Source organism: Nothoprocta perdicaria, unplaced genomic scaffold, assembly GCF_003342845.1.
Source record: "Nothoprocta perdicaria isolate Ctin4 unplaced genomic scaffold, notPer1 scaffold_9, whole genome shotgun sequence".
NCBI lineage: Eukaryota > Metazoa > Chordata > Aves > Tinamiformes > Tinamidae > Nothoprocta > Nothoprocta perdicaria.
Window position 1 is genome coordinate 8024267 of NW_020456198.1, and position 54261 is coordinate 8078527.

A 54261-nucleotide genomic window follows, 5' to 3' on the forward strand; every position below is an offset into this window, starting at 1 on the left:
AATAATGTACCCAGTGTTATCACACTGCTCCGCAACAACAGAGAGAGAATAAATGTGCTGAACAGCTGATGTTTACAGAAAAGTAGCTGTTTTTACAGATGCAGCTTTAATAAAGTAACATAAAGGAAACTCATTACCAGCAATTTGGCTAGGATCACAGGGAAAAGGAGTAGTTCAAATAATGTTTCTTAAGGTCCTGTTACGTTCATAGGGCCTGATGCCAGTGAGCTGAGAGAAACTTAAAGTGTTTCTAGTACCCGTTATCCTATTTGAATTACTCATAAATATTGATCATCTTTCTGATACCAACCTTATAATATTTCTGTGTTTCACTGCCTGGGCACTGCAAATGAGAGCTGGAAATCTCAGCTGTGTTCTTGAGTTAAAATTGCAAATCACAGTATGCTGCAACAGACAGAGAATGAAAGTCTGAAGCAAATGCTAAAGCAGTATATTTTGTGCTACAATACAGCATGAGAATGATCCGTAATTCATTCTTAGCAAGAAGTTACTTTTTATGGTTACAAAACAGCAGCAATAATGGAAGGAAATAATTTATAAAGCAGAAACTGTCAAGTAGTTCATGCATAGTCACTGGCGGCATTTGTACTTCAGAGCATCTCTGTCTTTAAATCATGTATTTGGCTGCAAAAATACCAGCTTCTTTCCTTTTATTTATTTATTTATTTATTTATTTATTTATTTATTTATTTATTTATTTATTTATTGTCTGTGATGCTTATGACTGAGAGAGATGGAGAGGATGACCCAAAAGCCCTTTCCCATCTCTGACTCCTTTGATTCATGAATTAGTCTCCACAATATCCACTGGGAATATTTAACTGTCTTATGAAAACAATTAGCAGGAAGGTCACTAACGTTTGCCTGATAACTATAGTACCACCCTGAGGATTGCTCAGGCAATAGGGGCTTGTGGGGGGAACTAAGCAAAACACGCAGAAAAGAAATAGGTTTGTGAACCTTGTAACTAATCTTGTTTCCCTTTATGTTCCAAAGGCAGAATGAGCACCAGTCTATGCAGGTATTGCTGTGGTTTTGCCATTTTTTGTATTATCCTGTCTTTGTTTTTCTTTATTGATACGTAAGATGTCAAGTATTTAGGTAAGAATTGTGATGAGCATGAACTTCAGCAGTACTAACCAGCAACCCATTCTTAAAATCTTAATCACTGTGGTCGGTAAAGATTGTTTTAGGTATGAGATCAAGAAGGCAAAAAAACTCCACCTTAATAAGCCTTTTTAAAAAAAAGAAATCAGTAGAGTTCTTCCAATCATGCAAAACTGGAAACTCTTTTGTCAGTTAGCTGCTACTGAAAAGTAAAGGTAACTTTGCTGTAATTTCTCTGCAAAGCTCTCAAGTCAGCAGGACATAACATTGTTCAGTGGCTGCTCTTAGCCAAACAACTAAGGGTTTTGTTGTGATTGCTCTAAACTCTACAACAGTAGCTAGTGATTCTGTTTCTTTCACATTTTCTGTTTTAAGGAAGAACTTTTAGTCCCATTTAGTTCATCGTTGGCCCTTGACCCATGGGCCCATAATTTTTAAACTACTTCATGGAAATGAACACTTGCCTAGGGAGCGAGGAAGGAAGGAGACAGGAGAAAATATGTTTATTGAGAAACATGGATCTGAGCCAAAATCATTCCTAGCAAATGTCAATTTTGCATATCCAGCAATACATTCATGGATAATCTCATATTGCTGGGAAAGTCCTTATGAGTCTTCATTTTTTTGGTATTACAAATCCTGATGAAACAAAACAGAACAAAAACCTACAGAATATGAATTCTGCAAGCACATGACCTTGAATGAAATAATAGTTTGCTCTGAGGAATAGCTGCTTAGCTTTTAATCAAAGCTGCGCTGACATCATCCATAATACTAAACTGCATACAAGGCAGCACTGGCAAGCTATAGAAATATTTAAATGAATGGGAGGATTCTGAAGCAAAAGCATTTGTTCCAGTTTCACTAGAAATACCGAAGTGCATTACTAGTTGCCAAATATAAAGAAAAATGTTGGACAGGTACCTGGTGATGCTGCTCAAGAAAATAACAAGAAAAATGAAATGCTGCAGATGGCTAATGGAGATTCTCCACTTTTATCCTCAGCTAATGTTTTATCTGGAACTGTACATGCATAACTCATTTCATGAGGATTCCCTTGGGATTCTTGAGCTGCAATCTCAGGTTTGGTACATGTGATCACAGCACCTGCCCACGTGTGGAATCCATCAGGCATCTGACTAACCTGCTAACACACTCTAGATGTATAAATATAGTATGTATAGAGCATACTATACAATTAATAGCATACTGCCCACACCAAGCCAACACACACACACATTTTGACATGGGCAATATTGAGTTTATGAAAGCACCGTCTTGCGGCTGCCCTGGCCATTCCGGGAGCCTTGACTTGCCAGCAAAGAATGGCCTTGGTGCTTGTGAAGCTGTGCAGGGCAGCCCGTGCACCAACACTCCCAAACACACCTCATGCAAGAGGCAAAGGGAGCAGCAAAACGGCAACACCTGCAAAGCAAATGTGAACGCGCCGACATGCAGAGGAGCCAAGGTGGGAGGCAAGGATCTTCCCCTCCTCTTCCCAGGGAGAGCTGAGATGGAAAAGGGCCCTAGATCTTTCCTTTGTATCTTTCCACTCTACTTGAAATGTCTAGTGAGAATCTCAAACACCTGAAGAACACTGCAAAGAAATGCTAGCAAAAATATATGTATTTTAAGTGTTAAAGAAATTCATTAAGATTTATGTTTTATTGCCATTCTGCTGATCTAGAAGACAGTAACATTTTTTTAGTAGGCTGTTTACCCCATGATTGCTTTCTTAGCTATAGCAATGGTTTCTTTGACAGGCTGTTCTCCTAATGGAGTATTGCTGCTACTCTGAAAATCTGTTTCAAAATTCACAGTGCTTTGAATTACCAGGTCAGAATTTCAGCTACTCTTTCGCACATTTCTGTTTCTCCCTATAGCTTTTCAAGTGGACTTTAGCTCTAGCTTCAAAGAAAAGCTATTTCACCCCCAGTTGTGCACAGCTGGATCTACTACATTTGCAATTTGCTATCATTTGACAGGTTGAGGTTGAAAGCAAAGGATGTACTGGAAAATGGCTGAATAATGTAACCAGAAGTGTACTTCCCTTGGCAAATGTCTCCTCTGTATGCTTACTACCCTGCCTGGGTGTCTGATGAAATGATTTAATAATAACCCATGATTTCAGCCACAGCGAAGGTTGCACTGGGGCAATATGTGTTTATGCTGCCAGGGCACAGGGAGTCAGCACATTTACAGCGCTGGGGCTCTGTAAAGACTGGCCTGTCTTGAAGAAATTACCTTCAAACTAAAATGCATACAAGTTTTCTACAATGTATATTCACATGTTTTATACACATATGTATAGAGTTAGTTTTAGAAGTTTCATTTTACTGACAGTAGTAGGATCCTTTCTTAACATATACCTAGAAAGTCTGCCTTCTGCAGAGCTCATCAGAGCACTTTTGCAAAAGTGGCAGCTTTTAAACAGATGGACCCATTCCAGGCTTCAATTCAAACAGAAGCTTAAATTCTTTGCTGGACTAAGCAACAAATGGGGAACACCTTCAGTCCTTTCCTATATCTCTTTACTTCTCCAAATCTTAATGCTTCAGAGCTTTGTACAAGTCTGCCCTGTGTCTCTTTCCCCGGCCTTCTCCTGTCCCAGCCTATTTGTGTCCCTGACTCTTTACCTCCTTGTTCTTCTCCAGAAACGGGGACAGATGCTTGGGTGCTCGGCGGACTTCAGACTTTGCAGGAGCCCCCCTAACCCAGGAAGAAGCTGCCTCTGACAGACACGAGGCTGTCCAGACCAGCTCCTGGGATTTGAGAACACTCACCTGTGGGCAGGGTCAGGCCCCAGACTAAACGTTGTGGTTCAGTTCCACAGCAAATAATGCCTGCTTACTTTGTAATGTCACTGGGCTTTCGACTACAACCCAGGTTTGAAGCCAGGTGGCCTGTGTCCTACTCAGTTTTGCCGTTCTCCCTCTGCATGATGCCGCGAGGTTCGACATGGAGCGCCCTGCATACTGTTCATGCCACAGCTGTAATGACTGCAAATGCAAACCATGGTCATTAGCCCTGATTCCTGAATACTGATCGTTGCACAGACAGTCTAAAGCACAGAGGGAGGCATCTCCATTTTTGCAGTATAGATCAGGTCTTTAAGACAGATACTCTCCTGTGGTTTCGGTCAGGGCAGGTTTCACTAAAGAATCTGGTCTTTTAATTTATCGGGTTTCAATACCACTATTTTTTTCTGGACTTTGTCCTTTCCCTATCATTCTTTGTAAGAATACAGTGACTTTGCCAGCTTTTTTATGAAATGCATTATCCAAACTGGCCTCCTGAGGCTGCTGGCTTTTCATTATTAGGGTCGAAGTACAGCCACTAAAATGACAGACAGCTGCACTACTTTATCTTCTGATTCAGCAACTTCACAGAAGGGGAAATGCATTTCATCCATACCTAGAGTAATGTGAGAGGAAACCACTTCCTACATACACAGATTCCTGACTCATTCCTTTCAAATGTGGCTGAAACAACCACAGAATTCTAACAGAAAACACTACATCCCCCTTAAAATTAGACTCTTGGGCCTTCCCCTGTTTCGGCAGCAGAGTCGCAGGGAGGTTTGATGTTGTAGCCAGAGCTCAGATTGGAAATCTGAACCTCTGGGTCTTGTTTCCTGTTTAATCACTGCTTTTAATCTTGGCAAACTCCTCTCAGTACTTAGGTTTATTCATGAGTAAAACAGGTTTAACAATATAAGTCTACCTTATTTGGGGTCTGTCTTACTATATTTCTAGATGAGATGGCTCCTTGATGTATGTCACGATGCAGAGTTCATATAACATTACTCAATGTCAGCACACTAACATCATTGCACAACTGCCATCTGCTTTTGGGGAAACTGGGTGTCCAGGGCATTTGGACACTTAGCCTTCCTGGAAAAGGAGAGACTTGATATTTGCAGCCATGATGTTTTTGCTACTTGATCACAGGCAAACAACAAAGATGTCAATTCAGGCAATATGTTAAGCAGAAGAAATCTAAGGCTTGCTGCCTGTGTTCACAGCTAGTCACACTGGCACAGAGGCAGAACTAATCTCAGCAAATTGAGAGGTCACTTACTAAGGCCAGATTTGGGCAGTAGTAATTATAAGAATGGCTGAACTGTATGTTTCTCGAAGCAGTTTTGATTTAGAAAATTATGCCGCTTAGACAAGCACAATTGCTAACAGGCAGAAAGAGAAGGTGGTTTATAGAAGTGTAACCGATTTACTGGCTAATGAGACCCAAGCTGAATATAGACGAGCTACCACACAGCTTTGATTAGGAAAGCAGCCATTGCAAATCTCCCAGGATTTCCAGAGTCTGGATCCGCAATAACTGGCCACTTGAAGGCACTGTTACACCCCAGAAATCACCTCCAGAATGCTCCTGAAAGGGCGTCAGGGCTTTGCTAACGTGCAAACATTGGGGGATCTACTTGCTCAGTTACTGAATTTATACCAAAGATCATGTGGCCCTCCCCATCTGGCTGCATGTGTGACCAGTCACAGTTGAACTGGGTGCTAATTTGCAATACACAAGTCCTGAGACTCCAAAAATCTTTCAGGTTGAGCCAAGTTTTGTGGATTCTACATTATGAGACTCCTTGACTGGAGGTAGATTTTCAAACAGATCTTCGGACTGAGTCTCTTCTCACTTACATTTATGTCACAGCATTGATTTAAATCAATTTAAATATATTTATACTTGATTTACAGCACTGTTATGGCTGGCAGCCCTGCTAGGGCCCAGAAAAATGACGTCAGAGCCTCAATAACCTCCCAGATTCACCTTAATAACCTGCCAGATTCACCTTCCAGTCTCCAGATGATTCCTGTTAGCAGGAAGAGGTTTCCATTATTTTTGTCTATACCCATAACTGGAAGAAGAAAGGCTGAATGTCTTCCAAGAGTGTTTAACTATCACAAAGATTTACAGATAGATGTTTAGTTGTAGTAGTCAAGAGAAGCAGAGCTCCCAAAACTGTCTTTAAAATCATTTCAGATGTCTATTCCAGGTACAGTTATTCTGTGGCTACTCTCTAATTAATTTACTCAGAAAACCACTTTAAAACAAGGGTGCAGTTCTTTATCTAAGGTCAGTTCATGTCCTGTAAGGAAAAAGGCCGTATTTAATCCAGGTCTCAAATGTAATACTGGATAGTCCAGTGTCTGGTTTGTTATGTATATTTCTAAATTCTTCCAGAATCACAGGTGAGATAACATGTTTGAATCCGATTCTTGTTTGCAATGACTGTCATCACCCACAATATGACAGCTTCTATCTCCCTAAAAACACAGCTAACCTTTGCTTTTCTCAGAAAGCAAAGCAGCGGAAGGACTGATCTTGCTACATATTATATTCAGAGTTGGCTATTACTATTCCCATACATACAAAATAATGACATACTTAAATTCATTGTCTTGGCACACAGATAAGATTAAAAAATCTATGGCACACTTGTACTTAAGTGTATGTTGCTAATGAAGCTATAGCTATATGGCGATTGTAGATGTTATTTTAAATTGAACAGATGCACCAAGCCAGGGCTAATGATCAGCAATGAGGATCCAGTAGCCTAAGTGCCAGCTGTCCTGGCAGCTCTGTGTGATCTCTAGCTGGCTCCAACAGGCCACCCTGAAGCCCAGGCTGCTGAGTATTCACTGCTTGCATTACTCACCAGCCTCCACTAAGGCTAACTCGGGTACTAAGGCTGCAGTCAGAAATCCTAAATGAGTGTAAAAGAGGCTAAATAGGTAGTTCAGCTTGCAGAATGTTAAAAAGGTCTTTTTCAGCCAGATCATTTTGCAGTTCACGTTGTCACAAAGCTACAGAATTGCCTATGCTGGCATGGCACAAAGAGAGGCAGAGGGACAGGAAGAAGCAGCTGCTGGTGGCTGTGTGGCCCTGCAGCCGCTTCTGGCAGCTCCACCGCTTGGGGAGCCCGGCAAACCGTGCCCGAACGCACGAGCGTTCAGCCCAGCGCTGAAGCTGGCCCACTGTAAACACTGTTTGCTGCAGGGTTTTCAGGGGACAAAAGGCAGACACTGTACAAACAATGGCAATTGCTGCAGTCTTGGCATGACTCATGCCACCGCTTGATACCTTCTCATGTTCTTACACAAAGATGCCAAACAGCACACACAGAAAATCATGGAATAGGAAGTTTACTGTTTCCCGTATTTGTAGCTGACAAAATGCTCCTAAGGTTTTAGTTACAAGACTTTTCAAAATGGATTACAAATCCACCTCTGCTCTGTATTGCTGCACAGAGCAGTCACCTGATGTACCAAATAACCCTTACCTTGCTAGGAAATTTGCCATTTTCCCAAGCAGCTTAATCTTTAATCTATTTGTTCCCTATTTCAGAGAAGCCACTGTAACGAAAACATTTGGTATAAACCACTAAGCTGTTTCACGTGTCTGTAAAGCTCAGGTGTGTTGATTACTCCATCAGCCTTTTCAGTTTGCCAAGGTCTCTGCTCCCTTGTAATTAAGAAGGACTTTAATATACTTCACCTGCTGGGATGAGTGGGACCTGGACGTCATGGTGGACAACAAGTTGACCACGAGGCAGCATGGCCCTTGGAGCCAAGGCCAATGGGATCCTGGGGTGCATTAAGAAGAGCAGGATTTAAATAACAGCAGTTTTTTGAGACATATTTGTTTAAAAATAAAATAACAAATTTGATGTCAGCAAAACAGCCAGGACAAAACTGAAGTCAAGGAACAGGGGAAATGCAGCTCCCTGGAGACTGCCCACAGGCAGCACACAGAAGTGCTGGTCACTGTGCTAATGACACCATGAATCCCTTTTGTAGCAAGGGCAAAGGAAATCCATTAGAAAAACCTTGAGAGACATGTAGCTCTATTACCTAACATTTCCAGTTGCCTACCATGCAGTGGTACATTATGGAGATAAGCAACTATGATAAAAGTGTATATAATAAGCTTTAAAAATGGAAGACTGGAAATTCAATGCTGTTTTACTTACAAAACTTTTCTCATGCAAGTGTCCCTAGGAGCTGTTTTATAGTAAAGTTTCAATGAAATACAATAAAAAATCAAATCAAATCAAAGCTCATTCATTGTGTAACAAACTAAACTGCTCAGGTTTCAGTTTGTGTTTTAAAGCCAGGAAGGGAATTTACTTGCTCAATTTTTGCTACTGCTCACAGTTCCACCCCTAAGAAAGAGATAATAGTTATAATAGTAATTTCCAAATAGGTTGGACTTAAAAGCTTATGTGGTCATGAAATCAGAAGTGAAAGATTCAAAGAACTATACAGCAAGCTCCAAAGGGCCATAAACTAAAGCGTTAAGTTATGCTGCAGGTTAAAAAATATAATTTTGTATGTATGGGACTTGCTTTTCAAGAATATGATAATAAGTTAATGCAAAAATCTTCATGTATCACACGTGTGATTTTCATGGAAAAGTCATGAAATTACAAGCAAACCTCAGTCACCATCTGCGTGCCCCACAACAGGACAGATTCATGTACAAATTAACAGTGTAACTGTGTGCCATTGTATGCATGAGGTCAAACTCAGTATCCAAATAGTGACTTGAAAAACAACCGATTATATGGATACCGAAGTCCAGTGTCCATATTATTACTAACTTTTGAATACCACCAAAACATACCAGTTAGACAGTAATCAGGTATCATTTAAGGCTTGATAACATGAAAACCAGCTAGCTGCTTCTTATTAGCACTTTTTCACTCTCAAATACACAGAAATATTTTTGTAGGGAAAATTAATGCCTTGTGCCAAGAGCTAGCTCTACAGAAGTATAAAGGCTCTCTCAAAAGGCTAGTAGTTCTAATCCTAGACAACTTCAGCTTGGCCAGCGTCACAATTGAGTCATGTTTTAGGTAAACGGGGTGATTAGCAGAACTGCACATATCTGGTTACTAGACTGAAAGCACTTAGGGCAGATTGGCATCAATATTTCCAAGACAAGCATTTTTTCGTTTAGTGTTCCAAATATTGATTTTTTTTTTTCTGAACAATGGTTTTAGGTCAACAACTTGAAGATTAAAAAAAAGCATATAAGAGAAAGACAATTCTTAATGTCTAGAAATATGAACGTGTTCACATTAGTTAGCTCTATTATTTTTTTACAAAATCCAGTGTCAGAGAAGACAGAGTAAAACAAGGAAGCATACAAAAAAAAAGCTTCTCTGTGATAAAGTTTTATGCTTTTTACACAAAAAGAGTTTGTTGGTGACCTCCAAAGTCTTTAAAAAGTCAGAAAAATAACATGCAGTTATTAATAAGAGACTTCAGCTTTGAATTATCTATTTCATTAAAATAATCTCTGCATTTGTTTGTACTGCACTATGGGCTTCATGGTCTTGCTAAAATATTCACCTGTTGGTTTACAATAAACTGATAAAATTTATAGGCTGTCAACTAAGAACCAGCCATTATCAATGAAGCCTGGAATCCTGCTGCCAGCAATGATCAATACCACATCCCTCAGAGAAAGATGTAAAACCTCTTTGTTCTTCTTTCATAAGTCTCTATTGCCCATTTCACCTGCTGATTGTTGCAAATATCTATTTTACTTTGTTTGCTAATCTGCATAACTTCATATTTTATTATAACATGACGCCTTGGTGGTATGTTTTACCAAATAAAAGGTTTATAACAGAGCCTTTCCTTAAGTAAAAGCACTGGTATCATTGCAAAACTATATGTTTTGCTTTGTGTCTACATGAAATGTTGAGGTTTCACTTGAAGATAAGGGATAAAACGCTCGTCCCATTTAAGTTTTGCTATTGTTCTTTGACAAGATCAGGGTTTAGCCATTGGATCTCTGTTACACAAAGTGCACATTATAGACCAGGTCTGACTTATCAAAGACAGAAAACGGGACTGCAGTTATTGAAAAAAACAATACTGTAATACTGCCAGCTAAGAGCACAGCTGATTAAAGTTACAGAAGTATTAGAGATACCTTATAAGTATTGCCATAAATGCACGGAATAGAGTGATGTTCCAGGAGCGCCTGGATGAACAAATTGGAGAAGGAGGGTTGTGAGTCATAGCAGGAGTTCAGGATTCAAAACATTTCATGCAAAGTCGTACAAAGACGTGCAGTTAACCTCTCACGTCCCGGTAATAATGTTGGAAATCCTTGTGTGTGTTACAGTATTAGACTTGTGCCTGACAGGGAAGCTAGACTTGGTTCTTTTGATATATTTAGGGTCACTCTATTTAAATAGTGGCTTAGGTATCTCATGTTAGACAGCTAAATTGAACCTTTTTTGTAAATACTACAGTTCTGAAACACTCTTATGATCCTAGGACAGGATTAAATTTTGCATTCCTTACCCATCTCCACTTAGGAGAGAAGATGGATTTTATCGCCTGAAACATGCAGGTTTGGTCTTTTGGAATGGGTATCTTGAACTGAAAATCAGAAGGGCTAGAAGGCATCTGCATTTTTAAATGTTCCTTTTACTTAAGGAACCAGAGGGGCTGTTTGGCTAGAAAAAGAATAATTCATTTTTCTGTTTCAATTAAAAAACCTATCAGCTGCTTCATGCAGCATCTCTCATCACCATCTAATACTCCATAAAATAAAGCACAAGTACAAATTTATGTAAGAAAACATAATTGATTCTTCAACTAGAAATGTGGCTCTCAACATCTGCTCACCAGAGAGGATTCCTGTCTGCCTTTTGGCACATTGCTTCAGGTTTCACAAACAAGAGAAACTTGCTTGTGGAGAGAAACTCCAGAATAAGGACTCCAAGGGAAATTCTAGTTCTCTTGAAATCAGTGCAATTTGACCATTGGCCTTATAGGAGCTGAGAATTCACCTTTTTTTTTTTTTTTTTTTTTTTTTAGGACAGTCCCTGTTTTAGATATGGTGTTTGGTTAGGGGTGCCAGGAGGTCGCTCTTAAGTTCACTCACCTGCTGTGCAGACTATGAGCCTTGCACTTGTGACCTAAACTGCTTTATACAGCCTGCAGCTTCCAGAACCTGTAAGAGAACACGCAGCCCATGCACAGATGAACTGCAACAACACCTGACAAGCAACTGTCACGCAGGCGGAGAGACAGCCCCGGGGGTGGCAAGGAAAGGGAAGATAATGCATGTCAAGCTTGTGGTTACTCCTGGGAACGCTTTGTCAGAGCATTTTAGGTATAGCTGCTGTAGCTAAGCCAGATACATTGATCTTTTTGGAGAAATTTACTGAAGTTAAGGGATCTCTTAGGGTATACCTGTACTACACAAAGATATTTGCAGTTATTTCCTAAGGTACTGCAGACCTGAGCACTGTGTGTCATTGGGATCTGCCTGCAATAAGGTCCTTGCAGGACTGCAGATTGTACCTATACTAACCTTAGCGTGAGGAGGCCAATCCCCAATGGGATCCTTCAGCACTGGGGCAATATAGCTAGCAAATAATGACAATCATTTAACTTGTCTAGAGTGTGTGCATATTTCATTCATGTTGTGGCATCGTAAGTGAAGCTGTTCTTCCACCTTGTGGTTAAATAAACTACTGCTTGTCGAGTTCGTGCACTAAAAATCAAACCCTGCATACAAATACTGCTACTAACAACACATTGCACAGAGCACTGTTACTGTCACAGAATCCCGCTTCAGACCAGTGCTACAAATGTCACCTAGCTGCACTTGTATGGTGAACACTCTCGCGCACACGTGTGTGGGTGTGTGTACAAATGAATAGAGTCACGTTGCCCTCTAGTGGCACAGAACTTTGGGGACCTGCTTTAACAATGACTAAAGTCTCCTTTAGCTTCAAGCATTCAGCGAAACACGAGAGCTCAGTCACATTGGGACAAAAATGTGGAAATGGAATGTGAGCATGTCACAGCACAGCAAAAACTGACCTCTTCAAAGAGCCACTGTGGCCCATTTCTGTGAGCAATGCCATTAACTGAACAGAAAGAGCAAAAATTAATTTATGCTTTATTCCCCTCTCTCCCCCCATTTCCACTCTCCCCCTCTATTTTCCACTTCTGGCTACTAAAGCAATCACATAGCCTTTGTCATTTCCATCACAGTACTATGCAGCACAACTGGGTTCAGCACCCACAGTCAGTCACCCCACAGTGAAGCCCCGCTTCAAAATCAGAAATGTCAATTCTGTGCTAATGCAATAGAGGTAACTGACATACATAATTTTGTAGTGAATGCAGAAGATCTGCACTGTGTGAAACAGTGGAACATGCTGGCTAACGTACTTCAGAGCCAGTAAGTGAATATTAATGTTTTTAATGGTCCTAAATTACACAACATTTCCAAAGCAGGACTAGCTTGGTTATATAAGAGGGACTGATTTGGTTCAAGGGAGAATAGAGCGGCAGGAAAAGAACAGGCTGTTTAAAATCTATGTCTGCTTCTCCAATGTGGCTGTCCTCTAAAAAGTCATTTATTAATTATGTGCCATCCTCCTCCTCGTTATCATTCCAGTTCCAGCAGCTGGCACCATGCTAAACTAAGTCTCCTTGCAGTAATAGGTGCTCCCCAAACAGTGCAAGGCCAGCCCTCATTCAAAAAAAGACCACATTCTTTTTTTGCCATTTGTTTTGTAATTATGATCAGCAGCCAAAACGTTCCCAGGATAAACTGTCAAAGTCACTAAGGAACATGAGGCAGAAATTTGACCTAGAGGGTCCCATTGCAATCACTCCCCAAGAACTTCATCAACCATTTCTTTTGTTCTTCTCTTCAGCAGCAAGACAGATGATTATAAAAAGGCACTGACCCCGACCCCTCTGTCCATATCTTTTTTTCACTTCAGATGACAAAAAGGGAGATTTTCACTTTTTGATGCCAAGAAAACAAGTTTGGACCAGTATTTTTGATACTCAGAACTGAACTTCAATTGCAAATTTCAGCTGTATGACTGTACTGTTATTTCCCCTAAATGGGATGTTTTCCAGACCCAAAATGTACAACATGCAGAGGTAAGCAGAAATACTGAGTTCAGTTATAAAGATAAATGCAGACTTGTGTTGAGTTCTGGGAACGAGTTAGTAGATGTAAAGCCAGTGATTCAGCTCCCATGTCTAATTAGATGGATTCCACATCTAATTATAAGGTTCATTTTCTTACAATAGCAAACCAAAGTACCTTATTGTCTGCAATTATTCTGAAAACCAACAAGAACCCAAGAAATCTGGCAGAGGGCCCATACAAAGATTAAGAGTCTATTTTTTTCACCAAATCTTGTATCACAGATAAGGGCTACCAGCATGAACAACAGGTGAGGCTTTTACCCAATGAAGCCAATTTTTCAGAGGAGGTACCACTGTGAAGGAGAAATGACTGAGACCCAGAACACTGAGACTATTCCTTCTTCAAAAGAGCAATTACAGCAGAGGCACTAGATGGAGAAGTTTTTCCTCAGGATCTCTCAGAAAAACCCACAGCTTGATTCAAAGGAAACATCTTTGAGAATAGGCTAGACTTAGTCTTTTCTAGCTTCAGCTGTCTTAAAATAAAAGTCAGTATCGAATACAAAGTGGTCACCTTAGTTTCCTCTCTAGTCAACAGAGATAGGTATCTCTGGAGGATGAGTCATCCAGTCCTAAAGCAGATGGGTAGGATGGATGGAGTGAATCCTTCTCCAGAGATGCCCATCTCTATACACACACCGTCCACAGAGAGTCTAGAAAACTACCTAGACACTTCACTTCTGGTTAGCTAGAAGCAGATGAGATGAATCCTTTCTAACATCATGTTGATCTGGCATAATGATGTTACTAGCAAGTCTCACAACAGTTTGATTTATTTTAATAAATGCATCAAATTTTTGGCACTTTTTTTACATACTGCTACCAACAATCTCCTTGATCTCTGCAGCTGCTTCCTAGCGTAGCCTTCCTCTAAACCACTACTAATTCTTCCTGCTCTACCAGCAGAAGGTTATTAAATCAAATCCACTCTGCACAGCATCTAAAATTATGAAATGTCAGTTATAAATCTGTCCTCTTCTCACTAATTGGAAACTGATGGGTTAAAACCAAATTATCTAACTTGCACATTTCTAAATAAGCTGCCATGGATGAGAACCAACTAAAGTAACTTCAGAGTCATTAGCAGATGTCTTCAATAACTCTGGAGGAGAAGCATGGTTTCAGAAATCTAGAGAAGGGCAAATACAATGTTTGCAAATTAAAAGAAAGGGAAAAAAAAAAGGATAGAATCGGAGGAAAGGAAATAATGATTTGGGCTAGTCATTTTAAATTTCATCTCAGAGAAGAGGGCAATAAATAATCAAACAAAGCATATGTAAATACTTAGATGATGGCAAGGAGATCTGTGTAAGCCACTGTGGATTTTGTGGGTTCATGTGAACACAATCAAAGTTCTTTGCTGATAGTATCACAAGTTGGGTGAGTACGTATGAAATTATAGCTATCATTTATCTAATATATAAAAAGCTTTTAATACTATCTCATGACATAAGTACAGAAACCTGGCTTTTATTAAGTGATTGTAAAAGAAATACAAAGATAATAGGAAACTGGACTTACAGAGTGATGATTTGTGATCCATAGCCAATCTGGAAGGAATATTGAGGTGCCATCTGAATCACTTCTGGATCAAGCACTATTTTGTATTTTTACTAAGAATTTGGGTAATGGAAGAGCAATAGTGCTTATTCACTTTTTAAATGACAAGATGCTAGAAGGACCTGCAAATATCAAAGAAAAAAAAAAAAACTTATCAGAAAAGTCTTAAAAAATATGATTAATTTTGAAAAAAAAAAAAAATTTTTCTGAACACATTTTAAGCTATTTTTATCTTCTAGAAGGTTTTCCTGACACCTGGTTAGACTACTCTGTCCTATTTTGAACACCACACTGCAAGAAAGATCCAAACCAAATGAAATCAGTTGAGAGTGAATAAAACTTTGAGTTTGGAAAAAGAAAAGAAAAAAAAACCATGAAATTAGTTATACAGAAGAAAATGAAGGAAACATGAAGTTACAGTTTCATGCATGTAACTGAAAGCAAAGAAAAAGAGACTAAATTACTCTCTGCATAGACTACGGCTAGGACAGAAAGTAATCTAAGTGAAAAAGAAAGAAGAAGAAAAAAGAAGAAAAAAAGGATTAGATTAGAAATGAGGAATTATATTCTAATGAAAAGTGGAGAAGATGTAGAATAGGTGGCTACAAGTAATTGTTAACTCCATCACTGAAAGCTTTTCTAAGTCAGTTAGACAAACATCTGCTGGAGTCAGCTAAGCGAGGGAAGGACTGAATGGTGTCCAGCAGTACCCGAGAGCCCTGGTTTTCTAAGACTCCACTGTAAGATGACAGTTTTACACCAAAATGCCGTCATGCTGTCTCTTGTTGGCACAACCATGTTTACAGAAATGGATGATTTTTAAGAGATAATGGTATTGTTAACAAGTCACAGAAGAAAACCTCTTACGCACTTCCACACCTTTCTACATGCTGGCATCTGAGCTGTATTAACACCTCTATCTGTTTTTCTTAGTTCTTTATCTTAGTTTTCAGAGCAGTGGTAAGAGCCTCTATAAACACCAGGAAAGGCACACATATTACTACCAGAAAGGGACACCTTGAGTGACGACGATGCTGGGCCACATACCTCTTCATCTTGTTGGGTAATATGGTGATATGTTGACCTACCAAGACTGGACATATAGCCCAACGTTTCATATTTCCATCATTGCTTCATATTTTAGTAGAAGCCCAACCGGATTTGGTGTGTTAGGACTCTGCACCAGGCACGAGGCCTCGAGCTTTAACCGCACGAGCGAACCGGCAGTCATTTTGGGTATGCGTGCATGCTACACCTCCATAGGGAGCCTCTCATTGCTGAGAAAGAACTAAAAATGATACTGTAAAGCGACAGAAAACATAAAATAAAGGATAAGCGTGTTTATCTGTCGTATCGTGCTAGCCCTACGTTATGACCCTCCCTTCAGAGCCCGCGCGCCTCACAGGGGCGCCGCCTCCGCGCGGACAGCCCTGCCCAACGCCCGCCCCACGCCCCTCTGAGATGGCGGCCAGGGAAGCGCAGACTACAACCCCCAGCAGGCTCCGCGCGCGCCACCGCCTGCAGGCGCTTCATTGGCTGCATCGCCTCTCGGGGAGCCAATAAGAGTAAGGAGCCCTCCGCGCGCCGCGGTGCTCTTTGGGGAATGTAGTCCAACCGGGCGGCAGCGCAGGGCACGACGGGAGTCGTAGGCGCCTCCGTGGCCGTTGCCGGGGGGAGGGTGGCTGCGCATGCGCGGTGGCGGCGGCGGCGCAGACGGCGCGTGGCAGGAAGCGGAAGCGGAAGGGGGCCGGCCGGGCTCAATCCCTGACGTGTCTCTCGGAGGCCGCCGCCGCCTCTCGCTCTTTGCACCCGCCGGGCGGCCGCCATGGGGAGTGAGTATCGGGACGGGACGGGACGGGACGGGACGGGGGCCCCGCTCACCCCGCCCGCCGGCACGGGCGCTCCCCGCGGGGGCTGCTGCCCTCGGGGGTGAAAGGCCCTTCCTGCGGCCGGGACGAGCCCGCGGTGTCCGCCGAGCGGCCGCGCACGGAGCAGCGCCGTTAGCGGGCGAGCTGCCCCAGCACGAGTGCCCAGAGCCCGCGCGAAACGCGTCTTAAAATCCATATGTGTTAGAGAGGCGTAGGGGAGACGCGCGACTTCGTGCGACTTAGCAGCTTGCTAATAGTTCGGAATTAACTGAGCGGTTTTGGTGACGCTGTTTCAAAGTGCAGCTGAGTTTATCGCCTAACCCAAAGAAGGTGAAAGCAACCACTGCTTTTGGTTCTCTCGCGCTGCTTTAGGCTTTTTCATTCAAATCAGTCTAAAACACGTGTCCGCAGCGCGAGGTTTGTTGTGAGAGGTTTGGCATTGAGCTTGCTGCAAATCAGGCCGTCCTGTGCCTGTTCACAGGAGAGCATGTTGCTCTGTGAAATGAACCTCCTTCTTTGCTTGATTTTTCCAAGTTTGGGACAACGTTGATACTTCTAGTATAAGAGTAGATCCTTTTCACTCGGAGGTTGTTGTATGAGAAGTTCTATAAGGTAACTTGAATTACTGCTCATGACCTGTACGTGGGGGTTCCCCAGCTGTGCAGCCCTAATGTAAGCTCAGAATTAAATATCAGCAGTCTTGGGAATTGTATTTCTCAAAGTTCAGACTACAGAAGAAACTACTATGAAATAGAGGGCAGGGCTGTTGATAAACTTCTGCAAATCAGTGGCAGAATTTTTTGTGCTGTTAATTGAATTGGAGAAAGTAGAAAGGTATTATCCGCATCCCATCTATATTGCACCTAGTAAGGGTGTGATACAGATTTATAAAATGTGCTTTGCTGCTAATGGAGACTTTTAGTGCTTAAAGTGTCCAAATCCTGTTTTCTTCGACTTTTTCATATGTACTTTGTATATTCACTGTGTCTTTTAACTTATTTTCTTACAGTTAAATTCCTTGAAGTAATCAAGCCCTTCTGTGTTATCTTGCCCGAAATCCAAAAGCCGGAACGGAAGGTAAATTAATGAAATTTTCTTCATAGATCTGAAGTTATGCAATATAAGGTGTTTAAGGCTTAGCTTGCCTTTTTGGGGGTAGCAGGAGGAGGATACTTGTCAGTATTGTCAGCATAGATACGCTTTTTAAGGAGTGCCTGTCTAGTATGACTAGTAGTTTGAATGTGTTTGTAAAAGGGTATCTTTGCTGATAAAGATGCTCTTCTGTGGATACAATTATGCCTGAGCATATGTTGTAGTTATGTATGTAGTGTGAAAGGCATGAAAAGTTATTTTCATTATGTGTTATACTTTGTCCTTTCAGAAAAGAAATAAATGACCTCAAACTACTGTGAAAGTTAACCAGCTATTTGACTAGTTTTTATCTTAACAGTTTCATTCACTTCTGTTTTTTTTCCCCTTAGATTCAGTTTAAAGAAAAAGTATTATGGACAGCTATCACACTTTTCATCTTTTTAGTATGCTGCCAGGTATGTTACTTTCTCTTGTTCTTAAGCTAAAATGTTGAAAGGATGTTACAAAGTCTGTGCTTCAATTGAATCCTACTTCTCTGTTTGAAAATTCAGATCCCCTTGTTTGGCATAATGTCATCAGACTCGGCAGATCCTTTCTACTGGATGAGAGTGATTCTGGCTTCAAATAGAGGTAGGGTCAATGTTAAATATTTTGGTCCTGCTTTCACACTGCATTCTATTTTAAAGAATGTAAAATGGAGAGCGAAGAGAAAAAGTAATTTTATGCATTACATAATTATTTAAAGTGTGCATTGAAAATAACATGACTACATGAACAAAATGAGTTTGTATGTAGATATGTATATATAAGTTTGGAGGGCAAGCAAAGGACAATTCCTTAATACCTGTATAGCTGTTGTCATTGTCATGTGTGTATACATACATACATATATATATATTTAACCTTTCTGTTTTATACACTCTGTTATTTTCTTTCACTGTGCTTGCTGTATCTGACAGGTACGTTGATGGAATTGGGTATTTCACCTATTGTCACTTCTGGGCTCATCATGCAGCTCCTGGCAGGCGCCAAGATAATAGAAGTTGGTGACACCCCGAAGGACAGAGCTCTGTTTAATGGAGCACAGAAATGTAAGTAACAGCTGATGTTGGCGACTGAGATGATATTTTAGAGTATCTAACCCTAGCCACAGCAATCATAACTTAACATACAGTAAGTCTTGAATTTGGATGTATAAGTTTCTGTCTTGCTACTGTCGCATATTCATGTTGTGATAAACTTCTGTATTTAAGCAGTTTTTTATTGACTGCTTCTTGCCCATTACCTGTTAAGTCTTAGATTGGTTTGTAATGGAAATACCTGTGCAATTGATATTGCTATTATAATCTCATCAGATAAGCCAAGTAATATAGAGACATTGGAGACTCAACCTTTAAACTGTATTGGTCAGTCTTAACCTAAAAAGGTTAATCTTTAAGTTTGTTGTAGTTCTTGCTTTGTGGTTAGCTAAAAGGATTCCTTTTTAATAGTAAGAGATGTGTGTGCTCACTTGATAAATAGCTTTTAGATAAACTTGAGTCTTCTCCAGCTATTTTTTGCTGCACTGCAACACTTATTGGTTTGCTTACTGAGGGGGGAAAAAAGCCAAAGCACATGCTTCTGAGTCTGTTTTTTTTTTTCTATTGAATTTATTTCTATATTGAAATATTTGTGTTATTTCCAGTGCCAGATTTTTAGAAAATGAATTTAAGTTTGCTCTTGAATTTAAATGTCCTGTGACTTATGTTTATAGGAAGTTGGGAAGAAATACATACCTGCTTATATATTTCTTGATTTGCCCACTGGCATATAAATCTGCAGAAGAAATGCCTACTTTTTTTTTTTTTTTTTCCTCTACAGTGTTTGGAATGATCATCACCATTGGTCAGTCGATCGTCTATGTAATGACTGGAATGTATGGAGACCCGTCTGAGATGGGTGCTGGTATCTGCTTACTTATCACAATTCAGGTAATTTCTAGTCCCAGGTTCTTAGCCTTGCTCTGAAGGGGTCAAAAAAGCAGCATCTGGACTCCTTCCTGCCTCACATGTGAAGAAGTCAGTGTGTCTGTTTCCTCATTTGTAGTCTTTCTTGTCTTCTATTAGAAGCTTTGTAACAAATCAAAAAGGGATGTGAGTAATGCTTTGTTCCTCTTCTGTAGCTTTTTGTTGCTGGATTGATAGTCCTGCTCTTGGATGAGCTCCTGCAGAAAGGATATGGACTTGGTTCTGGCATCTCTCTCTTTATTGCCACCAATATTTGTGAGACTATTGTGTGGAAGGCCTTCAGCCCCACCACTGTGAACACAGGACGAGGTAATGTGGTGCCTTCTGTTCCTTTTATTTGCATTAGGATATAATAATGCCTAACACTTGATTAACCAAGTAGTTGCATATTCTTTTAAGAAAAAAAAAACACTTAGCATATTTATTTAAACTTTACTGACATCTTAAGTATATAGTTGCCATGCAGTGAGACTCTGAATTCAGCAGTATGCCTGTAAGGAGACAAAGCCCTGAAGCTCAGAGACATCTTCACACATCTGACCTAGTTTTCTTTTCCATTCCAAGGCATGGAATTTGAGGGAGCCATCATTGCTCTGTTCCACCTTCTGGCTACTCGTACGGATAAAGTCAGAGCTCTTCGCGAGGCCTTTTATCGTCAGAACCTGCCCAACCTCATGAACTTGATTGCTACCATCTTTGTCTTTGCTATCGTCATTTATTTCCAGGTCAGTTGGAGTCAACAGAGCTGTAAAATTGTTTGTGGTAGAAATAAATCCATATTGTTTAACTCTACAGGAAATTACGTTTTTATCTTTTAGTGCCTTCAGAAGACTCAGTTTGGGATGTACAATATCTAGATGTTTATTTAAAATCAACTTCTCCTAAGCAGTTGCAACACTCAACTGTAACCACTCAAAACTGAGATCTCATTTGCTCTATGAAAGAAGAGATGAATGTGTGTATAGATAGTAGCACCTTGCCCAAAGTGCTGTTGCTTTTGCTGGATGAGATTTTAATTTTTGTAAGCCTGACTGTCTTGGTGTTTGCTTCAGAAAATTACTGAAAAATATCAAGTCAGTTTTGGTTAGCTTTAATGGTTTTTTTTGTTTGTTTGTTTTTCTGGACTCTGTTCTAAATCATCTTGTATTTTTTGGATTTCTTCTAATGGTTAGATCTTTCATACCCGTTAAATGTGTGAATTTAGACAATCCTGTAGGTTTCCAGGGCCTTGACAAAAATGTTCACACGGATGGTTCCCCTAGATAGCGTTTAGGGTACTTGCTGGCCATCATTGCAGATTTTTTACTGTTGTTAAGGCTTTGCACTTGCAGTTGACCCTTGGTATGTGTTCGACTCATGAAGATACAATGATTATTTTCTTCGTTTTTTTTTCAGGGCTTCAGAGTGGATCTTCCAATCAAATCTGCTCGCTACCGTGGCCAGTACAACACCTACCCTATCAAGCTGTTCTACACTTCCAACATTCCCATTATTCTTCAGTCTGCCCTTGTGTCCAATTTGTATGTCATCTCCCAGATGCTTTCTGCTCGCTTCAGTGGCAACCTGCTGGTTAGCCTGCTGGGCACTTGGTCTGTGAGTATTCCCACGTCTTGCACACAGCTTTGTAATAGTCGCATTAAAATGCTTAATTGAAGATTGTTTCTGTAAACATTAAAATGTGTTTCTACAGGTGGTCTTGTACATTAAAACTCCTAGATTAGTAGCTCGTTTAAATTGATAATTGAGAGACTTGTGAAGAGTTTAAGTTCTCTGTCTCCATTTTTTTTTCTTGGGCTCTTCTTCCTTGTTGATGTGGATATTTTTGCTTTTCTATGCTGTATTTCATCTCCACGTTGGAAGTTGCTGGAGTTTGAATATGTGCGCTGCTGTAGCGATATATGTAGTATATACAGGGGATGCATAAACCCAAGCTTAGCTTAATGACTAAGCAGTAGTGAGAAAATTGGTGACCACTTGCTTCCTTCTACTAGGACATATCATCCGGAGGCCCAGCTCGTGCTTATCCAGTTGGTGGACTTTGTTATTATCTGTCACCTCCAGAGTCCTTTTCTTCAGTGTTAGAAGACCCTGTCCATGCAGTTGTTTATATTGTATTTATGTTGGGATCCTGTGCTTTCTTCTCCAAGACATGGATTGAAGTCTCTGGCTCCTCTGCCAAAGATGTAAGTTTAAAATTAATAAATAAATAGGAGGAGGTGGGAGGGAAATGCATAAGAAACAATGTTGTAAAAGAAATACAGGCTTTCTTCTGAAATGCAAACTCTACTGGTAATATTGTTGGTTGTATTTATCAATTTATCATCTGTATAAACAGAGACTTATCTCTTTCTGATCTAGAGCCATTTAAAAATGACTCTCTTTTGACAAGGGGAGTGATGGAAGAGTAGAATGAGGACTTTCTTGTCCCCCTCTTCCTGACTCTCTCTTTCATAAGCAACAAGAACCAAACTGCCCAAAACATAATTACTTTTCACTGGCATGAGGAAGCTTCTTACATTACGGCATGAAATCTGATCGGTGTGAGAGAAGACAAGATACCAAGAAAGGTGGAAATGTTTTTAGTGCCAGGTGACGGTTGCGTTGTGTGAAAAGCAGGTACCATGTGAAAACTAGTCAATAGTGAATCCGTATATCTGGCATGAGGAGATGTTCATTTTTGGAGGGGAAGTTAACTAGATGCTCTTTCTTAAGAGAGCAGACCATTAGTGTACGTGTGCTCAGCCACTCAGTAGCTGTCATTGTGCGTGTGTGTGTATGTGTTTTTGTTGTTTCTTTTTGTTTTTGTACAATTTCAACAATCCAGTTCTTAGAAAATACTATTGGAACATTATTTTAAGGTGCATTGTTTTCATGGCTTGATTTATACAGTCCCACCAATACTTGTTAGCTCACCTGAATAGTCTTGCTGACAGGTACTGAACTCTATCCAGTGGAGAGTAGGCATCAATCAGGAATTTACTTTATGTGTATGAGTCTACCAGTTTCCATTTTTTTATAGTAGGGCAAAAATTTTCCAAAAGCTTTGCGCAATTGATAGTGTGGAAAAGTGTCTATGACTGCAGTCCATGCAACTGTAAACTTTCGGATGAAACAAAAATTATTAGTATATAAAAAACTTGTTTTTCACTGAAGTCTCTTCTCTTTCACATACCACTTGGTTTTATGGCAAATGAACTAAACTTGTTCCATTTCTTCATTCGACACAGGTTGCCAAACAGCTGAAAGAACAGCAAATGGTAATGAGAGGCCACAGAGAAACCTCCATGGTCCATGAACTGAACAGGTGAGCCCTCGTTTCCCCGGCTGTGCTAAGGGAGGCCTGAATCCTCCTAACCACTGCAAATGTACTGATGTTAGTGACACGCTTCTAATATCCTGAGCAAGGTCTAAAGGTGCCTTTTTTATCCTTATTATGCGTTTTACAGGTATATCCCTACAGCTGCTGCATTTGGTGGTCTCTGCATCGGTGCCCTCTCCGTCTTGGCAGACTTCCTCGGGGCCATTGGGTCTGGAACTGGAATCTTGCTTGCCGTCACTATCATTTATCAGTACTTTGAAATTTTTGTAAAGGAACAGAGTGAAGTTGGAAGTATGGGAGCCCTTCTTTTCTAAATGTAGCTTCTCATGGACCCAGGAAGAGGGGAAGAACATTCTTGAAATAAGTCAGGTGAAAAGAAGTAAACTTGAGTATGTCATTCTATAGGAACATGTATTTTAATAATGTTTTCAAAGCGCATTCCCTTATGTTCAAACTTTTGTAGCATACTCTTCGCATTTTATAAATTGCTGGGGAAAAATGTGCAAAAAATTTTTTAAGAAAATTGTTTTTTAATTATGTGTTGGGAAAATCAGCTTTCTGAATTGAATTTAGTTCAGTCGCTCTTCAATTTTTGTTTCATCCCCTTTCAAAACAGGTATACCTGAAGCCTTCACAGGTTTTAACAAACAGTTATGGGGGGACAGTATGTTTGGAAGGGATTCTTTGCATTTAACTTGTGTTTGCAACTCCTTTGCAGTAGTGGTGAGAGAACCTCTCCCTCTAGTGCTTGTGTTCCGTAGTTATGGTTGTAAGCACAATGTTTAATACATTTGGTTTTGCTCTGTTCCAGTATGGCAGATTTGGGAGGCGATTGTTTCTTTTTACTAAATTATATCTCTAATTCCAAATATCTTGTCCTTTACTAAGCTAGGTCTTGTTAGATGTTGAATATTGGCTTGAGACTGTTGTCAATTCTCTTTAAAAGTCAGAATATGTTCTTGCCCACCACCTCTCCTCCAGAAGCAGAAAACTCAGGTCAATCAGAGTCTGTGCCTAGGAGTTGCAGCTCTGAATCCTGGTAATGCAGGCAGCTTTTTTCATTGCCATTAGCCATAGCACTTCTAGCTCACAGGAATGGATGTTACAGCTGTTTAGATGCAAATCTTGTGCCATTTGCTAAAGTTAAGTTTCTCTCAACAGTACTAAATTCTGGATATTATCTGACAGTCATATCTAGTGCATTTGGAGACGGTTACTATAGAGGAGTGTGCTTTGTCTGTTTTTACCCCTAATTCTGGATATGAGACCCTTTTCAGGTAGTTCCTGTTACTGCTCATGTTAGATGGCTTTACTGTCCAGTAGTCTCATTGACTTGAGCAGTGGGTAGAAAAATACCAAAAGTCAATGGGGCTTCTTTTTTTCAGGGTCATGCCATCAAATTGGAGAAGTTGAAGTAAAAGGCTTTAATGGACCAGAAAAATCCTTAATTTTCCATTTAAATTTAGATTGTCGATATTAATCAGGTGCCTAGGACCAAATGCAAATATTTGTGTGTGAGTTTTGTAAATACACTTTTCCTCAATCAGTATTGGACAACGTGGAAACCTGAATGAGAAGTGATAACAGTGGAATGTTTCTCTACACTGCATCTACATGACTTCCTGAGCATTTTTGCATGTTGTGCTGACTGTATTATAAATTATTATTTCTGCTTGGAGTGATGGGACTTTCTGGTACGTTCCCCAAGAAGCACAGATGACATCCAGAAGACCCTGTTAATGCACTGAGCTCAAATACCAAATGCATGAAAATTTAGCAAAGCCTATATAACAGACACCTATGAAAAATTATGATTTCTCATAATTTTGATTATCGGGATTGGGACAGGAGCACAAGTGCCAGGAGAAAGGCTCCATGAAATGCTCGCCGAAACGTGGCCACTATTATTTCACACTACTTTCTGTAATTTTCCTTTTCTCTTTTGTAAAGTAGCATGTCACAGCACAATTTTTGATGTGAAATTGGAGCAGTTCAAAAGAGACTTTAAAGGGAGGAGGAAGGAGCTTAGTCTGGTTTGGTTGGTTGATTGGGTTGTTTTTAGGGGGGAGGGAGTTTTTTGGGTTGTTTTTTTTCCTTTTTTTTTTTCAGGAAGACCAATATAAATCTCTTCAAAATGAAGAGGACTTCACTTCTGGGCATGCAGTTCTGGCAGGGCTGGAACTGTTCTTGTGTTTTTGGTCATATCATCAGTTTGAACGAGTTGCAGTTTAGACGGTGGCTTCTTCAGTGTCTGAGCAGCACTTGTGTGTTTGCATCTGTATTTTTGCTGTCTAGTGCTGGAATCTTTGTCTATTCTCGAGCAGCTACGTCCTCAAAGCAGGACCTGCTGATCAGCAGGGATGTTCACAGTGGATGTTCACAAAAAGAAATAATGCCTAAACAATCTGCTTTATAATGAAATAAAGTACATATTTGGAGCTAACACCTGCCTTGCAATTCTTTGAGTATTTTTACTCTTCTAGCAGCTGTAGAGCATGGTTACCTGGCTAAAGGACAGTAAGGTTGATCTCTCTTGAAACAGCTGTTTTGAGAGTAATGAACTTCATCCGAAGTCTTCTCTCAACTATAGGTTGACCTTAAACACTACTTTGCACAAATACACTACTTTGCATTGGTAATCCAGGAGAGCTGCCCTTCAAAAGGTACTGAAGATGCACAAATAAATACTGGGAGAGTAAGGTATTGACATGGCAGTTTGACAAAAACTTTGTCTTTTTTTTTGACATTACTATCAAGGTATTAAATATAACAGTGTAGCTTGGCTTCTGATATCCCAAACTCTAATGCCTTCTAAATTTAAAGCTAAGGTGGACCAAGGAAAATACCTAGTTCTTAAAGTAGATGTTTTTTAAAAAAATCTGCTGTTGCTTGTAAGAAATAGGGACTATAGGGCCTAGACCTCTCCCTGTGCAAGAGCAGTGGTTGCTGCTCTGGGGCTATTCCCTACTCGCACACTCAGCAGTTCTCCACACCACAGCTAGTTCACATAGCAGCAGTGAGGCCACGGCTGAGGTCCTCTTGCTGCGAGCACTCTTTTAAGTGAAATTCACCACAGTGCCAGATTTCTTTTTCTCCTGCACTCTCCCTGTCACTAGTCTGCATGGCACTGCTTCCATGGAACACCTGGGAGCAGGTTAAGAGCTTTATATTCCCGGAATGCCTGGAAAGGGAGTGTCTGGCCTGTGGTGATGTTGATGGCCGCCCAGTGTGCGGCAAGGCCGGCCATGGCGGGGCCCTGCCGGCCTGTGCGGGCCCCGGCATCCCGCAGCCCCCGGCGGCCGGAGCAGCCGCCCGCGGGGTGGCGGTGTGAGCCCGCCTCGCTCCCGACACGTCCTCAACCGGCCTGGGAGGACGTTGGAGCCTGCACCATTGGAGGCTGCAGAGGCCTGGGGACGCGGGGCTGCCAGGGCTCCGAGGAGGCCACGCTTGAGGCCGCACTGCCATGTGGTTGTAGTCTGGGTTGATACAGCCTATGGGACTGTGATAAAAGCAAGAAAAGGGGCATTTAGAAACAAAAATCAACATCCTAAGCTAGGGGCCTAGGCGGGCAGCAAGGCTTTAAGCTGCTCTTTTGTAACGTGAGACTGGATGGAGCTGCTGAAATAGAAGCCCGTTTGCGGGCCAGGTCCTCGCCATCCTCTGGCTGTTGCTAATACGGGCGGCACTTGGCAGAAAGGCAACGTCCTGGTGCCCAGCACCTCCCGTGGCAGCGGCACACGAGGGCTGAGCCCCGACGTGAGGCCCTTGCTCACCACAAAGCGGCCGCCGCCTCAGGCGAGGGGTGTCCGATCCCTGATGCTTCCTGCTGAGGACGGAGACAGCGACTCTTCCAGCAGCACCGCTTCCCAACAGCTAGAAACAGAAGACAGGAGTAAAACAGGAGGGATAGGATTGGAATACGTTTTTTCAGTTGTTCTGGGCATTTTTGTGTTGCCTTGGGTGAATCCATGGCAGATGTATTACCCCAGGTTCCCCATCTTACAGGATGTGCATGAAAAAGGTTGGAGTGCTGCTGGGGGAGTGCGGGCTCTGCAATACAAGATGGGCATGACCCCCCTTAATCCCCAGCCCTCCTTGGGGTGTTCTTACAGCTCTTGTGTCTTCTACATACCAGGAAACTTCACAGGACAAAAAGGCAACTCCAGGTATTCAGCAGCAGGAAGACAACTGAGCAGAGCATTTGGTGTGATTGAAAGCACCATGTTGGCTGGAACTTTGTTTTCACTTACACAGCTTTATTTCTGACAAAAAGAGAACAGGAATTGTTGCTGAATTGCAGCAGGCTGCAGAGCTCTGTCTAATAAGCCTAGAGCAAAGCTCACCCTGGCCTCACCTGCAGCCATTTAGACCATGATTTGGGATATTGAGCTCAGCTGTGGGCAGTGAGCTGAGGGATCAGGTTGGAAGCAGCAGTTCTAAGCAGCGATTGTGGAAAGAAGGGAGAGAAGATCTGGGGTAGGAAGGAGGTGTGTCCTGGTGTGATGTGTCTGTGCTTAAATCAGGGCACATCCAAGTGCTGAGCACCAGGAGTTTGCTGACTATGGACAACAAGTCACCTTGTGCAAGCCCAAGGTGAGTTTTGATTAAGGTGCTGGGGGGACAGCTGTGCTCCAGGCCAAGGACTCCTCTGTGCTGCGGGAGCTGCTATCCCAGGTTGGCCTTGGGCTCCTTTCCCCTGTACAAAGTTCCCTTCATTTTCTGCAGATGAGATGTTGTCTGTTAAAGATGCTCAGGAAAGGAGGTTATTTCTTTGGGAGTTTTGAGGGTGGTGCTTGAGCTGATGATCTTTGATTAAGAGGAGCATTCTTCACTTTGCCCTCTTGCTGTGTGTAACACTTCATGGAGGAGATTTAGAGGGGATTATGGTGTACTAGAGGCCAAGTACCCAAGGAAGGGTGTCCCTTTCTGCCTACCAATGCTCACCCGTGAGGCCAGTGTGTTCCCATGTACGTGAGGCCTCCAAAACGGTGTCCCCCCAAAACTGCTTCCAAAAACTGTGCCACTGTGATCCAGAAAAACGCTGCACCGCCGCATTTCCCAGGGGAGCTGTTATGGTGGCAATGAAACACGGGGCCGACGGGGCAGCTTCCTCTTGCCCTTGTAAATCCTCTAGCAGGCGGCTCCTGTGAATCCTGCCGAATGTCTCCTTGAGTGGGAGGAAGACCTGGGGCGTCCAGGAGCAGGATGGGCGCCCAGAGAGGTGGGCAGTGGAGGTTGGAGATGGCCCGTCCTCATGAATGGGAACTTTGTGCTCGTGTAGGCATCTGCTGAAGCAACAGGACCTGGTCCCCATGGCAGGGAGCAGGAGCTTTGCAAGCCCATCGAGATGACCCTCTGAAGCTGGGTGCAGAGCTTTGTGCAGCTCCTCTTCATGACCCCATGTGAAACTGTTTCCCTCTGTTTCTGTCATGCGTGGCTCTGAAACACGCTTGGAGCCTCCTGGGTGCACATTTCTTCTTTTGCCTCTCTTGCATGGAGAAAAACGTTCAGCTCCTGTTTGTTTTTAGCCCGTGTGGGATGTTCTGCTCTGATTCTGGGTGCAGAAGGGTGGCTGGTGTTTCTGGAGGGTGATGGTAACGTCTCTGAATACTCGTGGCAAGATCCTGCCTTCTGGATTGAACAAAGTAAATTCATCCTCTGAAAAATCTATCCGGAAGGACAGGACCCTTTAGGAAAATATAGTTATCAGTCCCTCTAATCTTAGGTGCCTATCACCTGTATTCAGGTTAGTGCGATACAGATGTCCAGGCGGGCCGGAGTCATTCAATAAAGCTGCTGCTATAGTTCTTTACATTAATACTGAGCTTGGGCACATCACTCCTGTGCTCTGGAAAACTGCACGTGGCTCTGGGTCTAGGAGAGCTTTGGAGACGGGAAGAGAAGGGACCGGCGGAGGCGCTGGGTCCCGATGGTGCTGGCACCCGTGAGGCGCCGGGGACGCAGAGGGGCCTTTGCTCTGGTGTGGGGGGATCCCTGATGGCCTCCGTGGTCTTGGTGGGTCCCGCTGCTACCTGCAGGTACGTGGGTGGCTGTTGTGCCTTGTTACTGGCACCAAACTCCCTGGGCCGAGCTTAGCTCGGGAAGCCTGTTGCACCCTCTCGGTGGGTGATGTTCTCTGTGCCGTTCCCCGCTCTGCTCTCCCACACAACGCGCTCCTGTCTCATACAACACATCCCCTTCCACATGCTCCAGCCTCCCCGCGCTTCCCCAGAGTGCGTCCAGGATACCAGGAGCTGTTCCCCTTCCCGGCTGTGCTCCCTATTGCCTCTCCCCACTTCCCCCTTGTCTCCCCCATTCTCTCCTTCCACACGATTTTGCTTTTCGGGCTCTCCATCCGCTCCCTCCCGGCCTCTCTGCAGCTCTCTGGGCTCCCTCGGCTTCTCCGTCCTGCGCAGCCTGACCGCTGCCCGGGGACAAGTGACGCCGGGACGGCTGCGCGGAGCGGGGACACCAACTTACGGCGTTGTGCAGCCGGTGATCCCTGCTCCTGCTGGGCCGTGGGCCAAGCAGGGAGCGCGAGTGCCTGTTATTGCTCGGCAAGGGAAGTCTGCACGTGCTGGACCGAGTTAAGGAGAGTTTCCCTTCTGCTCAGCCGTGGAAAATGGTCCCGTGGAGCAGCAAGGGCTCCGCTGCTGAGGACACCACGGATGGGCTGGGATCTGAGCTGCCCTTTTCTGGAGCTCTGCAAAACCCTGGATGTGACCCTGCGCTCTGGGTGTCCCTGCTGGAGCAGGGGCTTGGACGGGATCATCTCTAGGGGTCCCTTCCCACCTCAACCATTCTGGGATTCAAGGCTTTATTTGCATATCACCCTGAGAGGGAACCTGATGAACCCCCTTCCTGATCACGCTATTCGAGCCCAGCCTCGGCGGTCCAGGAAGATTCTCTGCTTTTCCTTCCTCTCTGCGGTGCCGCGAGGCTCCGCTCCGCTCCGCTCGCCGGCGGCAGCTCGGTGACGAGGAAGAGGAGCAGGTGAAGCTCTGCTGGGCTGGACACCGTAAAACATTCTTTCTCAAATATAAGTCTGCAAGGAGATCTGTAACTCTTTTGACCCTCCATTCTTCCCCCCACCTCTTTATTTTTTCTGCAGCAATATTTCCACTATTTAATTGATTTTTATTTTTATTTTTTTCTTTTTAATCTCTCTCTCTTTCCAGGCTTCTCGGCGCGGCCGTGGGGTGAGGGGAGAGGCTGAGTGACAGGCTAATAACCCGCTCCGCCGGCGCTCCGAGCCCAGTGGCAGGTGTCCCAGCGCCCCTATTGAGCGCCACCAGCCAAAAACAGAGGGAGAAGAAAAAGAGGAGAAAATTTATCAACCATCTCCCTTCAACAGTGATTTATTATTGCCATAACTCGCCTTGGTACAATGAGGCGCCGAGCGTGTTTCTGCGCCCGCCTGACAGCACCGTGATGGCTCCAGGTTCCTGTTTTATTTAGTTGGAGGCCGCGATGCTCCGGCCGCCCCGGCGCCTCCCTCCCTCGCTCGCTCGCGCGCCGCTGGGTTTTGTTTGCGGTGGGCGCGCGGCGCCCGCAACCCCGGGCCGGCTGACAGCGCTTGTAAAAACCGCGAGTCCATCTCGCCGTGGCTTTTCACCATTAATCAAGCTGCCTGGAATTGGAAAGTAGCCCTGACAGGCTTTTATCTTGGCCGGGAGGAGGCTGGCAGATGTATTTTATGGTGGATGAGGCTTCTCGGCGGCGGGGGCTCGGCCGCGAAGGTGGCGCCGGGGGGAGGCGAAGCCGGCAGCGGCCTCCAGATAAATAGATCCGTCCGTCAGGCGCCGCGGAGGTCTCCCGGCGGCCAGCCGCCCGAGGTGACAGAGAAGGCAATCAAAGACAAAACAAATCAAAAGGTACATCTTATCAGCAGCAGGCCAGCTGGACGCGCGCGGCGCGCGGGGGCCCCGCCGAGGGCAGCAGAAATTAATCGTGCTGTCGAGGCCGGAGGAATCGCAGCCGCGCGGGGTCCGAGGCGAGCGGCGGTGGCCGGCGCGGAGCCGCGCGCGGCGGCCCCCGCTCCGCCCTGACAAGCGCATTCATCGCGCCGTGATAGCTCGGCACCTATGATTGGTACCTTTAATAATAGAGCCCTCGCTCAGCTGTCACGCTGAGGGAACAATTTTTCCTGCGGCTCGCGGCGATGCGAAGATACATGCGTAATGAGGAGGGTGACGGCGAGTGGGCGCGCGGGGAGCCGGGCGAAGTTAGCGAGAACATTAATCAAAAAGTGAAGCGGGAGGTGACGGCGGCGGCTGGCCCCCCGCACTCCTCGGGCCGGCGGAGGCCGCTCCGGCCTCCTGGAGGCTGCCTCGGCAGCGGCCCCGGCACAGGGGGGTCTCCCCTCGGCTCTGCTGCGTGCGGCGCCTTTGCACCGGGGCAAGTGCAGAGGAAGGGACCTCGTCTTGCCTCCAAAAACGAGACCTTGTTTCAGTGCTCGGGGTGAACTGTGAGTTGCTGTGAGGTCTCTGGGTTTCCTCACTTATATCCTGCTTGGGCTGACTAAGTTGCCACCTTCAGATCCACCCAGACAGGTCTCTTTCCCTCTCCCTCTGTGCTGGGCAGGATCTTCCTTCCTTCCCAAGGAAGGAGCTGTGCTTCCCGGTGCTGGATCTCTGGTGTCGGCAGCTGGGAGCTGTTCGTGCGTTAGCCCGAACGCCTCCGTGCCCCTCGGAGCCGCCGTGCGGTCCCACGGCCCCGGGCTGGCGGGTCGGGCGGCCCCGGTGCAGGTCGCTGCACACACAGCACCAGGTGACCCCCACAGCCCCGCGCCGGGGCCGGCAGCCCCGCGGGGCTCCTCTTTATGGTGTTTAAGGAACACATCTCCTTTAATTGGAGGGATAAGCAGCAAGGTCCTCGAGCGCAGGTCTCTGCTGTGGTTCTCGGCGGGTTCCCAGCTCAGCCAGAGCCCTCGGGCTCAAATTCTTCGGCATTAGTGTTGGCAGCCCGCTCTCTTGTTCTGCGGATTCCTTCTCTAGTACCGACAACTGTTCTGCTAATGTGCATCTGTTTTTATTTTTATCCTAATAAAAAGGAGGATCACGAGTAGATGTGGATCAGGCAGGCTTGCCTGGGGAGGCCGGGGCGCCGCGCTCTGCCGCTCAGCGTCCGAGGCCGGCGGCTCACCAGAAAGCCGGGAGGGTCGGCGCTGTCTCTGTGAGAAGTATTTTGTTCTCTTTGCTTCCCCAGACTTGCATGGCGATCACTTCACGCCTCCCTCGTGACAGCGGGTATCGTTTGCAGGCAGTGTTTGCTGGGTGTGCGTGAACCACGTGGCTGGGGTGGATATTGGTAACAACTTTTCCCAGAGAAGGTGAACCCTGAGCTGTAAAACCCCAAGAGCCCCCAAGCCTGGACCCATGGGAACAAACACCCGGGCTGGTTTTGAAAATGAAACAACCAGTGCCTGAAGTCCACTGGGATTTTGGCTCCTTCAAGACACTTAGTTGCTCAAGAAGATGTTAACCTAACATAAACGTTCCTCATTTCCCTCTAACCTTATGCAATTCAGTGCAGGAGAAGCGATCTTCATGCACCCCAGGCTTGTCCTGTTTGTTTCGTGGAGGCCAGGAGTGGTTCTAACTCTAAAGTGCCTGTGATCATAAGGGCCTAACGTAATGGGTGTTGGAAAGTTGTCGCCTAAGAGAACAGCCTGATTTTGCCACCCGGACTTGCAGGGATGAACTCGTATGTGTGTGCAGGGGCAAGGCCGGCCCTGAGAGCTCTGCTTAGCCTGTGACCGCAGCTTTTGATCCGCAGCCTTGGTGGAAACATCCATCCTTCGGGGCTGAAAGAGCAGGGCTCTTAGGGGGTCCCAGGGCAGATGCAGGAACCTCTGCACGTGGATGGGGAGCAGAGTCCTGGCTTTGGTGGGTAGGGAACAACGCGGGGCAGCCCAACAGCTTCGGTCGGAAATGGGCAAAATCCCCTTGTGCAAAGTCCATCCTTGCTTCTGTCCAGCAACCTCCTTGCAGTCAGGGCAGGTTTTGTAACAGCGTGGCTGAACCGAGGCTCGGGGCACACCGTAAATCTCTGGAGTCGTAAAACAAACCGGGTTTCAAAGCGCTTGCTTGCGCTGTGGTTAATCTCCTGCACGCTTAAAGTATTGCCCGAGCTGCTCGAAGCCCAGGCAGGGAGGTGAGGAGAGGCTGTCACCTTGGGCAGGACGTATCTAAACATGAGATGAGGTCATGTTTACATCATGTTTATGGCTATGGCGAAGCACAGATATGTTGCAGTGTTGTGATTGCTTTTGTAGATGGGTTCAAATTGTCTCTTAATCACATTAAAGAAATCAGATTATGAGCTCGCTGCCGTAGCACCATTCTGCTAAGATGATTATGAACAATTCGGTCCTGTCTACAAACATCTTAATGAAATGGGGAAACTACTCAACACAGCTCAATTTGCACTGTAGAAACGACTCAGTCTGTCGCCTCCTGCTCCAGTCACTGGGCAACATTAGCCCCGTGGCTCTAGTGACGTCTCAAAGCATCAAAGACCACCCCATAGTGACCCGATGAGCACAGTGCTCATCCTCCCTGCTCCCAAGCAACAGGCAGAGCCTTGAGCCCTTTCCTGTCTCTGGGATGCGGATGGGGCTGGGGGCTCCAAAGCCGACTAGATCCAATGCACCTCTTCCTTCTTCCCTGGATCTTGGGGTGGCCGGAGCTGAAGGGCACACGCATTGTTTGCAGGCTCATCCCTGGGTCCCCTGCTCCCCTCTGTGGCTCTGTCCCTACCGGAGCTGGGCAATGAGACAGGGCTCCCATAGAGCCCGAGCACCTTCTAGACCCTTCTAACTGGGCAAAGGCACCGCAGCTTTGGACTTTAATAGGTATTAAGGAGGAGAAGGCAACTTTTGGACTGCTCTCCAGGCGCGAGCGTGCCGTGCCATTTGCATAGGACGCACGTCCGCGGGATTTATGTGCGTCCCTCTCCAGAGCGGGATCCGAGCACGGCGCTGCTCGCTCCCTGCACGGGAAGCGCCGCTTATCCCGCTTATAATATTCAACTGATTCCTATAACCCCCACCCACCCCAGGATTAATATGAGAACTATTTTTCACATTGAAACCGAAATAGTACAAAATATGGGCTTGCTGTAATTGTTGTTAGATTATGTGTCACCCTGATAAGATGTAACAAATATTTTCCTACACAGCTGGGCCCGTTTGCCTGGGTGTAATGGATGGAGAAACTTCTCATAGTGTGCAGGCAATCGCTCGTAAAAACTTCGCTTAGAAGATTAATGCAATAAGTGCAACCTTTGGGGGAAATAGGAAGAAAAGAATTAAAATAATGGCTTGTTTTTCCACATTTAATATTAATACCCGACCTCCTTTGGTGGGACTGCACTTTGCAGCACCTGCCTTCCCACCTCCAAGAGCAGTTTTGTGTCATTTAAGTCTTCCTATTTTTTAAAGATCCTTCCTCAATACCCCTGTGCATGGTGCAGTTATTCTTCCAGGAGAACTATTTCTATCAGTAATATGAAAGACTATTTTCATGGGCAAAGCTTTGACACCAATAAGTCTGTTGGGTGTCACTTAATAGGCCAGATAAACATTGGCTCGCCACTTAGCGCAGAAGGATTCTCCTTTTATATCACAGCTTTATGTCTTTCGTGGACACTTTATGGCTCTCGGAGGGATTCCACCCTTGGGAGAGGCTCTGGCGTGCGGTCACGGAGGTGCCAGCGTCTCCTCGGTGCTGCCCCAACCCAGTTAAATCCTCTCACGTGCTCACCCCTTGCTCCTAGGAGCTGATTGGCACCAAGTCCTTGAGTAGCAGAACGGAGGGTTAATTAGGAGCCCGTCAAAGGGTGTTAACAACCCCGCATGAGTGTTTTGTAGACCCAAGTCTGCCCATTGAAAGGATTGTTGCCCCTTTCAGGGGGTGGTTTGGTACCAGCTGCTGCCCTGCTGTGGGGCTGCAGACCATAGGCACCCTCTTTGAATATTTTTCCCAACGTTGGGAAAAATAAGTAAGGTAATAAGAAGTATATTATTTTATATTTTTCCCAACGTTGGGAAAAATACCAAACCAGCCTCATTTCTGCTTTTCTTTTCTTTTCTTTTCTTTTCTTTTCTTTTCTTTTCTTTTCTTTTCTTTTCTTTTCTTTTCTTTTCTTTTCTTTTCTTTTCTTTTCTTTTNCTTTTCTTTTCTTTTCTTTTCTTTTCTTTTCTTTTCTTTTCTTTTCTTTTCTTTTCTTTTCTTTTCTTTTCTTTTCTTTTCTTTTCTTTTCTTTTCTGTCTCTTTCCCTTTCTCTCTCCCTCCACGTGTATTTTAAGGTCTTGTTTCGTTGCAGAAGGACACTCGGGTACCTGGAGTGGCTCTCCGGTGACAGGCACCATCAGCCAGGCGAGGCAGCCGCGAAGCCGGGTCAGACCCGAACTGCCGGTTTCCTCCCGAGGTCTCTCGCTGCTGCCTGGGGTCTGGCAGGCTGCACAGGTTGAGTTTTACAGAGCAGCCGGTGCTCTTAGTGCTCATAGGAAATAATTCTTCCCAATTTTACAGCTTGATTTTCTTCTTTTGTTTGCACAGAGCGTTTTGCAAGGAAATAGTTGTTTTGCCAGAAGAGAAGCCGGGTTTGTGCGGGCTCCTGCCTTGGGTGGGCAGCAGGAACTGGGGCTGCGGGGCGCGGGAGGCAGCAGCTCCGGCTGCATCTCACCGCTCTCCTGCTGCTGCCGGAGCAGAAAGCAGATTTATCAGCAAGGGGCCGGTGCTGTCAAACCAGTGGCACCTGGACTAGCTCCGACATGCAGAATTATTCAGGGCTTATTCAAACCGCTTTCTAAATTCATCAGCTGGATGTTTCAGAAAACTGAAGGAAAAATGGTTCCTATATTCTGAAATAGCTACATTCATCACTGCCAAAAAGGACTTCCGAGCTGCAACAAGAAAGAAATAAAGTTAACTTTTGACCATGCAGCAGCCTGTTCAGCGAGGCACTTTCCATCGTGTCACAGCACTGGAACAGAACGTGCCAAACCCTGCAGAAGTTAGAATATACTTTAGAAATGCTCTGGAAATTGCTGTGATGATGTAAATATAATCTCTAAATATTTCAGGCTGCAGGAGAACTCTGCTTAGGTTTGAAAGCAGGATTGGCTCCTTGGCCAGAAATATTGAAAGATAACTCCCCAAATCATTTATTAATTACCTCTGCTGCTACTGTTTGGTTGCAGATGTAGGGAAAGGTTTGTTTGAAGGACAGAAGCTGATGAGAGGTGCATGACAGGCACTGAAATCTACTTTGAAGAAGGGGACAGGTTTTTTACATGACTGAAATGTGCCCAGTGATGAGAACAACCCTCCGAATCACCCGCGTTCCCTCCAGCTCTGCCCTTTCCCTGGCAGCCTCTGCTGGCCAGGCTGCGTCTTTTGGAAATGAAAAATCATTAATAGTTCTTACAACAACCCAAGGAAACGATCCCAGACCGCACCAGGGCAAGGACACCGGCTCTTAGCAGCTGGAGTGTTTTCCCAAGGAGCTGATGACTGAGCTTGGGTGCCTCAGTGTTTGCAGCTCAGAGTTAAGACCTAACAAGGAGGTTCTGTTACATTCGCTGCAGTGCAAGTCACATAAATGAAATATATATAAACACGCACGTCAGGATGCCGCTTGTTTTAGTGCTTCTCGCTACCGGCAACTCCTGAATGAAAAACTGTTAGGAAAGCGTGAGGAAAAACAAAGGAGTTTCTGTCCTCAAAGAAGGGGCTGGGGGAACTGCTGGTGTCTGGTTAAGAGCAGCGCTGCTCAGCTGCTGCCAGTGTGAGCACTATGACTGCTGCAGCAAAGGAGTGGGAGAGGCAGAGTAGCCGTGTGTGACAGGTGTTAAAAAGCTCCTTTATGAATGTGGATTTGTTTTTAAAGGGCTGAAAATACGGTTCTTTTTTTTTTTTTTTTTTTTTTTAGTTGCTGTGAAGGTGGAAACAACCGGGATCCTCAGGTAATTTTTTCCTTGCCTTCCTACCCTGCCTTTTGTATTAGGCTCATTTAAACAAGTGTATGAAGGTGGCCTATATCACTAAAAGTGCCAATACAGAATGGAGGCTTGGTCCTTATTAAATTTGTTTTATTGTACTTTATCCACTTATGTGGTTACATAAATTTGTATTTCAATGTTACAAGGATTTTACTCCTTAAACCTTCCACCTTTCCCACTGCTGAGGCAATCAACGTGTCAGTAACTGCACTTTACAAAAGGAAGATTGCTGGACAAGAGTGTGAGACAAAGTTAATACAGAGCAGGATTTCCACCTTTAATTCTTAAGGTTTTTTTTCCCCATTTTCCTTCTGTTAAGTTTTATTTTTCTCTATGAATATTCATTTGTTTTTATTTTGTAAACTTTTTGACCTAGGTGATTAAGAAAGTCAGGCCAGAGCAGAGTAGTGAAAAAATGCTGTGTGCTAAAGCAATTTGTATTTTGTCTGCTTTATGACGAATCCAAGAAAGGGAAATGTTACTAAGGAAGAAAGATTTTAAAATAGGCTTCACAATTACTATTACCTGTCTCTGTATTCTCCAGGGATGTCTACAGGAGGAAAAAAACACAAGCTACAAAAAAGTAAGCACTTACAGGACCTTTCCTTGCCATTTCTTCCTTTAGTTGTAGATCCATTTTTGTACTGCAGATCCACTTTATTCATACTTACTGCATGATTTCCAACTTACTTTGATGGTTTCTTCAGGCATCCAGGAAAAAACATGTACAAGCTTTAGGTATTCTTGAAATATTTTATTATAAAGTACTTCAGACAAACTTTTATTCAAAAAAAATCTCAACTATATAGGGAAACTATTTCAAAACAAAATTCATAAAGAAAATAAACTGTTCTTAAGCATCAACTTCAGTGAGAGCACTTTTGTAACAAAACCTAGAGGCAAACAGAACTGGTGGGTCCAGAGCTATCCATTTCATACATACTGATTAAAGGAGAGCAAGGTGTTACAGCCATCACGGAGCATCTTATTGTACACAAAAAATATAGGAACACCTGACAGCTAACTCTGTTCTCGCAAGCAGTCCAACAGTTAAATATTTTCGGTCCCCAAAGAGACAAACCATTAACAATTCTCACTGAGCTAATTAGCCTGCCTTGGGGTTCAAGCCCCTTCAAAGCATCTAACTTACGAAATGCTTTTCATTTCATGTACTTCTCCTGTTGATCAGCCAAGATTTTTGCTGAGGATTTGGCGTCATAGAAAAGTTCATTTATTTCTTCAATGTGCTCCTTCTCGATGCTGTCCTTCCCGTTGATCTTGGCAAGCAGGTTGGCTGGGGTCAGCAGCTGCACAGCGTACCTGGAAGGAAGGGGGACAATTCAGCGCGTTCCACTGATCGACTGCATGGATGGTTAGGAAATCTCCTAGGACATATATGGGTCTTTATCAGCAGCACAAGCATCAAGATCCTCAACCATGTACCCTTCTTAAATGAGGAAATGAGAGGATTATCTTTATTTTTTCATGACAACACTGTTCTAACAGATCACACTTCCAGGCAGGAATTACCCTACTGTGCCTCTAGACCCAGTCAGACTCAACATACAACGGAAAAAATCCTAACGGACTCAACCTACCTCAAGGTTGTTTTTGTACCAATTTCTCCCAGGTGGTTTAGAGCTTCTTCGCTAATATTAATTCCTTCTGTCTGAGCACGAAGTTTAATGATCTGTTGGGATAAATGAATAAAGGAACATGCAAAAATCAGGTAACAGTCCAAATAATGAGGGTACTATACTAAGTTTATTGTTTGGAAATTCCATCAGCTTAGAGATGAGATAAGGGAAGAGACAGAGCTACCTTCCTGTTGTTTACCACCAAACTAAAGTAGATTTATAGAATGTTAAGTCTTTGAATAGATAATATGTAACATTGACAAACTGATCATTATACGAAGTGGTTGAAATAGCACGACTGGATTCCTGTCCCCTCAAGACACTCCTGCTAAGTGCAGCTACTAATGCGAAGCAGAGTGTGGAAGCTTGAAGAAGGAAAAGCAGGAAGCGGTGGCCCTGCACGCCGAGCTGCTCCAGCTTCCCGATCGTGTTGTGCAGAGCAGCCCTCAGCAAGCCCTGCAAAAGGCTCTTTCCTCTGCAGCTCCCAACATGCTTTTTATTCAGCTGACAAACAAGACGGTAAAATAAATCAAAAAGTTACTTTCTAAGATTCACCTACCCCGGCAAGAAGAAAAAAATCACTTGGAGGAATCTAATCTTTCAAGAACAGTCTCAGCCTTGTACCGGTTTGAAGATCTTTTACAAAGTTGGAGAGCAAGATATCACCAATAAGCTGGAGCATATAAAGCTATAACAGAAGTGGCACAAGTCTCTCGGTAGGCCGTATTACCAGCTGAGTGATAAGGGGCAGACTGGATAATGATGTTGTGTTGTAGTGCTGAGATAACTCTGCAACTGCAAGCCTCATATAATACAGGTATTTTTCACTTTGGCAGCTTTGTAAACAAGATATCAAGAAGCACTCGTTTAAATTAAACCCATAAAAATGCGCTAACATAGGCAGGGTAGGGAGCGGAGTAAAAGCGAGAGCTATGAAATGGCAGAAAGTTGGGCTAAGATATTAATACCGAATATGGTAAAAGCTATTTCAAATTGTAATTTAAAACTGAAGATCTTTTCCCATCTTCTGTATCAACCAAACATCGCTTCCCCTTCATTTAGATGCTGTTACTTTGCGCTTGCTTCCTGCTATAAATAAGGCACCTTGAACACCCCTTATTTGAAGAGCTTTAGATAATATTTTTTATCTAGTAACTTCATAGAACCTTGCAGAAGGACCAGAGCCCAAGACATGAACTCAGCAGACAGACAGACAAACCAGCTACTGTGGAAAGCAGCCTTTACCAGGTGAACACACTGGTAACAAAAGCTCCAGTTACAACCTCTACTATTTAACAGCAGGCACATATGCAAAGAAGTTTAACAATATCTGATTAGAATTTCATGTAAAAATGATTTTTCTCCCCATTCTGGTGCACTAAGCCAACTGTAGGTCCTGCACTCTCCAGCCAGTGCTATGCAATGTAATTCCTACATTATTAGTACAGAGAGAAGTGTTTTGAGCAAGTTATCAACAGTCTTTGAGCAGGTACACGGGCAGTTCCTGTGCTAAAAATCAAACTACCTGTGGCATCCAGGGCTAAGAGTCTCACTTATACAGAAACATTCCTGCTAGAAGTGAAAACTTCTAGCATGAAAAGGAAATCTGTGCAAAAATATAAGAACATCTATAAATTTATTTTTCTTCCTTTCTCCCCATGGCTGTATTTAGCTACAATTCAAGTGCAACAGCTCTCCTCCACTCTGCAGGGAAAAGTCATTTGAAAGCCTTAATTTAAGGGTAGACTATGGGAACATGATTTATGGGACAAAATGTCTGGAGTATTTTAGCTTTAAAAAAAGGCTATTGCAAACAAATGCTTCCCTCACTGGTGAAGAACGGTGGAAATCGCAACATTTACCCAACAACATCTATGTTCAGAAATGAGCTCTTTAACAAGCTATTATCTGGCATGATAACACAGCACACGAGCTAAGTATTATATATATAATATATATGTGTGTGTGTGTGTGTGTATAATATATATATGAAAGCTTAACAAAGTAAATCAGAGTACATATTCCTACTATTCTAACTACTCAAAATCAAAACACATTTTGGGGATATCTGGACAACAATCTTTAAAATCTCTGGGCTTTCAGTGAAAGTTACCCTTTAAAACTGGCTTTGTACACAGACAAAACATCACCTTATTACTAAATCCCTTGGCTCCTTCCACTGCAATCTCTACTATAGTAGTTTTAAAGTGTCCTTTAGGTACAGAAAATCTTCCTGAGCCTGGCTGGCGAGAGCAGGGCGTGCAAAGCTCCTGGAGCCACGAGAAATGAAGCCTTGCCACTCCGCGGGTACTCGATAAACCATGGCTTCACCTTGGCACTTATCCAGCAGCAGGAGACTATTATCTTGTGACAAGGCTCTCCTCCATTGACACTATCTCTTAAATAATACAAAGAATTGACATGATAAACCGTGATGGCTCCTGCATTGTGTCACTTCCCAGCATTGAGACGCTAATGAGGGGGATCTTTGCCTTGATGCATAATGGCACCCGGGCATTGCAATCGATACACAATACGCTGGGATGCCCCACAGGAAAAGTTTCAGGCATTCCCAAGTGTGTCTCTGCACCGTGCTTACACTGCCAAACCTGACTGGGAACATGCACAACATTTACCTCGCGGCTTCAGCAGACAGACTGCGTAGAAAAAGCTATAGCACTGAACAGGGGAGCAACAAATGCAGCACAGAAAGTTGTGTTCTGCAGTCCCTCTTGTTGCTTATGTGGAGAAACAACCTGAGGCCTGCGATCAGGGACCCTAAATTGTAATACTGTTTTGGCAACATCTGGAAGAGCAACTTGCAGACTCCCTGGAAGTTGTTTAAGAGAGAGGTAGGCTCAGAATTCACAGTGAGAAGCCACTTTCAGCTCTGGAGAAGTTTACCAAACAAATCACTAGGTGGCTAGAAATCAGACACCAGAACAAACCGCATTTGTAAACAGTTATTTTAAATGGCCACTAAACCACCAAACATTTAGGAATTGTTGAGCTTCTGTGCACAAACCACACTGTCTATGCAGTCAAATAGCTCTGCAGTAACTGACTACAGAGGGAGGCACCAGTTATCCCTAGAGACTGGAACTCCAGGGGGGTTTTAGCAGCTCTTTTTTAAAATGTGCTATATACCTGCTTCATTTCTTGGGGCGTATACAGCATGGTTCGGATAATCATCACTCGGTCCAGCAAGTCCAGGGGTATTCCATGAGGAGATATTATATCCTCTGTGCCTCTAAAGGAGAAACCAAATAGAGATCAGATCCTATTCAGAGTTCAATGCTTTCATTTGATTAAAATCAGTAATTACCACACCTGACTAACACACCTGCTCTTTTACAATTCTCGGGTCTTCCCACCGAGGTACACTCCCCAAATACAGAGCCAGGAATCTGAACAAATGTTACTTCTTGTACTTTTAAAGGAGTCACTCAAAAAAGTTAGAGGTGGTCCTTACTTGTTGCTGCTTGCTTTCTTTTACTTTTCTCTATATTCCATTTTTCCATCTTTTATAATGTTCCAAAGCATCTTCTAACAAGGAACATGTCATTCTTAAGTTTAGCAAAATAAGTAAAAATTATATGCAATATCAGCCATTGCTCTGCTCAGTCCAACCACAGTGAGCAGTGCAGTAGTTTACTTTCCACGCAGGTAATCCAGCAAGTTGGAAGCTGGAGATCTGCACATAAAGCAGGATCTGGACTCAACACTCAAAGCAAAGGCTGCAGCTGAACTCACCAGCTCTTGCTTTTCCAAGACAACCAAGATTTGCTGGGAAATCAGAGTGAACAATATGCAGACTCCATGGTGCTTACTAAGATCATCTCAGATGAAAATGGTAAACGCTAGTAGACAGCCATGTTCCCAAAGTCAGGGACAATATTTAGGCACTTTTTTGGTCATTGTCTGAAGAATCAAAATGCCCTGAGATCATCTCCTGCTCTATTCTCCAGTAGATGGTGCTCTGTCCTCCGGAGAGATTCATTCTCTTAACAGGTCACAGAACTAATTGTACTGTACACGCAATTAATCCTTTCCCAAGCCTTTTAAGAGCTATCAGTAGGCAGAGCAGGGCATCTCCAGCTACTTGATTTAGTAGTACACAGTCAAGAACCTTGCTTTAGAAGGATTTACTTAACTTACTAATGTTAGATAAAACTATTGTATAAACATAATCCTTTCATAAATTACAGGTTTCTCGTAACACAATCAGCAGCAGATCCATGCTGATACTTCCCTTTACTCTTTTTACAATATGGCCATTTCAGGAATTGGCCAAGACAGCACCATCATATCTGCTATAAAGGCCTTATCACCTCGACTTGTAAGCAATGAATACAGAGAAGGGTTAGTATCAGGTGAGTTAGTAAGAGGAAAAGAAACTGCTGGTTACACAGCTGAGGTAAATCAGTTTAAAGAGTAGCAATCTTTGTTAATGACAGCTTGTTTAGATTGAATTTGGCCTAGACCACAAATTAGTAGCAGAAGTTAAGTAAGAGCTTAAAAGAGCCAAGAATATCTATTGAAAATATATGGTTTGGGTGCAAAATGCTGAAGTGGAGGTATGAACTGAAGTAGAGAAGAAATAACAGAGAAGGAAAGAATGAGGAGTGAGAAGAGGCTAAATTATGACAGCATCAGAGACAAAAGGCCTTCAAAGATTCCAGCTTCTTCTGTTGATACACCTAACTAAAGTTTATCAACAATATAAACCGGAATATTTACTTTCAGATATCTTACCTGATAACACAGTTTCCTCGATTAGAAGCAAAGATGACAATGGGAGAAATGGAAGACTCCAGTGCTCGGTGCAGGTATGTGAAACATTCAATATCCAACATGTGAACCTCATCCACAAAGAGTACACCTGGGACCAGCTCAGCGATGCCTTGATCAATGTATTTATTTACCACCTTATTTATCTCTCCTCGAAGTTTGTCTGTCAAAATCAAAATAAGATACGTTAGCTGTTCTGCTTGTGAACAGTATCTTTATATGTGTATGAATTACTTAAAGACAAAATGTCCCCTTAAATTTTCACGTGTTGGAATCTTACTGCCTTTCATGGCAAATCTCTGTGATGCTAAAATCCAATGGCCACTGGAAACTGACCTCAGATCTATGGTTTCACTCCTGCATTGGAGCACTCGAGTGCTCCAATGTGTCCACTCACATTGCCTGTGAAATACAGTGGTGGTAGGAAACTCTGTCAAACATCAGTCTAGCGAAGTTTCCAAGTATGGCTGAAAAGAAGATGACTAAAAGGATAAAGTATTACTCTATTTCAGCAAAACAGTTGTATTTATCCAAAAAAACAGGGCCTTGTAAGACTTCTGTGAACGCAGGGATCCCAAAGACATGGAGGATGTTATATTGGTAAGTCTGACTTTAGAATAGGCAAAGTGACCTCTGGAACAAAAGAATTACTTCAAAACAGCCACCACTTACGTATTGAAACAGACTTTGATCTGAATGTAGATTAGTCACTTATCGAAACATCTTTTTTTTCCACAGCAAAAAAGAGAATAGATTTTTCACAGTAAAAAAGAGAATAGATTTTTTTCAAAAAAAGAGAATAGATTTTTTTTTTTCTGCAGTGGGCTATAGGTGGGCAGAGCAGCTGCATATATACAGCTTTAAGCTGATAGGCAGCTGGCAGGTAGAAGTCAGTGCAAACCCAAACCAATATTGGAGTCTCTAGGAGCTGTTTTTGTACTCCAGAAAATAGAGCCTGGCTGCTTCATGTAAGAATGCAAAGGATTTTTCTCTTACTTTGTTTTGTTCCATTTGGCTTTTTGTAGGAAATGTGAACCATGCACTCTGTGATAGCAGTATTTTCAGAAGAGGGTGCCACTAGCATTCCCACCTTGTATGCAGTACGTCAAGTACCACTACAGGTGTAGAGCAATATTAGCTGCTGCAATTCTAGAAGCTAAATCACTGCTCCACAAAATTTGAAAATTTATTAATAAATGTTATGAAGGCATTCATCATTAGAGATGCTGCATGAATGACACTATTTTAATGCCTTTCTAGCGGGCAAGCATATAGGTTATGTTGGAAAAGAAATATGATTAGAATTCATACCAGTAATTTCAGTTTTCTTAGGCTTCATTAGTTGTCCCATCATAGAAAGGATGTCTTGTCCTCCCTAGGAAAAGAAAGTTACAGATCAGCTATGAGGCCTCACAGTGAAGACACCATCTGAATGAGGATGTTATAATTCAAAAGAATAATAATAAAAAGAAGCTGGTACTTTGTTTCAGCAAAGGTTGATAACTTGTCCAAGGTCCAGTTACTTCACTAATATTCTAAACGTAACTAGTTAATTAGCTACCTCTTCATCCTTGTTTAGGCTTTCTCACTTGGAGGACACAAGAGACAGGCTCACAAGAACTAACAGGGTCAGGCAAGAGAGAACTGGGATTGCCTGCTTGCACTGTAACTGCTAAATCTGCCAACACAGGCACGTTTATCCTTGATTTTTATCACGAGATTTGTTTGAAAAAGGATGTTTATTTTGAAATGTAGTAGGTTAAGGGCTTGTGATATCACTGAATTTTGTTTGTAACAGAAGTGGAGATCCCTCAAAACTGGGTTTACATTCAGATATTGCAAGCAGTTATTCTATTTTCAATCTCTTCCTGTAGTATGTGCAGAGCTCTACTGAAAAATGTTCACAAGGGAGTTTCATGAGAAATTATAAAATGCTTATGAAAGGTGGGGACTTTAACAGAATCTACAGCAAAGTCAAAAGTTAATGAATATTTATCAATGCTCTTGCAGGGCTGATTTCCCTTTCATGGCCACTTTAATCTGTGTGGAAAGGCCACTGCTCTATTCTGCAACAGGTCCTTCACACAAACAGCAAGGGACGCAGCCTAGGTTTCAAGGTAAGATCTACCGCTTTTCCTACAGTAACCTCTTTGTAATGATTTAGGATCTCCTCATTCTAACTCTCCCTTTCATCTTTGTCAAAGAGTTCTTCTGTAAAGACTTAATCTGTGGAGTCAGATACCTGAGGTCGAGCATTGGCCACATCCAAGTCATGCAGGGTGACATCCTGAATAATTTCCTTTTTCTTGTGCACATCACCTTTTGGCAAGGGAACATATTCTTCAGCTTCAAGGTCAAATTCCGTAGCGTACGTATCACACCTGCCTTGCCTCTGAGGAAGAGTAAGGAAGAGAAAACCCAGCTAGAGAATTAGATGTAACGCAAAAACCTTGAATGACACAAACTTGATAAAGGAACTTGGTTCACAATTCTGGTTGTCAATTCAGATTCTCCATTCTCTGCTTAGCAACAGGCAGATCCTGTCTGCTGATCAAAGCTCAAAAAAATAGCTGTTGAAAAATACCTGATATTTTCAGTAGGAAGAATATTCCACTCTTTTCTCCCCTCTTAACTGTATGCAATTCTTGCTAAAGGACAAATCCAGCAGATTAGCTAGAGATTGGAAAGACTGTTTGAGAGTTCTTTGTAGGTGGGTGATTTATTAGATGATACAAAATATTATGCTCATCCATTAAACAGCAAGTATTGCTGTACACTACATTTTAAATCAGATATGAAAAGAATGCTAACTAATGCACTATTCCTTTCTACATGTATATATCTTGTGGAGAAAATACCAGAAAGATAAAAGAAAGATTAAATACACTGCACATGTCAGCCTGAAAATGACTAAAGTTGCTTGGGCTTTTTTTCTCCCCTTCCCTTAAAGATGTCTTGATCTTACAGAAAGAAAACTCATCCAGGCAGCATCAGTGATAGCTTCCTTGCCAGATGACCTTAATTGTGAACAAGATGACCACGTTCTTCTGGTGCAAGAGATATTTTTCTCTTCAGATAAGGAAAACATTGTGCTCTTTTTAAAACTTTCATGTAACCGTTCCATGTAAATTAAGGTTAATAAATCAGAGGGCTTTCAGGCAAAAGGAGAGAAAAATCTGCAAGAATACATCAACCTGTGTGAAATTGCATATCTGTTTTTGTTTTTTACCTTGACAGCTCCACTGTTTGCTTCGATGTAAATAACATCACCTGTTTCCACTCGTTCCTTCTGCAAGCTTTCAAATATGCTGGGGTCCAGCTGGAAGCAAGTAAAATTAACCATTAATCAGAACTGCTCCATATTATTATGGTAATTGAGGAAAAGAAATTTAGTTTAAAGGTCCCTTCCACCAGACAAAATTATCTCCCACAATAAATCTACGTTTTTAAAAAGCTCTAACACTTGGAGTAACAATAAAGTAAAACTTACTGTAATACATGAAAGAACATGCAGAAAACTTATTTTCTAATAGAAAGTATCTGCTATACGAGAGAGATAATCTAAGTGCAAAAAAATTAATGACACTAGTCACTCTCATAAGGCTTGCCACTGTGTAATGTGGCAATGTATTCATACATTGTGGTACTTCTATTGCTTTCTAGTAAGTTTTGATTATTGCTCAGAATCAGAAGCATGAGCATTATCATGCTCAGAAGCGTGACGGTGTCTAGCAAAAGAAAGAAGCTCCTGGCATCCCTCTCTACAGAAGTGAGTATCAAGAGCTTAAAATGGCAACAAAAAGCTGCTAAAACAAATAAAAACATGCAGATCTGAAATCCTGAAGGAAAACTCTGCATCCTTACCTTCAACTGTTTAGTTCCCTTTGCAGTTTTGAGTCCTATAATTACGTGGCTGATGGTTTTGCCATATCCCCCCATAGGATTTTCAGTCTCACATGGAGTTAGCTCTGTGACTTCTCCTTCATAAACCTCCTTGGTCTCTTTAATCCTCAGTCCTGCAAGGAATTATTTAGGATAGTTTCAACACACTAATTTTTGCCAATATGCATGTAATTATTCTCACTTAGAAGTCCTCTTCATTAATGCCACCAGAATGCAACATATTACTAAACTATAATACGACTGGTGGTATTTTTTTATTTTTCTTCAAGTAGAAAGATAAATGATGGTTCTATTCTAGGTCAGCATATTCAAACCACAGTATGAGAGCAAAAGATGTCATGGGCTGACCTGCAAAGTAATTTATTTAGCTATAAGAATTTATTTTTTCCGACCTTGCTTATTAGTTCTTGAAACAAATGTCAATATCCCCACTCTTCTCCATCCTCAAAAAAAAAATGCCTGATTTGTTTCTCCAAAAGAGGAGATTTGCTTGATTTGTTTAGCTACATCAGAAACAGAAAAGCAGTTCATCAAATTTCTAAAACTAAAGATCAGTAACAGGGAATCTAATGCAGTTTACCTACCCTCAAAAAAGCCCCAAGTGGGTGGGTGGGTGGGGGGGAGGCAGAAAGAAAAAGTAACTTCACAAAAACTTAATTTTTTATCAACTAAGCTAAAAATAAAATAAATTGATTAATAAGTTCTGTATTAGAACCTCATTAGAAAAAGCTACCATTTACTTAAAATATTTTTCTAGTTAACAGCAAAAGATGGGCTAAATAATGTTTTGAGCCTGCTATAGTCCAAATATGACTATTTCAAAACAGTTGACAGTGACCTTCTTTGTAATTTTTTGAGGTGGTTTAGGAATCTAAGTACCTAAGTATTTTCTATTGTACTTCAAACTCTTATAATCAACTAATGAGGTTATTTTAAATTGATAACTAATACAGAGCTGAGGAGAGTTTTATGGCTAGAGTGTTCCAAAGGAAAAACACTGTCATCACTACCATTACAGTTATGCAGAGGGTCCAACTACAAGAAAGTTCAAAGAATCCACATCTGAAGAGCCTCTATAAAGTCAGTATTTTATGAGACACACATGCCATACCAAAAATAATGAATGAGCTGTAACAAGATATAAGGAAGTCATCCTGCACAGTCTGAGGTTATTAGGACTTTATAAAACTTTCCTTGTTTCATAACTTGTCATTTTGCTTTGAAATAGATCAGACACTTCACCAGTAATCTTGAGCTGCTGATAGCCAAATATAAAGGACTGACAAAAACGAGTCTGTCTCCCTCTGCTGGACTCAAATTAAGGATAGGATTTGAAATGTGAGAAATAAGCTAATTGTGAGTAGTGTGACAGCTTATCGGCAAGGAAGGTTTGCTTTTTCTATCCAGCATTAAATGAAAAACTGTTACATAAATTAGTTATAGGGAATTTTAAAATGTTTTTCATGGATGCCAAAATACCTGGCAAAAAAAATTATCTCTGAATTACAAAATTAACCTAGACTATGCTGCATCACACAGGCTACAGGAGCAAGGACTGTGGAGCATGAATCATCAGTAAAGTGCTAAGTATGGGACCTTCACAGGTCTGTGTCCTCCTTGCCCCCTTGTCCTTGCATTTGGAAGGTATTTGACAAGACCCTAAAGTGCACCTATCTTCCAGTTTTATTTCGCCTGAAAAGAATCCCTTTCACATAGCCTGATTCTGTTCCACAACGTAAAATGAAGTTGAGAGGGAGAGCTTAGGAATTTGCTTCAGAACTCTGAGCTGAACTAATGCACTCATGTAGATGTGTCCATAAAAGTTATTTACAGATGAACATGATCTGAATTCAGGCAATCAATGCTGATCCTTTTCAGATAAATCTGCATGTATCAGCTGAAAGTTTCCTTTCCAAAGAGCTCTGTAACTAACAAAAACCTTTCTTTCTTACTAACCAGAAGCATGAGCTCAAGGAGGAAATTGTGGGATGTTTCATGGTTTGCTCAATAGCACTGTGTGGAGTTAAATAGCGCTGGTTTGATTTACTGGCAGATACACTTTGGAGATACAGGGAACAGATACGTTATTTAAGCGGCTACTCCAGCAGTTATTTTTTACTGCAACTGAGCTCTAACATTAGCTACTGTCAACATCTTGCCAGCTGCTAATGAGCTCTATGCGGTATTAATCACTCTCTGTACTTTTAACCTGTATGACAACTCCATCTTTTCATTTCCTGCTGTGTTTTTATGTTTCTTACATATCACAAACTCTCTCTGATACCCAAAGAGTGCCTGGCTGTTATATCACATCCAGTCTACTATTAAAAGACTTCCAACAATAATAATTCTGATAAAACATTTCTTAAGCTGGCACTGAAAACCTGTATGAAAGAAGACAAATACTACTACTGGGATCAGTCTGGAGATTTACTGTCATCAAGGCCAAGAATTTAGTAAGCTTTGAGTCACTCCTGTTTCCTTACACAGCAAGGGGCCCTAACCTGCCAAAATTTTTTGCTTTCAAGAGAGAGGGGGAAAAAAAAAAGGAAAAAAAAAAAGCTTTACATGAGACACTGATGTTAGCATCCTAATCATATTTATAACCTGAGGTGGCTGGACAATGTGAAAGCAAAATGCACAATATGAGCAATAGATGATGAATACACAACTTGCTGAAAAGGAATTATGCAGAAAGATATATAAACTAACCCAGTACGTTAGGTACTGGCTGATACACGAGCAGGAATTTCTCTTGCACCCAGTCACAGCTGATGTTGCAACGTCCACAAAGAATTTTTCAGAAAATTCTGTAAATTTATTTTATCTTTAAATTTATCTTTTTATCTTTAAATTATTTATTTGCCAGGCAATGAAACTGAAACATAAATGATAAATTTTAAAAACATCTGGGAATGTTTCAATACAAAAAAAAAGTGCTTAATAGTACTTAAAATATTTTGGAGTTTTTGTTTTTTAATAAAGGTTGTGTTATGAAAATGTGACAGAGAATTCAACAGAAAGGAATACAGAGTTCCATCTGTCACTAACACCAATATTTATTTAGAAGTTCTTCTCTACTGACATTCAGGGAATGCAGGGAACTAACAATGTAGCTGGCTGTTAACCAGAAGAGAGTTAAAATACTGCTGTCTCTAGGAATGACAACACAGATGGCATAAGTTTCATGTGTTGGTTCAAGTTTCAAAATCTCTGACAGGGAACTTCATCACATCAAGGAAATATTGCAGCCTATTCAGTCTTTAGCTTCCCTCCCCCAAGTCCTGCCAGATTCAGGGCAGCTAAAAGACCAGGAACTACTGAAATTTACTTTCTTATGGAGCTCTTCGGTTGCGCCATTGAGAGATTTCTTTATTGTCCTGCCACCAAATACTTAGCTGAAGTCTCGTGGTGGGGGGCATAATACAGAAGAAAATTACCCGTTAATATGTTCAGTATCAGGATCAATTAGGCTACCTTTAGGCAATTCTCATAAAACAAGGTTCACTTCTAACTGCATTTATCAGTTGTCAGCAGCAGCCACGAAAGAGATTTTAGAAATTCAATGAGGTCGTGTTGCAAATTTAACAAACTTGCGCAAAGTTTATAAATGCCTTATATCTCCCTCCCAGAACTGAGGGAGATACTATGGTATTTATTTTGCTGGCATTAAACTCTCTGTGCTCCTGTGAACTGCAAGTCAGGTTGGACATTGCCATTTGGGAGTCCTTGCTTAGTACAGTGATACTATTAAAAAAAAAATCTGTTAACACACACACACACACCCCAAAAGCTTTCCTTTCAGCTTTTTTGAGATCCACAGGCAAAACCAAGAGATGAACCTGGATGATGAGAGGAGTCTGGAGAAGAACTAACCAAAATAATTGTGCAGAAAATGCACATGCAGAAATGCAGAAAAACTTGCAAATTCCACTAGGCGTGGAAGAGATACACCTAATTCAGATGAGCACTGAAAAGAAGAGCAAATAGTGATGTGATCCCATTTAGACCACTTATAAGCTCTTCTTTTTCAAATTACTGTACAAAACCCAAATCAGAATCATACAAATGCTTAATTCTTCTATTTTTTCCTCTCTAGAACTTACCAATTGCCCTCCGGAAGTTTTCCATCAGGACTTCTGTTTTCTTGATCTCCGTGGAATAGACCTCACTTCCAACCATAGGACAAAAGGGAACTTTAGTTCCCAGTTCCTGTGCAATAGCTAAAGCCAAAGCAGTCTTAAAAAGAAAAAAAAAAAATGCACAAACTGAATCTCTTCATGAGAACCAGGGATCCTTCCTCACAATGTTAACTTTCTGCATCACATCCTGTGTCATTCTAATCATCAATTTAGCACTAAACCTGTTTTGTCTGACAAACCCACTTGTCACTTCTCCAACTTCCCCATCCCAAGCAAATTCAACACATGCAAAGTACCTTTTACCATAAACTTGTAAAACCCTTTAGGAAAACAATACCAGGCATCTGATTTTGACATCTGATGCAAAAGACAATAAGCCTTAAAAAACAAGGAGAAAACAAGATAAAACTTCTGAGGCTTTTAATGCTAAACAAATTTCTAAGAGTTTTCCTCAGATTTGACATTAAATATGTGTTCAGCGATCTACGTAAGACTATTTCATACTAAAGATGCCTGAAGACACCACTGGCACTGCTGATGACTGGGCAAAAATCTGAGTCTCAGGTAAGAAACACTACAGCCATCAAAAAGCAAAATAGTTTTCATCTCCAGACAAAATCTCAAGCAATTATTGCCCTATAGTGATTCTGACAACAAAGTGAATTAAAACAGCTCAGGTACGCTTAGCACCACATCAAAAGGAACACGTTACCTTGCCGGTTCCCGGAGGTCCTGCCAAGAGCACGGCTCTGCCAGCCATTTTCTTGCTTTTGATCAGCTCCACTATAATCCCGCATGCCTATAAATTAAATAAACTTTTAACTCGCTGCGAAGCGCACGGCCACGTTTTACCGCAGCGTTATTAAAGCCCTGGGGAACACCAGGCCCTAGGAGGCGGCCTGCGGCGGCTCCCGCCCCCCGGCTCCGCGCGCGGCCGCCGCTCGCTGTCCCGCAGGCCGCGCCGCGCCGCTCACCTCGCGCGCGTTCTCCTGGCCCACGAGGCCGGCGCCCGCCGGCTTGGCCGTGCCGCTCTCGTCCAGCCCCAGCCCCTTGACGTGGCTGTGCGCCGCGATGCGCTGCGTCTTGGACGTGCTCTTCACCTCCTCGATCTTCATGGCGAGGCCGCCGCCGCGCTCCCCACACGCGGCCCGCGCGTTACCACGGCTCCCGGCGCGCGCCCCGGCCGGCCCGCCCCGCCGCACCCATTGGCCCCCGCCACGCCGCCCGCGCTGCTGATTGGCCGTGCCGCTTGCCTGTCACCTCGGGAGGGTGCTTTTCTTTTAGAGTCCGTCCAGCCGCTTCCGCGTGCGGCGCTTCGCGAGGGCTCGGCCGGGCGCGGCAGCCCGGAGGGGCTGGGCCGGGGAGGGGGCGCCGATGTCGCCAGTGTCGCCGATGTCGCCGATGTCGCCAGTGTCGCCAGTGTCGCCGTCGCCTGGAGGGGACACTCGGCCCCTCTCTGCCTGCCCGGCTCCTCGCTCTCCGCTGTCTCTCATACGTGTCTCTGTCCTGGCAGGCCCCGGAGGTGGATGCGAGGCCGCCCTCACGGCAGCTGCCCCCATGTCCCTCACCGAGCCCTCAGTTACCTCAGAAAACGAAAAATAATTTTTTTTTTTAAGCTTGGCTTTGTGCTGTGTAAGGCTGCATGAGGTGGGAGAGGCTCCTACGGCCACGGGTTGCGCGCCGTGTTGCAGAGCACCCTTCAGGTACCCGCTGTGGTCCAGGGCCTTCCAGGAGTGGTCGTTTGGTGAAAAAAAATCTTCACTGGTTGCTCAGTTTTTCTGGTAATTCATTCTGTTGATTTATACTTACATAGTCTAGTTTAAATTGTAGTCACAATATAATCATACCCATGTAGTTCAACACATTTATAAGGGTGTTCTTGTATGACTCTTGGCTAAGAATTCTTGAATCTAACACAAACCATCCTTTAAATAATTAAAATATTGATATACTGTTAGGATCCTTACATCCTTTTGGAGCATTTTAGTCACAAAATACAAATGCCTCACATACTAAATTACAGGTTCTCTTTTGTATAAGAGAAAAATAAACAGCTCGCAATTGAAAAGCTGCAAGTATTGTGGATAAGTTTGGTCAGAATTGGAAATTTTTGCTAGTCCTAAGAAAAAAATAAGTTCTCCAAGAGTTGTGTTGTATGTGCCACTCCTTTTAAAAAGGAAGGGCTGCTAGTGGGTGAAATAAGTAGCTATTGGTTGAGTTAGACTGAAATCTGATCACTGTTATTATCTTGTTTGAAGCTGTAGCTGGGCCTCTTTCTGAGACTGAGGTGTTTCAGCGTTGATTTGATAATATTTACTTTCGATTATTTACTTCAAGTATAAAAGTGTAGAGGGCAGGGACAGAGAATTGCTTAATCTTCATTGCTTAGAAGAGAAAAGGAATATTTTCTATATATAAAAATAGGAATAAGACTATTCTGCATAAGAATCTTGAACTTTAGAAATACTAATGCAATTTGCAGCTTACTTGATAAAGGTCAGTCCCCTTTAACATGAAACAAAACTGGGCAACAGAAGCGTTAAATATTTGTTTGCTGCAATATGATGTCTCCAAAAGACAACTGGACTAGGGCTTAACTCTCAGGCTGCTAAAGACCATCTCTATAATAAAACCTAGTGCCACAATGAAGGCACAATTTTAGTAGTGACAGTAGAGACTGTTATGAAAATACTTTGAATAGTATTTGCAGTAAAAAGTGGTATTTCACTACGAAAAGAACCAGTAAGCAATCGTTTATTTGGCAGAAGTGAGGCTGGTTTCTTGCTTCTATGTGCTTGA

At 42.8% G+C, this 54261-nt stretch overlaps 2 protein-coding genes and 1 long non-coding RNA gene across 4 annotated transcripts; 2 read left to right on the forward strand and 1 right to left on the reverse strand.

Annotated features, from left to right (window-relative positions):
- The first annotated feature begins 16466 nt into the window (after positions 1–16466).
- SEC61A1 (Sec61 translocon alpha 1 subunit) lies at positions 16467–24916 on the forward strand. The gene is made up of 12 exons (XM_026052522.1): positions 16467–16528; positions 17574–17641; positions 18046–18111; positions 18208–18286; positions 18616–18747; positions 19517–19626; positions 19818–19971; positions 20227–20387; positions 21058–21255; positions 21654–21845; positions 22890–22966; positions 23109–24916. Exons 1-12 carry the CDS (start codon positions 16522–16524, stop codon positions 23293–23295), a joined length of 1431 nt encoding a protein of 476 aa, XP_025908307.1. The 5' UTR covers positions 16467–16521; the 3' UTR covers positions 23296–24916.
- Positions 24917–37826: 12910 nt separating this feature from the next.
- On the reverse strand, positions 37827–52636 carry RUVBL1 (RuvB like AAA ATPase 1). 2 transcript variants are annotated; one of them, XM_026052571.1, is made up of 12 exons: positions 52530–52546; positions 52437–52461; positions 52175–52261; positions 51427–51559; positions 47282–47433; positions 46647–46736; positions 45660–45809; positions 44729–44792; positions 43382–43580; positions 41774–41876; positions 38588–38679; positions 38009–38309 (listed from the first exon to the last, which is right to left on the reverse strand). In XM_026052571.1, the coding sequence occupies exons 3-12, from the start codon at positions 52220–52222 to the stop codon at positions 38150–38152; spliced, it is 1191 nt and encodes a 396-aa protein (XP_025908356.1). In that variant the 5' UTR covers positions 52223–52261; positions 52437–52461; positions 52530–52546; the 3' UTR covers positions 38009–38149. The 2 variants fall into 2 exon arrangements, with proteins under 2 accessions (XP_025908355.1, XP_025908356.1); XM_026052570.1 differs by having other exon boundaries at positions 37827–38309; positions 52437–52636.
- LOC112958658 lies at positions 45423–46547 on the forward strand. The gene is made up of 2 exons (XR_003251469.1): positions 45423–45534; positions 46385–46547. It is a non-coding gene; the product is annotated as an uncharacterized LOC112958658 (long non-coding RNA).
- Positions 52637–54261: the final 1625 nt, after the last annotated feature.

Bases quoted from the DNA above. Each gene is read 5' to 3' on its own strand.
- SEC61A1 (XM_026052522.1), top strand. The intron at 18,748-19,516 runs GTAAGTAACAGC...TTTCCTCTACAG, and splicing joins GTTTAATGGAGCACAGAAAT to TGTTTGGAATGATCATCACC. The intron at 21,846-22,889 runs GTAAGTTTAAAA...CATTCGACACAG, and splicing joins CTGGCTCCTCTGCCAAAGAT to GTTGCCAAACAGCTGAAAGA.
- RUVBL1 (XM_026052570.1), bottom strand. From the start codon at position 52,577: ATGAAGATCGAGGAGGTGAAGAGCACGTCCAAGACGCAGCGCATCGCG. The intron at 52,262-52,436 runs GTGAGCGGCGCG...TTTAATTTATAG, and splicing joins GCCAGGAGAACGCGCGCGAG to GCATGCGGGATTATAGTGGA. The intron at 41,877-43,381 runs GTAAGATATCTG...TTTCTCCTTTAG, and splicing joins CGAGGAAACTGTGTTATCAG to AGGCACAGAGGATATAATAT.